At 53.5% G+C, this 63,500-nt stretch overlaps 2 protein-coding genes across 36 annotated transcripts in view; both read left to right on the plus strand.

The window, feature by feature from the left end:
* Positions 1 to 8,780, plus strand: part of U2AF1 (U2 small nuclear RNA auxiliary factor 1) — a 14,653-nt gene extending 5,873 nt beyond the window's left edge. The window contains exons 3-9 of one of the 8 annotated variants that reach the window (XM_015132802.3): positions 311 to 377; positions 1,224 to 1,290; positions 5,981 to 6,030; positions 6,187 to 6,285; positions 6,948 to 7,081; positions 7,172 to 7,264; positions 8,487 to 8,780. In XM_015132802.3, the coding sequence (XP_014988288.1) occupies positions 6,001 to 6,030; positions 6,187 to 6,285; positions 6,948 to 7,081; positions 7,172 to 7,264; positions 8,487 to 8,634 (504 nt within the window). In that variant the 5' untranslated portion in view covers positions 311 to 377; positions 1,224 to 1,290; positions 5,981 to 6,000 and the 3' untranslated portion in view covers positions 8,635 to 8,780. Of the gene's footprint in view, positions 1 to 310; positions 390 to 1,128; positions 1,291 to 5,980; positions 6,031 to 6,186; positions 6,286 to 6,947; positions 7,082 to 7,171; positions 7,265 to 8,486 lie in introns of all 8 variants that reach the window. The other 7 variants (XM_002803115.4, XM_077995690.1, XM_028845296.2 and 4 more) reach the window with 7 other exon arrangements.
* Positions 8,781 to 26,747: 17,967 nt separating this feature from the next.
* On the plus strand, positions 26,748 to 55,626 carry CBS (cystathionine beta-synthase). Of its 28 annotated transcripts, XM_077995556.1 has the most exons (19): positions 28,032 to 28,549; positions 29,966 to 30,215; positions 30,354 to 30,429; positions 31,517 to 31,733; positions 36,245 to 36,351; positions 38,817 to 38,951; positions 39,497 to 39,576; positions 39,671 to 39,805; positions 39,920 to 39,989; positions 41,160 to 41,251; positions 42,078 to 42,203; positions 42,759 to 42,843; positions 44,726 to 44,831; positions 46,034 to 46,111; positions 46,318 to 46,452; positions 47,026 to 47,134; positions 51,483 to 51,567; positions 52,272 to 52,313; positions 54,821 to 55,626. In XM_077995556.1, the coding sequence occupies exons 4-19, from the start codon at positions 31,525 to 31,527 to the stop codon at positions 54,922 to 54,924; spliced, it is 1,698 nt and encodes a 565-aa protein (XP_077851682.1). In that variant the 5' UTR covers positions 28,032 to 28,549; positions 29,966 to 30,215; positions 30,354 to 30,429; positions 31,517 to 31,524; the 3' UTR covers positions 54,925 to 55,626. The 28 variants fall into 28 exon arrangements, 20 of the variants coding, with proteins under 20 accessions (XP_077851687.1, XP_028701131.1, XP_077851680.1 ...); XR_013414796.1 differs by lacking the exons at positions 28,032 to 28,549; positions 29,966 to 30,215 and adding an exon at positions 27,310 to 27,369 and having other exon boundaries at positions 46,318 to 46,536; positions 46,997 to 47,134; XR_013414799.1 differs by lacking the exons at positions 28,032 to 28,549; positions 29,966 to 30,215 and adding an exon at positions 27,310 to 27,369 and having other exon boundaries at positions 46,318 to 46,515; positions 46,997 to 47,134.
* Positions 55,627 to 63,500: the final 7,874 nt, after the last annotated feature.

Here is a 63,500-nt window from a genome sequence, read left to right on the forward strand (position 1 = left end):
CTAGCTTGAAGGACAAGAAAATGTTACTATTCTATTATTTATCTTGCATTAAACACTTTAACATTGAAAACGTGGGACTACTGAAAACGATACAGTTCCTTCTTGGTTGCTGGCTGACTTGACCCAAGTCACTGCTCAAACTCTGTTTTCATAATATGATGGTTTTGGTGTACTCTTCAGAAGACAAGTGTCTGACTTGCGGGAAAAAAACAAACGTTTAGCCATTTGCAAACAAATTGTCTCTTTGCAATTGTCTAATATATGCACAGCAGCCAGTAGAATTCCCCTTTTTATTTTTTTTTCCCCGCAGACCATCTTGATTCAAAACATCTATCGTAATCCCCAAAACAGTGCACAGACGGCTGACGGCTCACACTGTAAGTCCCACAGTTGGAGAAATTTTTTTAAAACAATGGTGTTAAAGAGCCCACTCTTAATTGAGACAAATAATGTTGGCTTCTGAGCTGCTGACATAGAGCTGTTGCAAACAGGACAAGGTGCTGGAACTCCTTGGCGCACACAGCAAGAACTTGATACTTGGCCACGTTCAGGAGGCTTTTCCCTTCTAGGGAAGGTCACTGGCCCGGCCACCTCCATTGATTGACATTTGTCATGAGAGCAGGTCCGTCCATGTGAAATGGATTTGAACATTTTGAGCCGTTCATTGGTCTTTACAGTGACTGAACCCCTGGCCTTTATTAAGTTCTTTCTGTAAAATTAAAACTCTTAGGAATATTAAGGAATCAATAAGGTAAGTTGCCCAATAAGTGTGGGTTTTATTTCACCATTATAATTTTTCCTCCAGGAAGTGGAGATTTCATGATATGTAACAATTGTATTTCTCTAATACAGTAATTTTTTCCATCAGTTTATGTAAGCATTATTCTTTCCGAGTTCATTAAAAATTTTCTGTCACATCTGAGAACATTTTGGTGCTAGCCTGGCGAACTATTTGTGCTTTTACCTGGATTGGAATTTTGGAAAGGAGAGTTTTCACGCTCTGTGAGCAGAAGTACAAGATGGCATATCATGAGACCTCTGTGAGACCGCAGTGTCAGGGCTTTCAAGACAGCCGCCGACTAGGAAAACGCCCCTGCTTCTCAGGAAAATAACTTGCTCTTTTTTCAGCACCGAACCTCAACTGGAGCACTTGCCACAGGCAGCCGGTTAAGTGTTTACCTTTAATTTTCCATAATATAAAGTTGTTGCGTTTTGTATTTCAGACCATTGCCCTCTTGAACATTTACCGTAACCCTCAAAACTCTTCCCAGTCTGCTGACGGTTTGCGCTGTAAGTTCATACAAGTTCCTTCCCCGGTTCCCTGGGCTTGCGTGTCAGAGCTCAGCGTCCACTCCATCTGGTCTGCCGTGCTAGTGTCAAGGACCACGTTTCACTAGAGGTGGCGAGGAGCTTTTGTCCCACTGACCCCACGGAAACCTCTGTTGGAGATTTGAACTCCCACCGTGTGTTAAGGGAAAAAGTAACTGGAAAGGGTGCCCTTTAAAACAGTCTGGAGCTGGGCCAGGCGCGGTGGCTCACGCCTGTAATCCCAGCGCTTTGGGAGGCCGAGGCGGGTGGATCATGAGGTCAGGAGTTCAAGACCATTCTGGCCAACATGGTGAAACCCCATCGCTACTAAAAATACAAAAATTAGCTGGGCATGGTGGCGGATGCCTGTAATCCCAGCTTCTAGGGAGGCTGAGGCAGAGAATTGCTTGAACCCGGGAGGCAGAGGTTGCAGTGAACTGAGATCGTGCCACTGCACTCCAGCCTGGGCAACAGAGCGAGACTCCGTCTCTAAAAAATAGTCTGTAGCTGCTGCTCCCCACTCCTCCTTTACTTTGGCCATCATCCTAGAGGGAACGTACCGGAATTAAACGTCGAGTCATATTCTTCCCTCTTAAGAGCAACAATATTTGAATGTTTCTCTCTCTTTCTGGAATTTTAAAAAGCAAACTTTTGAAGTTACTTTTTGAGATTTTATTTCTCATTAGCCTTTTTTCCCTGAACTCCATTTTGGAGTGCACCCTTTAGTTGTGAGGGCGTTGTTCTGAGAGCGTTCCCCAAATGAGGGTCTGCAGCTTGCGTTGACCCCTGAGTTCCTCACCCACCAGCCCCGTGCTGACCCGTCTAACCCATGTGGGGGTGCTCCACTCACATAGGCCCTTGGCAGAAAAGATTGTCCGTTCTGCCCACACACTGCCTGGATACAGTCTCCAACTCTAGGAGATGGAATTGGTTTGCTCCATTTAGAAATAGATCGAAATTGGGCATTCAGTAGATTCTACCAGTTTCTTCCTGTGCTGGGAAATATTAAATTTAGGTTGTGAATGTTTACTTAATGATAATTTTTAGAGAAGGAGATACAGATGAGTATGATTGGAAAGTTCAGAAAACTAAAATTTGATTTTTACAGCCATCCAACTATAGAATCATTGGAATTCAGTCATTTATGGATAAATTAAAATGAACACCTGGACTCTTGTTAAAATCAAAAAGTCCAAACCAAAGACAGACACTTCCCATTCACCATTCTGTTTTAAAGCAGTAAAAATCCAAGTACCCTTGGATATCTACAAGCCTAAATTGTGCACACCCTGGAACCAGAGCCCCTCAGTTAATAGGGTAACCGACACAGGGTAGATGATCCCAGGGACATCCCCTCTCGAGCTGGCCCTGCACTGGGAGGCCTCGGGGTTGTGCTTCCTTGCGCACAGTGGTGCACATTTCTATGTGTGGATGAGATTTTCTCGTCAACTTTTCCTGCCAACACACTAAATGCTTTTCAGTGCTAATACTGACCTGATAGTAGAGATTTCTTTCCCTGAGTCGAATGGTAGCAGGATTTACTTGGTAACCCTTGGTTTAAAATACCTGGTTTTTTTTGTTTGTTTGTTTTCTTTTGTTTTTAAGGAAATAAGATCAGTAGGTGGAGGGAAATGTTTCTATATGCACTTATTAAATAATTTTTGTTAACAATCCTGCCCTGGGATAAAAATGAATGGAAGTAGATGACTAAGTTACAGTAATTAATTCTTTGCCCTGATCGTTTATTTGGGGACTGTGTATGCTTTATTGACAATAGAATGTTGTATTAGTTTTCTTTGTGTCTTTATTTGCAGTTCACAGCACTTTTGTTTTGCATATGCTACAAACTAAAAGTTTAGCAATTATATTCCAATTCTGGGGTCCAGATTGTACAAATTAGATGAAATTCTAATTCGTCATTTTAGGAAGAAATCAATTACCTAAAATTACTGGCTCTTTTTGACATACCCTTTAGTATGTAGAAAAATAAGCATCAAATGTATGGGTTAAAGTTAACTATCAATCCCAGTTTAAGAATGATATTTCTGTAAGAAAACTGCTTTATTTTCCAAGTTGTATTTAACATAAGCTGAGTCATAAATAAGTTTTTAATCATATCTTAATGCACTTGTCTCTGCCTTTCAAGTCACTTTTGATTGAAACATTTTAAGCAGAATAAATATAGCTAATAGTTTAAAATAATCACCACAAAACCGTTTCTCAAAGCTGCTAAAACTTTGAGCGTGTAGAGATTTTTTTCCTCTTCACTTTCTTTGTGATGTGGAAAAGGAAATGAATTTGAAATAGGAAAATCCACCCTTTGGAACAGGCTTCTTTGGCCGTTTATAACTTGATTTCTGCTCAGGGAGGAACGTACATTCCCAGTAGCTTTTCAATTGGGATATCCTGTGATGTGATTGGCAGGCTGTCCGAGTAGTTACACTTAATAAAATTTGGGTTTGAAAGCAAAGTAGTTTCCTGGAAGTTCAAAAATAACTAAAACAGCTCCAGATGGGTTAGAAAGTGGACTTAAATCATTCTCAGAATTAGAAAATAAGAAGTTATTTTTTATCTTTAACGACAAAAAGGGGGCCGGGCACGGTGGCTCACACCTGTAATCCCAGCACTTTGGGAAGCCGAGGCGAGTGGATCACAAGGTCGAGAGATCAAGACCATCCTGGCCAACATGGTGAAACCCCATCTCTACTAAAACTACAAAAATTAGCCAAGATCACACCACTGCACTCCAGCCTGGAGACAGAGCGAGACTGCGTCTCAAAAAAAAAAGATAAAAAGTTTTGAACAAGCTCAAAGACGCTGGTGCCAGCAGTCAGATGCCCACGTTGGGTGCACGGGCTAAGGGAGCCTACCCAATGTGGAAACCAGTCAGGGTTTTGCCAGCCCCTAGTCTAGCTGATTTGAACATGTTTGTTGATGAACCAGCTCTGTGATTTCTCAGGTTTAGAGAACTCTAGAATTTGAACATAGAATTTGATAGAATGGGCCAGGCACAGTGGCTCACCCCTGTAATCCCAGCACTGTGGGAGGCTGAAGTGGGCAGATCATGTGAGGTCAGGAGTTTGAGACCAGTCTGGCCAACATGGTGAAACCCTGTCTTTACTAAAAATACAAAAATTAGCCAGGCGTGGTGGTGCGTGCTTGTAGTCCCCACCTGCTTGGGAGGCTGAGGAAGAAGAATTGCTTGAACCCAGGAAGTGGAGGTTGCAGTGAGCCGAGAACACACCACTACACTCCAGCCTAGAGTGGACAGAGACTCCATCTCAAAAAAAAAAAAAAAATTAATTAAATTTGATAGAATGATGTTGGAGATAGAGTGTAAATTTGCAGAATCTACCCATGCAACAGACATGATTTTGCCTAATACATGTGAATTATGAGGAATAAACTGATGAAAATAGTTTGGGAATATAAAACATAAGAATGCTTGCGCCGGGCATGGTGGCTCACGCCTTAAATCTCAGCACTTTGGGAGGCTGAGGCAGGTGGATCACGAAGTCAGGAGAGTTCAAGACTAGCCTGGCCAAGATGGTGAAACCCCATCTCTACTAAAAATACAAAAATTAGCTGGGCATGGTGGCGGGTGCCTGTAATTCCACCTACTCGGGAGGCTGAGGCAGAGAATTGCTTGAACCTGGGAGGTGGAGGTTGCAGTGAGCCAAGATTGTGCTACTGCACTTAAGCCTGGGCGACAGTGAGACTGTCTCAAAAAGAAAAAAAAAGCTTTCATCAGCAAAACATTGTAACATTCCCTTTATTTGAGGGCATCCACAATACTGTAATGTTGAGTGGTAACTATCCTACCGAGTCTTCATGGTTGCTTGGGTTTTAATCACGTCAGGAAGAACTGGAGAGCATACCATGGCTGGCCATCCATAAAAGACTAGTTAGGAGCATCATAAGCTTTTAATCACTGACCCTGCTTTCAGGTTTCATTTTAAACTTATAGAAGAAGGGAAGACATCAGTGTGCTTACTTGGCCTTTACTTTAAATCTTAAAAGGAAGAAAGTTCTAATATTTCTTAGTTTGAGCCCAGGTGTGGTGTCTCATGCCTGTAATCACAGCACTTTGGAGGCCAAGACAGGCGGATCACTTGAGGTCAGGAGTTCCAAGACCAGCCTGCCAACATGGTGAAACCCTGTCTCCACTAAAAATAAAAATAAAAGTAAAATTAGCCGGGCCTGGTGGCAGGCACCTGTAGTCCCAGCAACTCTGGAGGCTGAGGCAGGAGAATCGCTTGAACCCGGGAGGTAGAGGTTGCAGTGAGCTGAGATGGTGCCACTGCACTCCAGCCTAGGCAACAGAGCAAGACTGCATCTTGTGGGGGTAAAAAAAAATTGGTAGTTTGAGAGTCACCTTTTTCCTCACACTTTCTGAGAATGTGGCCCTTTTGATGCTGATTAAAGCTGGTTGTGATTTTAACATTTTAGTAGCCAGGATCGAGACTGTCACGGGGGCATTTACAATCTCACCACACTTGACACCATTCACAAGTAGCCATGTGGCTCAGTCTCCTGAGTGCTCCTGCAGAGTGCAGCTCTGCCAGGCTTTTCTCTAGATAATCTCATGTGTGTTACTGTAGCGGTTTGAGTTTAAGCACAAGAGTTCACTCAGTTAACATGTTCTAACCAGCAAGATTTCTGTTGTTTCCAGGTGCCGTGAGCGACGTTGAGATGCAGGAACACTATGATGAATTTTTTGAGGTGAGAGAATTGACCTCTGTAACTGATACACCTGTTGATCTTCTGTATCTGTCTGGAAGGATTTAAAATTTTCTCCGCTAGTAAACATACATGAGTTATATCTAATGACACTTTTTAATGTATAACGAGTCTTAAACCACTGTGATCTCCCTTCAGGAGGTTTTTACAGAAATGGAGGAGAAGTATGGGGAAGTTGAGGAGATGAACGTCTGTGACAACCTGGGAGACCACCTGGTGGGGAACGTGTACGTCAAGGTAGGAGCCAGGGCAAGACGACGGCGTGGCTGCTTAGTGTGCCAGGGCCGAGGCCGACAGGCGAGAGCAAGATGGCGGTGTGGCCGCTTAGTGTGCAGGGCCAAGGCTGACAGGCGAGGATGAGGTGCCTGCCGCTGTGCACCTTGAGATCCTGGATGCTGGGGTGCACAGCAGGGCTTGGGTGCACTGGCTCGGCGCCTGCCCGCTATGTCGTGTATGGCAGTGGCCGGCCTGCACATGCGCCCAGCCAGCAGAACTGAAGGACGGATGGTACACCACGGCCATCATTATTCCAGTGTAGAATATTTAGTACCTGTTGGTTAGAAGCTGTTTGGACTAAGGAAAAGTTAGGTTTACTCACATGTTTGGTTTCTTTTTCTTTTTCAGTGAATAAAACTTTGCTTACATAGCCATATTTGCTCCCTTAACCAGTTGAATTTGAAAATGAAAGCAACATTTGGCTAAATCTTAGACTATCTTGACGTTAATCTCATTGAAAATTTTACATTTTCCTATAATGCTATAATATTTTTAAATTATCCTATAATACTATTCCACCTTATCCCTGAGTGTGTACATCTCTCTGATACATACTTGGATCAGTAACTGAGAAAGTGTCATTAAAGCGTGGATGGCAAGCACTTTTGTTTTTGTCTTTTCAGTTTCGCCGTGAGGAAGATGCGGAAAAGGCTGTGATTGACTTGAATAACCGTTGGTTTAATGGACAGCCGATCCATGCCGAGCTGTCACCCGTGACGGACTTCAGAGAAGCCTGCTGCCGTCAGTATGAGATGGGGTGAGTGAGGAGTGACCAGTGACGTGGTGACTGAGGGCAGTCTGGGGCTGTGTGCACACAAGGTAGTAAGTGTCTCCTTCCAACCCACAGAGAATGCACACGAGGCGGCTTCTGCAACTTCATGCATTTGAAGCCCATTTCCAGAGAGCTGCGGCGGGAGCTGTATGGGCGCCGTCGCAAGAAGTGAGTATCCTGTGCCCATCGTTAAGCTCGGTGGCTTCTTTCTCCCCTCACACCCCCTCTTCCAAAAAAAAAAAAATGTGACATAGGTGTCATTTCTGTTTTTCAAAAGGCATTTGCTTAGAACATAATACATATTTTAAAATATCCTCTTTGGAGAAGAATATTCACCTGCACACAGGTAACTTCATTATCCAGCTTCTCAAGTAGAGGACAGACCTTAGTAACCAAGCGAGAGGGCGGTTAGCTGGGAGGCCACAGACATGAGGCTCGTGGAGAAAGTGACATGCAGTTTATTCTCCCAGATATTACGAAGAAGACGACGACTAGATGTTGTAACCTCCTTTAGACCAGGGATGGCTTCCCTGGGACACATTGGAAGAAGAGTTGGCTTGGGCCACACATAAAATACAGTAATGATCCCTGATAACTTTTTTTTAAATCGCAAAAAAATCTCATAATGTTTTCAGCAAGTTGATGAATTTGTGTTGGGCCGCAGGTCGGAAAAGCTTTTGCTTTAAATATTTCATGTCCATTGGGGTTTCTTTTGGTTTTGTTGGTTGTTTTAGGGCGTTTCATTATGTCTTGGGATCGGCGGCATTCTCCCTTCGGGACACTGGTATAACCAGGCCTAGTGGTCACATTGGTCTGATCCTACATTTAAATGCCCGACAGCCAGGTCACAGAGCAGAGAAAATCAAGATGTCAGAGTCGAACCGACTGAGTCCTGAGTCTAGAGAGGTTCTCATCCCTCTTCTGTTAAACCTGGATTAGGAAATAGATGGGTGGTGATTGTTTTATGGTCAGCATTAAAGAAGCATACAAGAAAAACAGCCCTGCTCTCCCCAACCCAAAAACCGGCCTGATGGACACAGTAGCTCTGAGCGCCTGCAGCGTGGGGTCAGTGAGGGTTGAAGATGGGATGTGTCCAGCTCATTTTCATTATGATTTCCTGTGATCCTTTGAGTCGGTTCTAGAAGAAGACAGAAGGTGGAGGGTATATACACCTGTTCGTTTCTAAGCTGCATGTTGTTTTCTCCTGAAACTTTTAACACCTGAAGTCAGGGCGCCTCTCGGTCACGACGTGCAGTCTCCTCAGCAGCGCTTTTCTTTATCAGTGCTGTTGACATGAGGAGATGCGTGGCATTTCGAAGTGTGAGTTGTGGTTGTGTGTTGCATGCTCTGGTTTGGATGGCATGGTTTTGTTTCTTTTCCTTGGTTGCAGGCATAGATCAAGATCCCGATCCCGGGAGCGTCGTTCTCGGTCTAGAGACCGTGGTCGTGGCGGTGGCGGTGGCGGTGGTGGAGGCGGCGGCGGACGGGAGCGTGACAGGAGGCGGTCGAGAGATCGCGAAAGATCTGGGCGATTCTGAGCCATGCCATTTTTACCTTATGTCTGCTAGAAAGTGTTGTAGTTGATTGACCAAACCAGTTCATAAGGGGAATTTTTTTTAAAAAACAACAAAAAAAAAAACATACAAAGATGGGTTTCTGAATAAAATTTGTAGTGATAACAGTATTCGTGGTGTAACTTATTTCTTGTGGAAGTTCTTTAAATTTCTCTTTATAAATCTGCTAGTCATCTTGGAGGTAAAGATTAATATTCATCTGCCATTTTGAGTCTGAATGAAATCGTATTTTTTATCTTAGGGCATGAACTAAAACACACACCAGGTGAGGGGAACATTCTTGTTATCCACATGTTAACAAATAATCCAGAATTTCTCGAAGCTGTCATAGAAAGCCTTGTGAGGTCTCTTTTGTAACTAGTTAATGAAGAAGTGCTTAGCTGCAGTCAGTAGGCACACTGTAGACTGCACTGATGTTGGGAAGAAGGCTGATCCTGTGATGAGACAGTGGGTGGGCCCAACCCATGTTACCTCCTCGTTCTTGCGAGTTTGTGTCAAGAACCCAGTGCGTTCCTGGGAGGCACGTGGGAGGGAGCGTGGATGCCCGTGCGGCACACCGAGGGTCGGTGGTCTGTGTCCATGTTTCCTTATGCGGATGGCTGTGGGGCACAGAAGCCTGCAGTGCAGATCTGCCGTTAGCCTTTAAACACTCTGGTGTTACTTTCCCCAAGCTACTCGGGTGGCGCGTGCTGGTGGTGTGACTGTGGTGACAGCCAGCTGACCGGTGTGGGGCTCCTGCCGCAAGACAGTGCTGGGGGCTGAGCATTTCATTCCTAAGACCAAAATGTTCCAAGTGAGGCCATCGCAAACCGTGCCCAGGTGTCCACGTACCTCATCCTCAAAAACCTCCCAGCTCTGAGTGGGAATCGCCCAGGCTCTCCTGCCCTGCTCTGCTCCTCGTGGGGGCTCAGTGACAGAGATCCCGCTGGTGGAGTGGGGGAGTGGCTGGACCCTAACTGTACACCCAGTGAAGGCTGGCAGGACATAACTACGTGACCAGTGTATCTCATGAAAGCCCATTTGTATGTGATGAAGTTCTAAACAGTGATGCTGTCGACGGACCTGGGAGGCTGAAGGGAGCTATGATCATGCCCCTGCACTGTAGCCTGGGCAACACAGTGAGACCTTGCCTCTTCGAAAAAAATAGTTTTGTATATTACAGTAGTGGGCAGATAATTTTAGATGGATTAGTGGCAGTGTTTGGCGACGTGGGCAGATAATTTTAGATGGGTTAGTGGCAGTGTTTGGCAATGTGGGTAGTGGGCAGATAATTTAAGATGGGTTAGTAGCAATGTTTGGTGATGTGGGTGGTGAGCAGATGATAATTTTAGATGGGTTAGCGGCAGTGTCTGGCGATGTGGGTCGTTTCGTTTGTTTCCTTATACTCCATGTTTCCAAGAAAAGTTGGTACAAACATTTTGTTTTTTGTTTTTTTACCTTAACTTTGGTCAGTTATGGCCATTTATTAATTTCCACTCAGTCTGAAGGCGGGAAGATGGCAAAAGTTGTACTTTATGTTTCTTAACTGATAAGAATCAGAAAGCCTATTTAAAATGTACACGATGTTGAGAGGCTGAGGCAGGAGGGATCACTCGAGTCTAGGAGTTCAAGACCTGCCTGAGCAACAAACCTAATGAGACCCCATTTCAGCCAAAAAGTAAAAAAATTAGCTGGGTGTGGGGACTCATGCCTGTGGTCTCAGCTACTTGGGAGGCTGAGATGGGAGGATCCACCTAAGCCGGTAAGCCGAGGCTGCAGTGAGGTGTGATTGCCACTGTACTCCAGCCTGGACAACAGAGTGAGACCCTGTCTCAAAAAAAAAAAAAAAAAAAAAAAAACAAGTAAAAGATAAAATGTGAATCAAAATGCTGTAAAAAGTGTCTTCAGACATTGTGGTAAGAGGAGCTCACAGCCACACAGCCTGTCAGCCCGGTCCCCCTTCGCCCGTGTGGGTCTGTGAGGCGGTTGAGGTGGGAATGTGAGCACGAGCCCGAGTGCCCAGGAGGCGCTGCTGCCCGTCTCGTGTGTGCAGATCTCGGCCAGTAAGATGAGTCCGTGGGGCCCGCCGGGGCAGATTGAGTAACAGCTTTTCCACGGGTGCGAGGGCCAGGCAGGTGGTTTTAAAGAAGGAAGAATATAAAAGCCACTTGAAATAATTTTGATTTGTAATGAATTCAGGTCCAAATACCACTGTAAATTGTTTCTTACCTGAATATCATATGACATTTGCTGAGACATAAAACCAAATGGCAAACAGCTTCCAGAATAAACGTTAAATACAGTATCAGCACGTCTGATTCAACGGTGGTGTTGAATTATCAGTCCCTGGGTGCTTCCTGCAGCTGTTTTTTTTTTTTTTCTGGAGACGGAGTCTCGCTCTGTCGCCCAGGCTGGAGTGCAGCGGCACGATCTCGGCTCACTGCAACTTCCGCCTCCCAGGTTCAAGCGATTCTATGCCTCAGCCTCCTGAGTAGCTGGGATTACAGGCCCACGCTGCCATGCCTGGCTAATTTTTTGTATTTTAGTAGAGACGGGGTTTCACCATGTTGCCCAGGCTGGTCTCGAACTCCTAATCCGCCTGCCTCGGCCTCCCAAAGTTTGGGGATTACACGTGTGAGCCACCGTGCCCGGCCTCCCTGCACCATTCTTATGCTTGCTGTTGAGTCAGGAGGCCTAACAGGCTTACCAGATGCGTGTGTTTATAAGTAGATAAGAATCATTTTAAATATTTCTAAAAGCATGATGAATGGGGTCATTGCCCTGCTAATTGGAGACAATTTGTTGCCTTCAAATGAACTGAGTATGGGGAAGGGATTGGCGTCACACCCACGCCAGTGTCTACAGGGGTGAAGGTGGCCACTGCCTCTTTTCTAGTTCAGGATTGAACTAGAATTTACCAAAAGGGAACAGACCGGAGAATGATTTCTGGAAAAAGTCTCAATTCAAAGCACAGGGGAAGAAAAGCATTAAAATCCGATTCTCGATCCTGTGCGATGGAAGGTAAGACTTCTGAGTCTTGGAACACTAACAAGCCACGCGGGACGTGGCTATGGATGGCCCTAAAAAGCACTTTATTCCCAGACTGAATTTCATGTTCCCCGTAAATTTTACCAAAGACGTGATCAACATAAGATTTCTAACTTTTAATTTGCCAGGTGTGACTTTTTAGCTCACTCTCAAGTTTCACCATCATTTCATGAAAGAAAAGTTTTATTTTGGAAATATCTAAACATACGTGACAGTAGAGAATGCGGTAATGAAGCCCACAGACTTTACCCTGCGCACCCCAGTTTGCGTCCCTAACGCAGAGGACCCAGGAGAGGACAGCCCTTGAACGCGTTCCACGTTGTGACACTCCCCGCGTGGCTTGTTTTTCATGTTTCCCAGGCTCCAGGGGTTCGCAGGTGAGCAAGACACAGAGCCTGCCTGGCACGTGCTGTGCTGCTGCCCTGGAGAAGCGGGGCTCAGATCAAAGCAGCACTTCTAGGAACCGCCGCTCCGCTCCCAGAGCTCCCTTTGGTCCAGATGAGCAGCCTGGGAAGTGAGAGGCCCAGGGCGACGGCGGCGTAAGAATCTCAAGGGCTTTGAAAGTAGCAAAGCTGGACCAGGGCCTCGGGGCATGGAAGCTGAATTTTACCTGCCCTGAAAACCCAGACACCAGCAAGGGCAGTTGTGGTTGACAGGGGACAATCCAGGAAGAAAAGAACTCTTCAGAGTAGCTCTTTATCCCAGTCGATCCAACAAGCTCTTGAGAAATAAGAGCCTCGCTCTGCAGAAGAGGGAACCGCTTCAGAGACCCTGAGTGGACCAGGCTGTCCCGGCGTGCTGTTCGCTGCAGGTCACAGACCATCTCACAAAACTAGCTCCAACAGCAAGATGTGTTGGGCCGGGCATGGTGGCTCACGCCTGTAATCCCAGCACTTTGGGAGGCCAAGGCAGGCGGATCACGAGGTCAGGAGATCGAGACCATCCTGGCCAACATGATCAAACACTGTCTCTGCTAAAACTACAAAAAAAAAAAAAAATTAGCTGGGAGTGGTGGCACACGCCTGTAGTCTCAGCTACTCTGGAGGCTGAGGCAGGAGAATCACTTGAACTCAGGAGGCAGAGGTTGCAGTGAGCCAAGATCACGCCACTGTCCTCCAGCCTGGCTGATAAAGTGAGACTCCGTCTCAAAAGAAAAAGAAAGAAGATGTGTTGGCTTCTAGAATTAGAAAGGCCCAGTGGCCTTGTCCTGCTGAGCTCTGGTCTGTGCCATGTGGGTTCCACATAACATTAGGTGAATAGCATGATGGCCGGCGTAGGCCACGACAGACGCCCAGCATCTCAGTCTCATAGGCCCAAGTTGGCGTCACTTATTTTTCCAACCTGAAAAAAAGGTCCGCTTCCAAATTCTATGAACTGGGTGAGTGTGATACTGATCAAAATGGCCCACAAAACTACAGGGGCCTCCCAGTTCTGAATATGGATGCAAAAACCCCACATCCAATATTAGCAAACAGTCCAGCAGCATGTTAAGGGAAATCTGCCACTAGTGGGTGCGATTCAGCCCAGGAACTCAAGGATGGATGCTATCAAATATTTCATCTGTTCTAAGTTTGCTTACTTTTTTATTTTATTTTTTTTATGAGGCAGAGTCTCACTTTGTCACCCAGGCTGGAGTGCAGTGGCACGATCTCAGCTCACTGCAACCTCTGCCTCTCTGGTTTAAGTGATTCTCGTGCCTTAGCCTCCTGAGTAGCTAGGACCACAGTCACACGCCACCACGCCTGACTCATTTTTGTATTTTTCGCCATGTTGGCCAGGCTGGTCTCGAACTCCTGACCTCAAGTGACCCACCCGCCTCAGCCTCCCAAAGTGCTAGGATTGCAGGCGTGAGCCACTGCGCCCAGCCAGCTTGTTTCTTATGGTTCTCCCAATTATGCTTACGTTGTATCTCTTAGCTGGCTTCCATGTCTGTTACATTTTTAATTAGATGCATGATACATACAGCAAAGTACCTAAAAGCTAAACCTGGTTTAAAGGACAGTTGCAAGGTGATCATCGTGGTCAAGAAGCTGCACGATGCCAGCATCCAGGCCAGCCCTCCCTGGCCATAAAATTATTCTTCCTCCTAAAAGAAACTATCTTGACATTTGCAATAATCGTTTTGCTTTTATTATTTTACAAACTACATATGGTTCACTAAACATTACAGTTTTGCCTGCTTTTAGAACTGGAGTCATGTATGATTTTGTCTGGCTCAGCTTGTCCGCAATATTCAACTGTGTTGGGTGTAACCGGCCTGAGATTTGCAGCTGGTGGGTGCATCAGTCTGGAAAAAAGCAAAGAATACAGCAGTAAGACATGGCGTGGGTACAAGTGAGCAGCCGGGAGACAGGTGCGGAAAGAGGAGGAGGAGGGCATGTCCTGGCGCATGGAGCAGTGAGGGCTAATTCCCTGTGGCAGGAACCAGGAACACACTGAGGTTGTCAGGAAGGACTAGCACCAGGTCGCAACAGCTCTGAAATCCCAGGACTCATGTCCCGCTCACCTGTGTGTCTGCCACCCGTCCTGCAGCCCAGCGCTGTCTTCACGGGGGCCAGGTTGACAGGGCAGCCCCCACCCAAAATGCTGCCAGCTTACAGGGAGGGAGAGGGAGAGAGAGAGAGAGAGACAGAGACAGAGAGAGAGAGAGGAGTGATCAGAGAGAGGGACTCCTTGCTGGCGCTCTGGCCCCTGACCAGAATGACGTGCAAACTGCACACACCACTGGGTGAAACCAGGCCCACAGCCACTCAGGACTGAGTTCTGGGGGGCCCCAGAGGAGGGAACCCTGGGCATCCTCCCCTGGGTGTTGAAGACACGTGTGCTGGGAAGAGATCAGGAAAAGGTTGGGGAGGACGTCAGGGGGAGCTCTCACGGGGCCTCCTGGGCCATGGGAAGGCCCTGGAATCTTTTTTTTTTTCCCCCTAGAAACAGGGTCTCATCATGTTGCCCAAGCTTCAAACTCCTGGGCTGAAGCCGTCCTCCCGTCTCGGCCTCCCAAGTGCTGGGAGTACAGGTCTGAGTGACCACACGTGGCTTGTCCCTGGAATCCCTAAGCTGAGTCGTGGGAAGGGGTTTGAACAGGAGCATGAAGAGCTCTGATTCATACGCTTAAAGCAGCTTCTGGCTGCAGTGTGCGGGACAGACTGCAGCTGGGCAGGAGTGCAGGGGAGAACCATGCAGGCAGAAGGACCGTCCAGCCAAGAGCAGGGGGCAGCTTGGACTGTTACGGGCTTGGGGCGGTCCTCTCAGCTTGGTTTGTAAGCTGTTCTGGTGGGGACCAGTGATGGGTGACTGTGGTTTTAATTTTCATATTCCTGATGGCTAATGAGGCTGGCACCTTTTCCTGCTGTTACCATTTGCATGTCTCTCTGTGAAGCCCAGTTTAAGTCTTTTGCCTATTTTAAAATATTGAGGCTGGGCACAGTGGCTCACACCTGTAATCCCAGCACTTTGGGAGGCCGAGGTGGGTGGATCACCTGAGGTCAGGAGTTCGAGACCAGCCTGGCCAACATGGTGAAACCCCATCTCTACTAAAAATACAAAAGTTAGCCGGGCCTGGAATCCCAGCTACTCGGGATGCTGAAACAGGAGAATCACTGGAACCTGGGAGGCGGAGGTTGCAGTGAGCTGAGGTCGTGCCCATTGCACTCCAGCCTGGGCGACAAGAGTGAAACTCTGTCTCAAAAAAAAAAAATTTTGAGTAGTTTGTCATTTTCTTATTTATTTCTAGTTTTTTTTAATATATGGTGGAGATGAATCTTTTGTTGATGCGCATTGCAAATATTTTCTCCCAGTCTGTCGTTTGCCTTTTCTCTCTCTAAATAGTGTCTTGATGAAAGCCTGTTCTTAGAATTCATCTAAGTCAACTTACCCATCTTTCATCTGTGCACAGTGCTGTGTGTTCTGTGTAAGATATTTCTTGTCTCCCTGAGGTCTTGCTGATATTCTCTGTCTTTGTCGTAAGCCTTATATATATATTGTGTGTGTGTTTGCTTTTTTTTTTTTTTTTGAGATGAAGACTCGCTCTGTCGCCCAGGCTGGAGTGCAGTGGCATGATCTCAGCTCACTACAACCTCCACCTCCCGGGTTCAGGCAATTACCCTGCCTCAGCCTCCCAAGTACCACAGGCGCCTGCCACCATGCCTGGGTGATTTTTGTTTTTGTTTGTTTGTTTGTTTGTTTGTTTTTTGAGACAGAGTCTTGCTCTGTCTCCAAGCTAGAGTGCAGTGGCGCGATCTCGGCTCACTGCAAGCTCTGCCACCCGGGTTCACGCCATTCGCCTACCTCAGTCTCCCGAGTAGCTGGGACCACAGGTGCCTGCCACCACGCCCGGCTAGTTTTTTGTGTTTTTAGTAGAGACGTGGTTTCACTGTGTTAGCCAGGATGGTCTCGATCTCCTGACCTCGTGATCTGCCCGCCTTAGCCTCACAAAGTGCTGGGATTACATGCGTGAGCCACCGCGCCAGGCGATTTTTGTATTTTTAGTCACGATGGGGTTTCACCATGTTGACCAGGCTGGTCTCAAACTTCTGACCTCAAGCCATCCACCTGCCTCAGCCTCCCAAAGTGCTGGGATTACAGGCGTGAGCCACCACACCCAGCCTGTTTGCTTGTTTTTTGTTTTGTTTTGTTTTCTTTTGTTTGAGACAGAGTCTCGCTCAGTCGCCCAGGCTGGAGTGCAGTGGCGCGATCTCAGCTCACTGCAATCTCCGCCTCCCGGGTTCAAGCGATTCTCCTGCCTCAGCCTCCCGAGTATCTGGGATTACAGACACACCACCACGCCTGGCTAATTTTTGTATTTTTAGTAGAGACTGAGTTTCACCATGTTGGCCAGGCTAGTCTTGAACTCCTGACCTCAGGTGATCCACCCACCTTGGCCTCCCAAAGTGCCGGGATTACAGGCGTGAGCTATGGCGCCTGGCCACTTGTTTGTGAGTATGTGTGTGTGTGTATGTTTTGTTTTGTTTTTTGAGAAGGAGTCTCGCTCTGTAGCCCAGGCTGGAGTGCAGTGGTGCGATCTCAGCTCACTGCAACCTCTGCCTCCTGAGTTCAAGCGATTCTCCTGCCTCAGCCTCCTGAGTAGCTTGAACTCCTGACCTCAAGTGATCTGTCCTCCTCGGCCCACTAAAGTGCTTGGATTACAGGCATGAGCCACCGCGCCCGGCCTTTTAGCTTGTTTCTGAGACAAGGTCTGGCTCTGTCTCCAGGCTGGAATGCAGTGGGTGTGATCTCAGCTCACTGTAACCTCCATCTCCCGGACCCAAGCGATCTTCACACCTCAGCCTTCCAAGTAATTGGAACTACAGGTGTGCACCACCATGACTGGCTAATTCTTTGGTGTTTTTTTTTTTTTTTTTTTTTTGTAGAAACGGGGTTTCGCCATATTGCCCAGGCTTGTCTCAAACTCCTGGGCTTAAGCCATCCTTCCACCTTGGCCTCCCGAAGTGCTGGGATTACAGGTGTGAGCTACCATGCCCAGCCCCTGTCATAAGCTTTAATATGTTCAGTTTCACACTTAACTCTAGGACTTATCTTCCTTTTCTTGTTGTTGAGACAGGATCTCACTTCGTCACCCAGGCTGGAGTGCAGTGGCGTAATTACAGCTCACTCTAGCCTCAAACTCCTGGGCTCGAGTGATTCTCCCACCTCAGCCTCCCGTGTAGCTGAGAATATAGGTGCAAGCCACCATGCACATCTAATTTTTATTATTATTTTTTTTTTTTAGAAACAGGGTTTTACCATGTTGCCAGGCTGGTCTCAAACTCCTGGCCTCAAGTGATCCACCAGCCTTGGCCTCCCAGAGTGCTGGGATTACAGGCGTGAGCCACGCACGCAGCCATGTTCCGTGTTGGTGTGAAATCAGCGCTTTCCTACATGGATATCCAGTTGCTCCAGCAGCAGTTACTGTAAAAACCACCACCTTTCCGCGCTGAGCGCAGCTCCCTCTGTGGCAGACCCGTTGTATGTGCAGACGGGTCTGTTCTTGGATCCCTTCTGTTCGTGGGTCTTTTGCACGTCCTTGTGCCTGGGGTACATTTTGAATGAACAGGAGTCTACAGGGGCCGGGCACGGTGGCTCATGCCTGCAATCCCAGCACTTTGGGAGGCCAAGGCAAGTGGATCAGCCCAGGAGTTCAAGAGCAGCCTGGGCAACGTGGTGAAACCCTGTCTCTACAAAAAGTGTTTAAAAACCAGCCAGGTACAGTGGCACGTGCCTGTGGTCCCAGCTACTCGGGAGCCTGAGGTGGGAGGGTCACTTGGGCCCAGGAGGTTGAGGCTGCAGGGAGCCAGGATCGCACCACTGCACTCCAGCCTGGGCAACGGAGCAAGACCTGACTCAAAAAGAAAAAAAAGAGCCTATGGTATTCGCTGCTGGGTCCAGTGTGGGCTGTGAGAGAGAATTCAAGGATGCCTCTGAGGGTTTTCACCTGAGTAGATTTTGCCTTATCAACTTTATTTCTTATAAAGCGGATTGGAGAACATGGATCTAGGTTTCAAGGCCCAAAGAACTTGTAAGGCCATCCCTGTCCATGGTCTGACCCGGGACTGCCCACCTGCGGGTCAGCTTGGGCCCACACAGCATGCAGGGACGCTGGCCCTGTGCCCGCCTGGGGGCAGGAGGGGAGTGAGTCCCCAGGGCTCGTACCATTTAAACAGAGCAGCACCCTGCAGTCCAGGCATCTGCACAAGTCAGTGCCAGAGCCTCGGTCGGATGTGGTCAGACAGGTCACACCTCCTCTCCAGGGAAGGATAGAGGATGGGCGAGGAGAGAAGCCACGAGTGGCCCCTCATGGAAACATGACACTGTTCCCGTGTTCCCTCACCCCGAGTGGAGTGGGCTGGGCAAGGCATCGACCATGCCAAGGTCGTCCTTCCACACCCCAAGGGCCACTTCCTTAGTGCCCACTGCCACCCCTCAGGCTCCTCCTGGTTCCACGGACGGTTGGCTTCTTCCCCAGGAAGGTTTTGAACAAGTGAGATCCACGCAATAATCAGGTTAACTCAAGCGCCACCCAGCAGCCAAGGCTGACACGCCGCACCGCCTCCCCGGTCACGTGAGCTCCCAAGCGCTTTGCAAGAGATCAGCTGAGACCCATGGCGGCCTGAAGCTGCAGAGTCTGGAAAATATGGCTCCCCTCCCACTGCCAGGCTCCTAAGAAAACGTGGTCTAAAGCTGAACCCTCCTTCTCCTGTCTAACGCCCAAAGAAATTAAAGTCCAAGGTCTTTTCTTTCTAGCACGTCCTGTGTGACAGAACCTTCAACCAAACAGCCCCAAGACCGCGCAGGTGGCTGTCTCCCATGCCTGTGCTCCAGGGGCAGCAGGACAGGCCCGGAAACCGAGTCTGCAGATCGTGGAGCTTTCAGGAGAGAGCCGGGCCTGGGCCCACCAACCCGGCAAGTGAGGTCACCACCCAGCCTCGGCCATCTTGCCAGGGGTTTCAGCTGCATGCTGGCTCGTTAGATGGCATGGTGTGGCTCCCAGGGAGGAAGCCAGCCCTTCACCCCTCTGGGACTCCGCCTCCACAGGGCACCTCCATCTCAGCAGCATTCCCAGGAGCAGCTAGTCCGTTCACACAGCGGGGATCCTTGGAGCCTACGTTCCACCTCACACAACCAAACTCGATTTGGAAAACGCCCGCCTGCAAATATTCAGGCACCTCCTCAAATCCCAGGTCTTTTTTTTAACTAAGTTGAATCAGCCAGGGCAGGGTGGCTCACGCCTGTAATCCCAACACTGGGAGGCTGAGGTGGGCAGATCACCTGAGGTCAGGAGTTTGTCACCAGCCTGGCCAACATGGCAAAACCCCGTCTCTACTAAAAACATAACCGTTAGCCGGGTGTGGTGGGCGCCTGTAATCCCAGGGAGGCTGAGGCAGGAGAATCGCTTGAACCTAGGAGGCAAAGGTTGCAGTGAGCCGAGATTGTACCACTGCACTCCAGCCTGGGTGACAAAGTGAGATTGTATCTCAAAAAAAAAAAAAACAAACGAACGAACAAAAGTAAGTTGAATCAGCCGGACACAATGGCTCACACCTATAATCCTAACACTTGGGGAGGCTGAGGCAGGTGGATCACCTGAGGTCAGGAGTTCAAGACCAGCCTCGCCAACATGGCAAAACCCCGTCTCTATTAAAAATACAAAGATTAGCCAGGCATGGTGGAACGCACCTGTAATCCCAGCTACTCGGGAGGCTGAGGCAGGAGAATCGCTTGAACCCGGGAGGCGGAGGTTGCAGTGAGCCAAGATTGCACCACTGCACTCCAGCCTGGGCGACAGAGTGCGACTCAGTCTCAAAAAAAAAAGAATCATATGAAATTGCCATTTTTTTGTGGGTCTGAAGGTCGCATTTCAGCAATTTCGCATGGTTCAAACTAAGACTCCCCAAGCTGGGGCTGACTGTCGTGGGAGGACCACAAAGTCCTGTGGGTAAGAGCAGGCCCAGGAGTCCCGCCGCCTGGGCTCACCCAGCTCTACTTCCTGTTCCTGCACACTCATCTTTCCCTTCTGGAAAGGAATGGCCAGGTGGTGCCCCTCCTTCAGTGTTAGGAAGATCCCGTCAGGTAACACAGGTGAAGTTCCCAAAGCAGGACCTGGCACATCCGCAGGCAGTGCATGGCAGTCAGTTGTTGCCGTTGTTGGCAGCAATAGCATTAGTAACTGTTGCCGGGTGTGGTGGCTCACATCTGTGCTCCTAGCTACTTGGGAGGCTGAGGCAGGAGAATCACTTGAGCCCAGGAGGTTGAGGCTGCAGGGCACCATGAACGCACCACTGCACTCCAGCCTGGGAGACAGAGTGAGACCCTGTCTCTAGAAAAATAAAAGATACAGGCCGGGCGCGGTGGCTCAAGCCTGTAATCCCAGCACTTTGGGAGGCCGAGACGGGCGGATCACGAGGTCAGGAGATCGAGACCATCCTGGCTAACACGGTGAAACCCCGTCTCTACTAAAAAAAAAAAATACAAAAAACTAGCCGGGCGAGGTGGCGGGCGCCTGTAGTCCCAGCTACTCGGGAGGCTGAGGCAGGAGAATGGCATAAACCCGGGAGGCGGAGCTTGCAGTGAGCTGAGATCCGGCCACTATGCTCCAGACTGGGGGACAGAGCGAGACTCCGTCTCAAAAAAAAAAAAAAAAAGAAAAGAAAAAAAGAAAAAAGATACAGACTGGGCGCGGTGGCTCACGCCTATAATCTCAGCACTTTGGGAGGCTGAGGTGGGTGGGTCACCTGAGGTTGGGAATTCAAGATCAGCCTGACCAACATGGAGAAACTCTGTCTCTACTAAAAAATACAAAATTAGCTGGGTGTGGTGGTGCATGCCTGTAATCCCAACTACTCAGGAGGCTGAGGCAGGAGAATCGCTTGAACCCAGGAGGTGGAGGTTGCAGTGAACCAAGATCATGTCACAGCACTCCGGCCTGGGTGATAGGGTGAGACTCCGTCTCAAAAAAAAAAAAGAAAAGATACAGTATTAGTAACTGAAGGTGGGATGTGGGAGTGGGGCAGACACGCAGAACGGGGAGCAGGAACTCTGCTTGCCCCATGAGGAGTGGAGAGGTGGCGTGAAAGTGAGCGAGTGCGCACATTACTCTCGGAAAATGACACGGCGTTGCTGGAAGACGTGCAGCCGACCCTGAGACATGGACGGCCCGCATTCATGGGCAATCGGACTCCCTCCTCAAGTCAAAAGGAATGAATGTGACCAAAAAAGTGTGAGACTTACATATCCCCAAATCCCAAAACACCGCTGAAAGAAAGACCTATCCTCCTCCTGGACGCCTGGGCTCAGGACCCCTCGCCTCGGGACGATATTGGCCACAGTCCTACCCAAATCCTCCCCTCCTCTCATGCCCAAAGGGTATTGTTGCTATAGCAGCAGCCCCTTCAGCCCCTCGGAGGCTCCAGCTCCTTATTCTAGAACTCTCCATCGGCAGTTATTTCTCTCCGGTGACGCTGCCCATGCATGGACCCACCAGCTTTTCACTGTCCCTGCCACCTGCTGCCCATCCTTCCCACCCCACCCGGTGCAGATCCTTGCAAACAAATGCAGCTCAGCCTCCCTTCTGTGCCGTCTCCCACCAACACACTCAGACAAAACTTCGCTCTCACACGTAACCCAACCAGCAAACAGCCCCAGTCCCAGTGGCTCCCTGCAAAGGGCATTTTGTTCTTGTCCTGCCAGGCTCCGCAGGGCTGGGCCCCAGGCTGCAGGTGGAGGTCAGGGCCTCTGTCCCCCAGGTCTCAGCTGCAAACAGGTCACTCCCTTCTGCCGTGTGTCCCAAGGAGTGAAGCAAACCACAGCTCAGCCCAAATCCACGCCACTGCCGTGACTTGGGCAGGGAGAGAGAATCTCGTAAACACACACAACCATCTCCAGCGCTCTTCCCCTGCTCTGCCACGCAGGCCACTCACCACAGCCAGAGGAAAGCACAGCCGTGCTGCCAAGGGCCTGTGAAATTACTGAATGGAAATTCGCAGGGGCCCTCATAGCTGCCCACCTCTCCTTCGCTTCCTCTTCCTCCTCCTTCTCCAACCTCCTCCAGTTCTGAGGCCCCAGCCTTCCGGCCACCAGGGGATGGTGCAGGCCCAGGCCTCTCCCCTCTGCTCGCACCCCAGTGGGGTAGCAGTTTATCCACTGTCCACGTCCACTCGTGACGTGTGCACTTTCTGCATACGTGTTATACTCTGAACAAAAGTAACAACAAAACCGTCCATCAGCTCGGCCTCTCTGTCCACCTGCTGCTGACCAGCTGTCGGGCCTATTCCTTTGAGGAAACAGAGGTGATTAGAGGGAAGCTCTTCCACAGGACACCAGCATTCCTGCGTCTCTGGCTCTGAGCTCCTTCCCGTTACAATGTGGCCGGCCAGGGCCTCCCGGAGACTCTGCTCCTGTGGTGCCTCCTCTCATGTAGGGAGGCACAGAAATGAGGCAGAGGCTACACAATGATGAGGGCCGGAGAGACACGGGTTTTGTTGTTGTTGTTGTTGTTGTTGTTGTTGTTTGTTTTTGTTTTTGAGACGGAGTTTCGCTCTTGTTACCCAGGCTGGAGTGCAATGGCACGATCTCAGCTCACCACAACCTCTGCCTCCTGAGTTCAGGCAATTCCCCTGCTTCAGCCTCCCAAGTAGCTGAGATTACAAGTGCCGGCCACCACACCCAGCTAATTTGTGTGTGTGTGTGTGTGTGTGTGTGTGTGTGTGTGTGTGTGTGTTTTCAATAGAGATGGGGTTTCACCATGTCGGCCAGGCTGGTCTCCAACTCCTGACCTCAGGCGATCCATCCGCCTTGGCCTTCCAAAGTGCTGGGATTACAGGCGTGAGCCACTGCACTGGGCCAATTTTTGTATTTTTAGTAGAGAGTAGAGACGGAGTTTTGCCATGTTGACTAGGCTGGTCTCAAACTCCTGACCTCAGGTGATCTGCCCACCTTGGCCTCCCAAAGTACTGGGATTACAGGCGTGAGCCACCCCATTTGGCCATTCGTGCACTTTCAGTGGTCAGGTGTAGCTTTTTCTTTTTAAAATAGGACCTATGGCTCACATTGATATAACTAAGTGAATAAACGAGGGAGAAGGAAAACTCTGATAATGGAATGCCAAATGGTATATACATATAGAAGGAGTGATGGGCTTAGAAAAACCATTATTCAGCAACCATTTTATTTTATTTTATTTTATTTTATTTTTTTAGACGGAGCCTCGCTCTGTCGCCAGGCTGGAGTGCAGTGGCACGATCCCAGCTCACTGCAACCTCCGAGTCCCCGGTTCAAGTGATTCTCCTGCCTCAGCCTCCCGAGTAGCTGGGAGTACAGGCACGCATCATCATGCCCAGCTAATTTTTGTATTTTTAGTAGAGACGAGGTTTCACCATGTTGACCAGGACGGTCTCAATCTCTTGACCTTGTGATATGCCCACCTCGGCCTCCCAAAGTGCTGGGATTACAGGCGTGAGCCACAGCTCAGCAACCATCTTAATAAAAATCAATTCAGACAAAATCATCAGTAAGTGTTCAAACTAGAGAATGGGCTGGGTGTGGTGGCTTACCCCTATAATCCCAGCATTTTGGAGGCCGAGGCAGGTGGATCACCTGAGGTCAGGAGTTCGAGACCAGCCTGGCCAACATGGTGAAACCCTGTCTCTACTAAAAATACAAAAATGGCCGGGCACTGTGGCTCACACCTGTAATCCCAGCACTTTGGGAAGCTAAGATGGGCAGATCACCTGAGGTAGGGAGTTTGAGACCAGCATGGAGAAACCCCCCCCTACTAAAAATACAAAATTAGCCAGGCGTGGTGGCGGGATCCTGTAATCCCAGCTACTGAGGGGCGAGCAGAGGCAGGAGAATCGCTTGAACCTGGGAGGCGGAGGTTGCAGTGAACTGAGATCGCACCATCGCACTCCAGCCTAGGCAATAAGAGCAAAACTCTATCTCAAATAAAAACAAAAACAAAAACAAAAAAATTAGCTGGGCGTGGTGGCGTCCCAGCTACTCTGGAGGCTGACGTGGAGGCTGCACACCTCTGCACTCCAGCCGAGGAAACAGAGTGAGACTCCGTCTCAAAAAAAAAAAAAAAAAAGCTGGGCATGGTGGCTCATGCCTGTAATCCAAGCACTTTGGGAGGCTCAGGCAGGCGGATCACAAGGTTAAGAGTTCAAGACCAGCCTGGCCAACATGGTGAAACCCCGTCTCTACTAAAAAAAAAAAAAAAAAATACAAAAAATAGCCAGGCGTGGTGGTGTGCACCTGTAATCCCAGCTACTCAGGAGGCTGAGGCAGAAGAATAGCTTGAACCCGGGAGGAGGAGGTTGCAGTGAGCTGAGATCACACCACTGCACTCCAGCCTGGGTGACAGAGCAAGACTCTGTCTCAAAAAGAAACAAAACAAAACAAAATAACATAAAAACTAGAGAGTGAAAGATTGAGAAGCAACAGGATACATAGAGATACAAAGTAGCTCCCTACAAGACACTTAGTAATTACATAGAGTAGGTTGGCCACCTTAGATGCCTGTAATCCCAGTACTTTGGGAGGCTGAGGCAGGCGGATTACTTGAGACCAGGAGTTCAAGACCAGCCTGGCCAACATGGCAAAACCCTGTCTCTGCTAAAAATAAAAATAAAAAAATAGCCAGGCATGGTGAGGGTAACTGTAATCCCAGCTACTCGGGAAGCTGAGGTAGGAGAATGGCGTGAACCAGGGATGCGGAGCTTGCAGTGAGCCGAGATCGCACCACTGCACTCCAGCCTAGGCGACAGAGCGAGACTCCGTCTCAAAACAAAACAAAACAAACAAATCTCCAAAATTATTTATTGAAAAAAAATCTGTGTATAAATGGACCCATGCAGTTGAAACCCGTGATTCAGGGGCAGACTGCATTGGCAGACTCTGAGCAAGGACCAGGCATGAGATCACAGTTTTGTATCAATGTTAAGTTCTCAGCTTTGACAGTTCATTGTATTGTAGTCATGAAAAATATTTTTTTGTTTTTACCAAGTACACACTAAGGAATTCAAGGGTAAAGGGGCATCATGTCTGCAACTTGGTCTCCAAGTTACAGAAACCAGACAGATGGACTGAGTGACAGATGGATTCATACACCGCACCTGCGGGCACAGTGTGTGTAGAGACAGAGACAAAGGGAGCAAATGTAGTAAAAACTGAACATTTGAATTAAAAATGAGTTTCTGATAATAGAAGCAAAAAATTTTAACATTTGGAAAATCTGTATGAGGGAATATGACATTCTGTATGGTTCTTGCCACTTTTCTAATCTAAAATTACGTTAAAAATTTTAAAAAATTAAAAAGTGTTTGGGTTGTGTAACAAATTACTGCAAACTTGAGTGGTTTAAAACAACACACACTGGGCCGGGCGGGGTGGCTCACTGCTGTAACCCCAGCACTTTTGGGAGGCAGAGGCGGATGGATCACCTGATGTTAGGAGTTCGAGACTAGCCTGGTCAACACGGTGAAACCCCGTCTCTACTAAAAATACAAAAGTTAGCCTAGCATGGTGGCGCGCGCCTGTAATCCCAGCTACTCGGGTGGCTGAGGCAGGAGAATCACTTGAGCCCGAGAGGCGGAGACCGCAGTGAGCCAAGATCGCGCCATTGCACTCCAGCCTGTAGGACGGGGACTCTGTCTCAAACAACAACAACAAAAACAACACCGTTTATCATCTTTCTCTCCTGCAGGCTGTCTGAAGGCTCTGGGGGAGGCCCTCCCCACCTTTCCCAGCCCTTTGGAGGCCGCCAGCGATCCCTGCCATTTCTAGTCTGGTGGCAGCACACCTCGTCTCTGCCCCATCTCCACATGGCCTTTTTCTCTCCGCGTGTCTGTGTCCACGTCTCTCTTCTTACAAAGGCTGGACAGGGGTTTTTTTGTTGTTGTTTTCTTTTCGTTTTTTTTTTTTTTTTTTTGAGACAGTCTCGCTCAATCGCACAGGCTGGAGGACAGCGGCGCGGTCTCGGCCTCCAGTGCCGCCTTCCAGAGCCTTCCTAATGTAACCCCATCCCCGTCCCTTCCCCACGTCGCCCGCTTTATTGTTCTTCGTGTCAGTTCCTGTCAGTGGACATTTAATTCTAATTCACGTCTCACTCCCTCCCGCACTGTGAACCCCACACGGCAGAGCCCCCGGCGGAGCCGCGCGGGCCGGAGGAGGCTGCGGAGCATCGCTCTGGACTGAGCCCGGGACGCCGCGGAGGCGCAGCGCTTTCCTCCGCCCAGAGCTGCTGGGCACCGTCCGTGTCTTTCGCTGCAGGACTCCAGGGAGACTCGGGGGCCTGGGGTCCCCCATTTAGCCATAGGGCGGGGGGATCAGGTTCAGCCTCTGAAAGTCCAGAACACGATGTTTGGGAAACGGCCCCGCCCGCGGCCTCCGGGACCTGGCGAAGGAGAAGGGAAGGGCGCGGGGCGCCCCTGCTACCACCCTGCGCGGCGTCGGCCCAGTCCCCGCGAGCGCCCGGCTGCCCCTGCCCGTGGGCCGCACCGGAGCCGCGCAAGGCGACTGTTCAGCGCCTCGGCTCGGGGATCGGACCCGCTGCGCACGGCGTCCGGTGGCCACAGAGAGCGGCCATCGAGTCTCTCCCCGGCGCGGCGCCCCGGTCTCCCGGGTCCGCAACACACGCCCTTGGGGTCGGTCCTCGAGGACGCGCAATCCCCCGACCCATCAGGACGCATGTTTCGAGCTCATTAGTAAATGTTCCTTAAATTCCCGAAAGGCAAGAAGTTAACCAAGTAAAACAGCATCGGAACACCACGTAGGGGCGTTCGCACGGCCCCCGGGGTCCGCGGGTGGGAGCAGGGGCAGGGGAAGGCGGGGGAGGGGCGGCGACCCGGGTCTGCGGTTGAATCAACAGGGCGTGGAAATGGGGCGGGCGAACTGCGGTGGGGGCAAGCCGGAGTCCCGGGGAGGGCGGGAGTCTCAGGCCGGCGGGTCCCAGTCTGCGGTGGGGTTGGGGGAGGGGCCCGGGCTGAGTGGGGTGGAGGAGGGGCGGGTGCTCTGCCACGAGGCATTGGCGGGCGCCGGCCTCCGCCCCCGCCTCTCCGCCAATCGCAGCCCGCCCGCTCCCCTTGCGGTGGGTCCCAGTGAGGCTGCCACCCCGGGGTCGCCGTCTCCACCTCTCCGCAGTCGGGGCAGCAGCTCGCCCCTCTTTCCCACATATCCGTCCAGGTGAGATCCGGCCCCACCGAGACCAGCTCCCCGCTCTGGACGGAGGATCCCAACTGGGTCCGGGTCTCCCCCTCCGCGCCTCGGCCCTCTGTTGCATCATCTGGTTCCCAGGACCCCCGACGCACCCGCGCCCACGCCTGAGGTCTTGGCCGCCCAGAAGCTGGGAGTTCGGGCGTCCACGTGGCCCCGGGCTCCCACCCCAGCCCCCGCGCCGGCGGAGCGGACCCCACTGGCGGCGAGTCCCGGAGCGTGGAGCGGGGACGCGGGCTGGGAATCTGGGGGAGACGCACGCTTCATGCCCAGCATTGAGTTTTCGCTGCATTGTGGATGGGAAATGACTGTTTGCAAATCGCCCTTTTCGGCGGACTGTGTGGGGTGGCGGTAAACGGTGTCGTTGCGCGGGCGGCACGCGAGGTGGGTGCCCGCTAGGGGAGGGACGCGGGGATCTGCCCAGGTTGCGTTGTGGGGATGGAGGATTTCCTGGGACCTCACTTCCCTGAGCCCCAGGCGAGACGACAGCCGAGCTGGAGGATGCAAGGGGGAGGCGGAGGGGGGGGGGTGAGAGCGGAGCGCGAAACTCGGCTTCCCGAGGATCTTCTGGGCTCGCTTGTCCCCAGCTTTGTCCCAAAGTGTCGCTTCCGGGGGCGGAGTGGCCGGCGGTTTCCGGGTGTCAGTAGGGTCTGGATCTACCCCCGGGAAGCTTAGAGGAGTTTCCCGCTCTCCGTGCGCGTGGCTCTCCCCAGGCCCCTCCGGGAGTGCTGGCGCGCGCGTGCAGGGGTGTCCCAGGAGCGTCGTGACCCCAAGGGGGTCTTGCGGTTTAAGGAGCGGCCGGGGCGACACCAAGTGAACCCCCTCCCCGGGACGCACGTGCGACCGGCCGCCCGACACTGTCGCCTTGGGGAGCCCGCGGGTTTGGGTTCGGGTGCGGGTCTCCTGGAGAGCTTTCCGCCGAGCGCCTCTGGGTTCTTCAGAGCCCCGGCGGCTGGCGATCTGCGTTCCCGGCAGCCCCTTACCTTGCGGGAGGGTGCTCCAGGGCGAGGCGAGGCGCCAAAAGCAAGGCGCTGGGCCGCCTGCGTCTGCCAGGGCCGCGGGTCCAAGGCTTTCTGGAGGATTCCGCGGCGGAGCGTGCGCGCCCCAGGCCAGACAGGGCCTGTGCCAGACGGAGAGTCCCTTCCCGCAGGTGACTCCCGCGACCCGCGGAGGAAGGTGCTGCTCCGCTCTCGGCGGCGGCTTCTTACAAGGTCGGGGTAGAAAGAAAAGCAGGGGCACGGATCACGAGGTCAGGAGATCGAGACCGTCCTGGATAACACGGTGAAACCCCGTCTCTACTAAAAATACAAAAAACTAGCCGGGCGAGGTGGCGGGCGCCTGTAGTCCCAGCTACTCGGGAGGCTGAGGCAGGAGAATGGCGTGAACCCGGGAGGCGGAGCTTGCAGTGAGCTGAGATCCGGCCACTGCACTCCAGCCTGGGTGACAGAGCGAGACTCCGTCTCAAAAAAAAAAATAAAGAAAGAAAGAAAAGCAGGGGCACGCTTGGGTGACTTCAGGAGGGACACGAACCTCTGAAAGCGGGGTGCACTTTTCTGGGGAAGAGAAGATCCAATGCCTTCGGATTTTCAGACAAGTCCGTGGTCCCATGACCTTGACAGCACCACCCTCCAGGGTTGTTTGAAGCCGCTTTGGCCACCGGCCTGGTGAATTGCAAAGGTGGAGGGGAGGCCAGGAAGTCCAGGAGGCCAAGCTGAGGCCTGGGTAAGGCCTGTGCGCAGAGACCACCTGAGCCGCATAATCCAAGGGCTTCCAAATGCAGCCGGCTTCAGCAACTTTTTTTTTTTTTTTCTTTTGAGACGGAGTCTCACTCTGTCGCCCAGGCTGGAGTGCAGTGGCCGGATCTCAGCTCACTGCAATCTCCACCTCCCGGGTTTATGCCATTCTCCTGCCTCAGCCTCCCGAGTAGCTGGGACTACAGGCGCCCGCCATCTCGCCTGGCTAGTTTTTCGTATTTTTTTAGTAGAGACGGGGTTTCACCGTGTTAGCCAGGATGGTCTCGATCTCCTGACCTCGTGATCCGCCCATCTCGGCCTCCCAAAGTGCTGGGATTACAGGCTTGAGCCACCGCGCCCGGCCAACTTTTTCTTTTTTAATAGGCTTTTTTAAAAAGAACAGTTTTAGGCTGGTCGGGGTGGCTCACTCCTATAATCCCAGCAATTGAGAGGCCGAGGCCAGCAAATCACCTGAGGTCAGGTGTTCAAGACCAGCCTGGCCAACATGGTGAAATCTCCTCTCTACTAAAAATACAAAAATCTGCTGGGTGTGGTGGCACGCGCCTGTAATCCCAGCTACTCTGGAGGCTGAGGCAGGAGAATTGCTTGAACCCAGGAGGTGGAGCTTGCAGTGAGCTGAGATCACACCACTGCACTCCAGCCTGGGCAACAAGAGTGAGACTCCATCTCGAAAATTTTAAAAAGAGCAGTTTTAGATTTACAGAAAAATTGAGAAGATAGATAGTAAAGTTCCCACAGTTTCTCCTGTTAAGATCTTAAACTGATGTCGTATATTTGTTACTTTTTTTTTTTTTTTTTTTTTTTTTTGACAGAGTCTGGCTCTGTTGCCAGGCTGGAGTGCAGTGGCATGATCTCGGCTCACTGCAACCTCCACCTCCCGGGTTCAACCAATTCTCCTGCCTCAGCTTCCCGAGTAGCTGGGACTACAGGCACGCACCACCACACTTGGCTAATTTTTGTATTTTTAGTAGAAACGGTGTTTCACCATGTTAGCCAGGATGGTCTCAAACTCTTGACCTCGTGATCCACCCACCTTGGCCTCCCAAAGTGCTGGGATTACAGGTGTGAGCCACCGCGCACGGCCTATTTGTTACAATTAATGAGCCAATTCCACGATCACATAACCTTTGTTAACATCAACCAAAGTCCATGCTTGAGTCAGATTTACAGTTTTCCCCTCACACCCCTTTTCTATTCCAGGATCCCACAACACAGTTTGCTGTCACCTCTCCTTACAGAGTCTGAACGGTGCCGAACTGTCAGTACCATCTGTCCGGTGAGTGACGGCTGTGGACTTAGTGTCCTGTTGAATGTGGAGAATCAAAGCAGGGTGAAAGGGACTGAGTCCAGTCCTGGGCCCTGTGTAGAGGGTGAGGTGGGGGGTGGTCATGCGTTCTTTGTCCCCCCAGAGGAAGGGCAGCAGATGGGGCCTCGCCTGGGTGCCCTGGTCTTTCTTTTTTCTCTCTCCTTTTTTTTTTTTTTTTTTTTGTCTTATCTATTTCAAGGTGCTTGTGTGTTTTTTTAATCCTGGGTAAAATACACGTGACACTGATCACTGTAACCATTTGTAAATGTGATGCAACCACTGTCACTATCTCCACCTAGAACATTTTCATCATCCCCAACACAACCTCTGCACCCATCAAACAATCACCCTCCCTTCGCCACTCACCCCAGCCCCTGGCAGCCTCTGTTCTACTTTCTCTCTCTATGAATTTGCCAGACAGAGAGGGGCGTTCGAGAGTCCCAGGTGCCTCATTGTGGAAGTGGAATCACACAGCATTTGTCCTTTTGTCTCTGGCTTGTTTCACTTGGCATCATGTCCTGAGGGTTCATCCGTGTTGTAACGTGCCAGAATTCGTTTCTCTTATGGCTGAGTAAATATTCTAGTGTGTGTATGAGCCTATCGTGTGCGTCCATCCATCCGCAGACACATGGGCTGCCTGCCTCCACTTTTTGACTTGTGAATGGTGCAGCAGTGAGCATGGGTGTGCAAGCATCTGTTTTGTTGTTGTTGTTTTATTTTTTAAATAGAAACAGGGCTGGAGCCCAGGCTGGTCTTAACCTCCTGGACTCAATTGTCTTCCTACCTCAGCCTCCCAAAGTGCTGGGATGAGAGGCGTGAGCCACTGCACCCGGCCCAAGCAACTGTCTGTTTCCTTTTTTTTTTTTTTTGTATATGCCTATGGAGGAGACATGGCCAAACGGCTGCCCACAGGGCTGGTGCCTGTGTTTTTGTGTAATTCTTCCTGGGCTTCTCTGAGGGAGCAGAGCACCCCGCCCGAAGGGGACAGGGTCAGCAGGGTTCACTGGACCCCACAGCATCTGAGCCTGAACTGACGCCTCTCTCCTTGCTTTGCCAGGTCCCAGCATGCCTTCTGAGACCCCCCAGGCAGAAGTGGGGCCCACAGGCTGCCCCCACCTCTCAGGGCCACATTCGGCACAGGGGAGCCTGGAGAAGGGGCTCCCAGGGGATAAGGAAGCCAAGGAGCCCCTGTGGATCAGGCCCGATGCCCCGAGCAGGTGCACCTGGCAGCTGGGCCGGCCTGCCTCTGAGTCCCCGCATCACCACACTGTCCCGTAAGTCCTGCTTTTGATCACAAGAGGGTTGATCCATAACCTGCAGGGCAGGAGTTTGTTACCTGGATACCACACAGCCAGGAGGACATGAGGTGTGGCCCCCCTGTAGTCACTCTGGGTTGAGGAGCTGGGGGTGGGGGCATGCCGTGTAGATGAGGCTCTGAGGCCAAGGCCTCCTTATGCTGCAGCCGCAGCACCTAGGCCAGCGCCTGGCAAGACAGTGGATGCTCACAAGGTATTTCCGGAAAAAATAAATAAATAAATGTCCCCAGGTCACATGCTTTCCCCTGTCTGTGGCTGTGCACCTGCGTTCGCTGGAGGTGAGTGACCAGGATCCTGCCTGCACTCTCTTTTATTTTATTTTATTTTTTTGAGACACAAGCTGGAATGCAGTGGTGCAATCATGGCTTGCTGCAGCCTCAATCTCCCCCGATTAAGGGATCCTCCCACCTCAGCCCCCCAAGTAGCTGGGACTACGGGCGCCCACTGTCACGCCCAGCTAATTTTTGTATTTTTAGGAGAGACAGGGTTTCACCATGTTGACCGGGCTGGTCTTGAACTCCTGGGTTCAAGTGACCACCTGCCTTGGCCTCCCACAAGTGCTGGGATTACAGGCGTGAGCCGCCGCGCCCGGCCCAGCCTGCACTTTTCTGTTAACTCTACATCATGGAGACTTCCCCTAGGCATTAAACATTTTTCCATAGTGGGCTGTTTTTCTGGTGGCACAGACTGTTTGGTGAAGAAGCCGTCATTTTGTAAGCCCTCTACTGGGTAGATAAACGTTTGCAGTTATCTCATTTTAAATAACTGCAGTAGAAAATACTACACATTCATTTAGCCAACGAGTCTTTCCTGAGCGCCTTGTGCATTTGTGCCCTGCTCAAGGTGCAGAAGCTCTATCAGCAGAAAAGACAAATAAACAAAAATCCCTACCCCAGCACGAAACTGAAATCAAGCTCACTAAGCCTTAGGATTATATTTATTTCCTTAGTGTAATCTCCTTGGAGGAGAACAGATAGATCAAAGAATGTGCTTCTTAGATGTTTGATTCCTTTTTTTGTTTTGTTTTGTTTTGTTTTGTTTTTTTGGAGACAGAGTCTCGCTGTCGCCAGGCTGGAGTGCTAGTCACACAATCTCAGCTCACTGCAACTTCTGCCTCCCGGATTCAAGAATTCTCCTACCTCAGCCTCCCTAGTAGCTGGGATTACAGGCACGTGCCAGCACGCCCAGCGGGTTTTTGTATTTTTAGTAGAGATGGGATTTCACCATGTTGTCCAGGCTGGTCTTGAACTCCTGACCTCCGGTGATCTGCCTGCCTCAGCCTCCCGAAGTGCAGGGATTATGATTCCTATTTTGTGTACACCACTACCTGCATTTATGGTTGTTGAGCTACAGTTCAGAACGGGTGGGGTGGCTGGGTGGAGCCACTCTCAGTGCAGCAATAGAAGAAGTGACAACTGACAAACCCAGAAGGTCTGAGAGTTGAACACACTCAGTGCTGGGAGCTCAGGAGGCCAAGCAGATGGGTGGGCAGCCAGGAGGATGGGCTCTTGCCCCCAAAACAAACCTGAGAGAGCAGTGGGTGAGAGGCCCGGTGAGGTCGGGAGTGGCTGCTGGGGGTAGGGTGGGCAGGGAAGACAGGCCGGATCCCTGAGGGCTCCGTGAGCTCTTAACTCTAGGGCGTGAGATGGAGACGATGCCCTCCAGGTTGTAAAATGGTGTTGCACCTGCACCTCACACAGGCCTCATTCATCCTCCGAAGACACCCCCATCCTGAGATGCAGAGCCTGCGCTGCTTGTCTCCAGTCAGAGGCCCCCGAGAATAGCAGGGTTGCAGGGAGGTGCTGCAGAGGTGGGTGAGGCGCTGGGGCTTCATTCTAGGACAGTGTGGGGTGTCCTCCCAGGAGCCTCTTGGGCTGTGGAAGTGGGAGTCCTTGAGATAAGGGGCTCCAGAGCTATCCCTGCAAGTCGGATCTTTTATCTTCCTAAGTGCTCTGGGCCTGGCCCTGACCACCTCTAGAAACTTCTCAGGTAACTTCACAGCCACGGAGGCCCAGTGCTAAGTCAACACACCTGCTGCAGGGAGGCGGGCCTCTTCCTGCCTGGCTGGCCGGATGCCTGAACTGAGCTACTGAACTAACCCCCAGCGCTGTCACCCGGGGACTTGACTTTCCACCTGGCCCTGGCTCTCTGCACCCTGCCAAGCCTGGTTCCCTTCCGCCAAGAACTGCTTCCGGGGGAGGCTCCCTGGTCCCTGTACAGTTTGGGCACCTGGCAGGACTGCCCTCTGCTCCCTGGGAAGGGCGCGATTGGACTCCTCTTGGCGCCTGTTTGGGCCTTCAGGGCGGCTCTCCCTGCAAATGTGGCACTCCCTCCATGCCACAGGACCTCCGGGAGCTGGGTGCACCCCAGGTCTGAGGATCGCTTCCGGGGGGGCAGGGCCCAAGGAGCCTGGCTGTTTCGCAGGTGCCTGTGCTGAGGAGGAGGCTCAGGGTCAGAGCCACGGGGTGTCACTGGAACTGCACGGGCAGGGAGGGGTTGCAGGTCTGGACACCGCTGTGAACCATGCGTGTTCCCAGATGAGTTCGTGGTTAGCTTGTGCTTGGCACAGATAGAAAGGGGGTGTCATCGGCCTCTCCCTGGGGGAGGATGGCAGGGGCATGAGGGCCGTTTAGGAAACCACCTGGACCAGGGTTTGAGGGTTTGCACAGCCAGATGCTGCAGGGCAGAGCATCACAAGCCCAGCTGACAGCGCCTCGGCCCGGGCTCTGTGTCCGCCACGTGCCTGACATTTTCTGTGCAGGGCTAGGCATCCTGCCTGCGCTTTGCAGCCGTTGTCCCTGGTCTAAGGAGTCTCTGCCCTGAGGTCAGCACTTCACTTTTTTGTCTCCTGTGGTCAGAAGCTGAGAGATGAAAGGAAATGAAATTCCCCAGTAAAGCCTTTCTGAAAAGATAGACCTAAATCTTTGTTTTGGAGTCAGTACTTGCTTATTTTAACTTTTTTATTTGGAAATAACTTACGACTCGCAAGAAGTTGCCAAAATAATAGGTCCTTTGTACCCTTCTCCCAGCTTCCCACTAACAACGTCTGCCACGACTGTAGGTTCATTTTCAAACCTGGGAAACTGACATTGGTACAAATAAACTACAGGCATTATTTGCTTTTTATAGGTTTTTAGGTCTAAGCATGTGTGTGTGTTTTTCAGGCATGTGTGTGTGGTGTGTGTGTTTCAGGCATGTGTGTGTGGTGTGTGTGTGTTTCAGGCGCGTGTGTGTGGTGTGTGTGTTTCAGGCGCGTGTGTGTGGTGTGTGTGTTTCAGGCGCGTGTGTGTGGTGTGTGTGTTTCAGGCATGTGTGTGTGGTGTGTGTGTGTTTCAGGCATATGTGTAGTGTGTGTTTCAGGCATGTGTATGGTGTGTGTGTTTCAGGCGTGTGTGTGTGGTGTGTGTGTTTCAGGCATATGTGTGTGGTGTGTGTGTGTTTCAGGCGCGTGTGTGTGATGTGTGTGTTTCAGGCGCGTGTGTGTGGTGTGTGTGTTTCAGGCATGTGTGTGTGGTGTGTGTGTGTTTCAGGCATATGTGTAGTGTGTGTTTCAGGCGTGTGTATGGTGTGTGTGTTTCAGGCATGTGTGTGTGGTGTGTGTGTGTTTCAGGCATATGTGTAGTGTGTGTTTCAGGCGTGTGTATGGTGTGTGTGTTTCAGGCACGTGTGTGTAGTGTGTGTGTGTTTCAGGCACGTGTGTGTGGTGTGTGTGTTTCAGGCGTGTGTGTGTGGTGTGTTTCAGGCATGTGTGTGGGGTGTGTTTCAGGCGTGTGTGTGTGTTTCAGGCGTATGTGTGGTGTGTGTGTGTGTTTCAGGCATGTGTGGTGTGTGTGTGTGTTTCAGGTTTATGTGTTTCAGGCGTGTGTGTGTGGTGTATGTGTGTTTCAGGCATGTGTGTGTAGTGTGTGTGTGTTTCAGGTGTGTGTGTATTTCAGGCGTGTGTGTGGTGTGTGTGTGTTTCAGGCATGTGTGTGTGGTATGTGTGTTTCAGGCACGTGTGTGTGGTGTGTGTGTTTCAGGCATGTGTGTGTGGTGTGTGTGTTTCAGGCATGTGTGTGGGGTGTGTTTCAGGCATGTGTGTGTGTTTCAGGCATGTGTGGTGTGTGTGTGTTTCAGGTTTATGTGTTTCAGGCGTGTGTGTGGTGTGTGTGTTTCAGGCGTGTGTGTGTGGTGTATGTGTGTGTGTGTGGTATATGTGTGTGGTGTGTGTGTGTGTTTCAGGCGTGTGTGTGGTGTGTGTGTGTTTCAGGCGTGTGTGTGTGGTATATGTGTGTTTCAGGCATGTGTGTGTGGTGTGTGTGTGGTGTGTGTGTGTGGTGTGTTAGGGGTATCTGTGTAGATTTGTGTAACAACCATCCAGATAAAGCCAGTTCTTTGATTGTTGATTTGTGTCAGACAATGGCCTTGGGCTGCCAGGGCTGGGACTGTTTTGTTCTTTTCCTGAATAAATGTGGACTCCTCTGTTTCAGGGAAAAATCTCCAAAAATCTTGCCAGATATTCTGAAGAAAATTGGGGACACCCCTATGATCAGAATCAACAAGATTGGGAAGAAGTTCGGCCTGAAGTGTGAGCTCCGTGAGTGCCCTGGCTTTTGAGAGGGGCTTCCTCCATCCACGCTGGGTTCCGTGGGCCTGGGGGGTCCTGGGATGGGTCCCTTAGGCAAGGCCCCGGGATCAGAAAACACGCTGGTTAATGAGTGGCCGAGGTCATATCAGTTTAAGTTTGGGAAAAATACACAACAGGGCGTTGTGTCAGACGGTGACCAAAGTGGCTTCCCCGCTGATGGACCAGGGAACGAATAGGTGACCTTTGAACTGAGGCTGGAGTGGAAGGAGCGAGGGTGTGAAGAGCGGGGTGAGGGTCAAAGGCAGAAGCAAGCAGGTGGGGAGGTTCTGCGTCCTGCCTCCTAGAGAGACGCGGATGGGTCCTAGCACGAGCTGTGAGCCACCCACTGCCCAGGGAGCGGTTGCCTCTGTCTTGCCAGCTTCGTGGGGACAGACAGTTCAGCTCATCATTTATGAGACAGAGAATGGAAATTTGGAGGGTCTGTGGCTGGCCCCGTCCTGGGTACACGGGGGTCACCTGAGGTCCGGTGTGAGCCCTCCAGGGAGGGGCAGTTCTTTGTAGGACGCAGTTTCCAGGCTCAAGAGAGTGGAAGAAATTCGTAAGGGTCGCTCTTCACCAGGACCTCAGGGCCCTGGTAGACCTCAGCATCGTCACGGAGAAAGCTGTGGGTGCAGAGGCCTTGGGGACAAGGCGGGGACGGAATTTCATATTTCAGGTGACCGAGGCCAAGGGAGTTCGCAGGGCGGCAGCACAGGTGCTGTGGAGAACCCTGAGACAGGGCCAGATGGAGGGGGTGCGGTTTGAGTGGGAAGGAGAGGGAACCAGTAACATGGCTTGGGACTTTTTCATCCTGAAATGCTGTCATGTCACAGCCGGGGGACCTGTGAGAGCTGGGGCAGGCGCTGGGGGAAGGAAGTCAGGGGTCGGTGCATTGGGAACTGATGGCAGATTCACAGGAGGGGCCTGCTGGGAGCCTGGCCCTCCTCTGCCCCTCTAGGGAAGGAATTCTCAGAGCTGCATCAGAGCAGCCCCTTTTACAGAGACCCCCAAGGCAGCAGGGCCGGCCCTGTGCTCATTTGTCAGACAGTAAGGACCCTTGGATGCAGCAAGCATGGCTGCCCGCAGTGCTACGTACAGGACGGCATCTAAACTTGGCAGTTGCCCTCGAAGTAGGTTTGGGAACGCCTGTTTTACAGACAGACACACCGAGGGTCAGGTCGGTCACGTGGCTTGCCTGAGGCCACCCAGCTCTGATTTCTGCTTCGGAGCTGGCCCCCAGGCACTGGTGAGAAAGATCTCACTGAGGGCTTCACAGTATGGGACCCAGAGGGGTCCGGAAATGCAGACCTGCGGCGGGCCAGACCCCGGGAGTCCTCCCCACCACACAGCACCTCGGCCTGGCTCTAGGGGCAACACTTGTCTGGTGGTGGCTTTCAGAAGTTTTGAGGTGTTGCGGACTGGTCCCAGGTCCCTCAAATCACATTTCATGTAGCCCAGTCTCTCTCTCTCTCTCTCTCTCTCTCTCTCTCTCTCTCTCTCTCTTAAAAACTAAATATTTTTAAGAGCTGGAGAGGAAGGGAGGACCTGCAATAAGAAAAGAAGTGCAGACTGGGCACGGTGGCTCATGCCTGTAATCCCAGCACTTTGAGGGGCTGAGGCGGGCGGATCACGAGGTCAGCAGATCAAGACCATCCTGGCTAATACGGTGAAACCCCGTCTCTACTAAAAATACAAAACAAATTAGCCGGGCGTGGTGGTGGCGCCTGTAGTCCCAGCTACTGGGGAGGCTGAGGCAGGAGAATGGCGTGAACCCGGGAGGCGGAGCTTGCAGTGAGCCAAGATCGCACCACTGCACTCCAGCCTGGGCAATAGAGCAAGACTCCGTCTCAAAAAAAAAAAAAAAGAAGGAACGACGTGCAAGTGAAGGCCTTGGTCTTGTGCGGGGACCGCGCAGGGAACCCTTTCCAGGGCAGGTGACGCCCCACAGGGGAAGGAGGACAATGGGAGGCTGTAGGGAGAGTTTGCAAGTCCCCATCCGATGGGGCTGGGATGTGGCCAGTGCCGTGGCTTCAGGACATCAAGCTGCTTTGGCAGGGGCTGCTGGGTATGGCTGGGCATGGGCGTAGGGGACCCAAATCCAGGCGCCCGCCTGCCACACGCCCAGCTTGTGGGTGGGGGGATGGGGTTTTCTGTGGTGCCCCTCTGTGAGGGCTGCTTATGCCTCTCTGGTTCCCACAGAGTTGCTCTGTGCCCCGCAGGGCTGGTAGGATGGGCTGCAGGGGGAGAAGCTCTGATGGGCGAGCGCCCAGGTGCAGGTGTAGGGGAGGTGAGTGGAGAGGTGGCAATTTTTCAGAACCCACAGGCCCCCAAGCCCATCCCCCATCCTGGGGTGTATCAGGTAATGGGGGGTGAGCAGGAATCACTGGGGGGCGGTCAGGGAATCTTCTCCTCTGTGATTCATCTCTGCCTCCCAGTGGCCAAGTGTGAATTCTTCAACGCGGGCGGGAGCGTGAAGGACCGCATCAGCCTGCGGATGATTGAGGATGCTGAGCGCGCCGGGACGCTGAAGCCCGGGGACACGATTATCGAGCCGACATCTGGGAACACCGGTGGGTGCCCGGCCCAGTAGGGGTGGCCAGGCTGGCTGTCCCCTACCCATGCTGAGCCTGCCGGAACCTGGGGGGGATGGCTGAGCTACAGCTGCATGTGCTGGCCCACCCGGTCGCCTGCTCCCTGGCATCTCGCGCCCGCTGCTGGCGTGTGTCCCAGCCCAGCTACCTCTGACCAGCGGTTGGGGCCAGTGCCGATGCTGTTGGGGCGATGGCACCTGGCAGTGCCTGGCACATGGACGAGCACCCAGAGTCTGCTGTTCCTGTGCCCATGTACCCAGCTGGGCCTGGAAGAACCAGATCTCCCGTCCTGCACTGCTCCCTCCTCCTCCTTGGCGTGTACCTTTTATTCCCGCCTCTGGCAGCCTCTCTTCCCCTGCACTTGAAGGCAGAAGCAGCTATGTTGGGCAATTTTGGAATCCCACAGAACCCTCTTCCCTGGGCCCTAGGGGAGCCGGCATCAGGGTGTGCCCCTATGTCCCAGGCAGGGGTGGGGCGGGACTTGGAGGGGCACCGGGCCCCTCTCATCCTCTCTGTGCCTTCAGGGATTGGGCTGGCCCTGACTGCAGCTGTAAGGGGCTATCGCTGCATCATCGTGATGCCGGAGAAGATGAGCTCGGAGAAGGTGTGTGGGCACAGCCAGGGGCGGGGTCATAGGGCAGGGGATGAGGGTGCCTGGGCCAGGCAAAAGGTGCAGGCCACCGCCTTCCCTCCTGCAGGTGGATGTGCTGCGGGCCCTGGGGGCCGAGATTGTGAGGACGCCCACCAATGCCAGGTTTGACTCCCCAGAGTCACACGTGGGCGTGGCCTGGCGGCTGAAGAATGAAATCCCCAATTCTCACATCCTAGACCAGGTGAGGCGCCTGGGGCCTGGAGACGGGCATTCCCTAGGAGGGTCTCGATCAGGGATGTGGGGGTGACTGAGGTGTCAGGGGTCAGCTCACGGGCTCTGCTCTCTTTCTATGCAGTACCGCAACGCCAGCAACCCCCTGGCTCACTACGACACCACCGCTGATGAGATCCTGCGGCAGTGTGACGGTGCGTCCCTCTGTCCATCTTGATTGCATTTATCCCTGGCTGCCTGGGAGTGTACAAATCTCTTGCCCTCTCCTTGGTGAACTCCTATTCACCCTTCAAAACCCAGCTCAAATGTTCCCTCTGTGAAATGCTATCTAGAGCATTTCTCTAGAACAGTTTCCTCCCTCCCTTGTGCCCTCTTGGCCTCTGCCTGTGCCTTACCTGTAACAATCTCTGCAGGTCTGCAGGGGCTCCTCCCACAGAGAATGTAGGGAGTGAGTCTGTTCAGGGCCCAGGCTGGTGCTGGGCTCACAGCTGGGACTTCAGCTGGGATCATGCCCTGACTCGGCATCAGATTCCTCTGCAGAACAGGGCTGGTGACATCTGCGATGAGTTCACTCTGTTACAGGCATGAGGCCGGCTCCTTGGGCCCTTTTCCAGGGACTCGGTGCCAAGGCCTGTGGGGGTTGGTACTGATGTTTTCCCAAGAGATTCCTTTAGAGAGAAGTTGCCAGGAGGTTGGCGCCCTGGCTTCCTGTTGGGAATCCGGTGTTGGCATGGGCTGGAGCACACCCTCAGTCCATGCCCAGGAGCCAGGCTGTACGGTCCAGGCATTTGCTTGTTTGGGCTTTATGTGTGAGAACTCTCTGGTTTGGCAAAAGCAGTCCTGTCTCAGCATGGGTGCCCGAGCGGCTCCCCCTCACTGAGTCTTTCCCTGCCGTGGCTTGTCTGCCAGATGCCTGTGCTGGCCGCCAGCAGTGTGAGTGCCCAGCGAGTTTCTGAGCTGAAGCCTGAACGACTGATTCCATTTCCTGTGCCAATTCAGTTAACTCACTCACACCATGCAAACATCCAACAGCCCATGGAGGTGATTAATTCGCAGCCTCCCTCTGCCCGCCCTCAGCGCCTACACCCCCGGACAGGGCCCTGTCTTTCTGCATCTAGCCAAATGGGGGTTTTAGGGGCCGAGTGTCATTGAGCAAAGACTGGGCTGGGGTGCCCCAGGCTACCTGTTTCTGAGGCTTTCACAGACCAAGGGCAGCAATGAGGGCTGCTCCAACTGGAGAAGAAGTCTTTCTTTTGAGCTTTTTGGTCACCCGCCGTGGTTTGGGCTGTGTGTGTTTTCAATGATTATTACTATGAGTGATGGGCTGGCCAGGTGAGGACCTGAGAATGTTATCCATCCGCCAGGGAAGCTGGACATGCTGGTGGCTTCAGTGGGCACGGGTGGCACCATCACGGGCATTGCCAGGAAGCTGAAGGAGAAGTGTCCTGGATGCAGGGTGAGTGGTGTGACCGGGCCCGGGAGGGGCAGCGTGGAGTGGCCCCGACTTCTGAACTGAAAGCTCTCATTCCTCACCATCTGCTCAGCCCACTGTCTTCCGCGGTATTTCTACACTGCTTGGGAGGTGTTTGGAAAGACGGTGCTTGACAGATAAGGGACCAGCAGCTCGTGACCCGAAGGAGCTGGGGCTGGGTGCTCGCTCACTGGCCAGTGTCTTGGAGGGACTTCCTGCGCTGAGTGGGGGGTTGGAGTTCCATCTAAGGGCTCTGAGAATCAGCCAGGAGCTCTAAGTCCTCTGGTCCTGAGTCTGCCCCTCGCCTGGGGTTTGAGGGAGCTGGGGGAGGGTTCCTGGACTCAGGGTTAAGAGCAGGTCTGAGGAGGGGTGCCTAGAAAGGTCCCACTGATGAGACAAGAGTGTTATCTCCCTGTTGCTTGCCCTTGAAAAAGATATCACTGCCCAGCAATGCCCTTTGTCCCCGAAGGCTCTGGTGCTTTGCCGCAGGGTGGTCTGTCTGGGCTGTCCTGGGGGCCCTGCTCCGAGAAGCCCCCGGGGAGGTCAGTTCCTCCCAGACACCCGCTTTCACTTCTGAGCGCCCTGCACTGAACGTTTAGTCCAGACGAGGTCATTATCGCTTTAATACGTGGGGCCTGGGTTCCTGGGTTTCTCGTCCTGCCTGGGAGGCCGGGAACCGGCCACCACCCATGGGCAGAGTGTTAACAGGCGCTTGTTCACGGCGGTATTGGCCACTCCGATGATAGAATAGTCAGGCATGTCCAGCGGGGGCTTTTGCTGGCCCTGAGCCCTGAAGCCACGCGCTCTGCAGATCATCGGGGTGGATCCCGAAGGGTCCATCCTCGCGGAGCCAGAGGAGCTGAACCAGACAGAGCAGACAACCTACGAGGTGGAAGGGATCGGCTATGACTTCATCCCCACGGTGCTGGACAGGACGGTAGGTCGAGTCCTGAGCCTGGCCGCAGTGCAGCCTGTGACTCACCCTCACACTGGAGAGCCTGGCTGACCCTGGGCCCCAACCGGCTCCTCCGCTGAGGGGAACAGAAGGGCAAGCCCCGGCACGCATGGTGAGAAGCTGATCTCGCAGGTCGAGACAAAGTAGACTGGGGGACGATGTCTGCACATGTGGCCTGACCTCACCAAGGGATGCAGCCCGGGTGGCACAGGCAGGGAGCAGGGAAAACGTGGGAAAATTAAGGCCCCAGAAAACTCTGTTAAGAGGCAAAAAGGTGGATTTGGCCTGAGTGAGAGCGGAGACCAAAGGGCCCCTGCAGGTCACACGGATGCTCAGTGGGGCTGGCGGGCAGTTTTACTGTCTGCAAAACGTGTTAGAACTGGAAGGTCTGTAGACGTGCCGATCCCAGGGGGAGAGGCTGGGGCATGACCTCTGGGGTCCTGCTGCCTAGACACGGGCTCCACCACAAGGCTGTTCACCCCCTTGGCCACGTGGAAGCGGCTCCCACACTGACGGGCTGTGGGGGGTCCTGCTCAGGTGGTGGACAAATGGTTCAAGAGTAACGACGAGGAGGCGTTCACCTTTGCCCGCATGCTCATCGCGCAAGAGGGGCTGCTGTGTGGTGAGTGGGTGGCAGGCACGGGGGTACAGGGATGGCAGAGATGGATGGGGGCACCGGGGATGGCTGGGGGCGCACCCTCTGTCAGCCACCAGCCTGCATGTGTAAGACAGCAGTTCTGAGGAGTGTCACTGCTGCAGCCACGAGCCTCAGGTGTTATCTGTCTGCCTGGGTCCTCACCTGCCCAGTGTGGTCGCCTGCTCAGGTGAGGGCAGGAGGCCACGGGGCAGAGCTTTGAGCTGCCTTCCAGAATGTGTTTCTAGAACAAGGCTGAAGCTCTCATGGGACTTCCTGTTTCTAATCAAGCCCATCAGGGCCCCTGGGGCAGCGGCTCTGCACTGACAGGGCCCATGGCCAGGACTGGGTGCTGCGAGCACCCTGGAACAGCTGGGGAGGGGCTCTGGAGCCTGAGGCTGTCCAGGATCGACCCCACTCACCTTCCTCCCACCCCGTGCCCCTCTGCCCACCTGCTTGGGGGCTGGCAATGCCACTGACCAGCCACACAGGCAGCAGAGGCTGTAGGGACCACAGTTGATCTGGACATCTGGGGACTCGGAGAGCACACACCGCTTCTAAAACCCAGGCAGGGACATATGAGGTTTTTACTTGTGCATTCCCTGTGTCATGTCACTTTGCAGGTGGTGACAGGGAAAGTGGAAGGAAACCAGCCCTCAGTGTGTGGGATAGCTGAGCCCCAAACTAGAGACTGGAAGCAAGTCTTGATTGAAAAGCCATTTCCTAGCCAGGCGCGGTGGCTCATGCCTATAATCCCAGCACTTTGGGAGGTTGAGGCGGGCAGATCACCTGAGGTCAGGAGTTCGAGACCAGCCTGGCCAACATGGTGAAACCCCATCTCTACTAAAATACACACACACAAAATTAGCCGGGCGTGGTGGTGCATGCCTGTAATCCCAGCTACTCACGAGGCTGAGGCAGGAGAATTGCTTGAACCTGGGAGGTGGAGGTTGCAGTGAGCCGAGATCGTGCCACTGCACTCCAGCCTGGGCAACAGAGCAAAAACTCCATCTCAAAAAAAAAAAAAAAGAAAAGAAAAGAAAACCATTTCCCAGATGTGTCTGTCATCTGTCATGAAAGGTGTCTTGGTGCCCATAAACGCTGCGCTCTCCCCATCTCAGTCTCCCTGTTCCCCGTGTTGGTGGAGAAACAAGCCCCTGCCTTTGGGGCTGGAAAGCAGGTCTGTGGGCCCCGTTACAGTGGAGCGCGCCTCTCTTCCTGCGGGTGCTCCTGGTGCAGACTTAGACCTTCCCGACTGCTGTGTGCACCCTCAAACTAAGCCCGGAGAAGACGCCTCAGACTCTGACTTCAGGGATCCTAGGCACAGCTGGTGTCACCGTGAGCCTTGGTCTCTTGTTTATAAAGCAGACCCCAGTGTGCAGTCAGGCAGCCTGCAGGCGTGGTGCTGCAGGCGAGGTGCTGGGGACTCCGTCCTCAGAGCATCGCTGGCTCTCGGCTCAGGGCCAGGAGGTTTGCCAGGGGCCGCAGCCCCACCGCAGGCATTTTCCTGGCACCAGTGCCCACCCCAGCCTAGCAGGAGCCCCTTTTGCTCCCGGATCTTTTGTTTCCTGGGTGACGGTTTCGTTATGAAGCCCCGAGTGGACATGAAGACTTCATGGTGCACAAGGAGGAAGCCGATGCTCACGGAGAAGTGGGGTCCTCCCAGCCTCTCTCCCCGAGGCAGCCCCTCTTGACGGATCCTTCGGAGCGTGTCTGACATGCTCCCATGCATGCAGGTGCATGATTCATGCACCCGCGTGCACCCACGTGCACTCACCCCGGCGCGTCTGACTCGTGTGCACAATTCATGCACATGCGTGCACCCACACGCACGCACCTTGGTGCGTCCGACTCATGGCCCTCTCTGCAGGTGGCAGTGCTGGCAGCACAATGGCGGTGGCCGTGAAGGCTGCGCAGGAGCTGCAGGAGGGCCAGCGCTGCGTGGTCATTCTGCCCGACTCGGTGCGAAACTACATGTAAGACATGGCTTCCCTCCCAGGTCCCTGCTCCTCTCTGTCCTGCCACCCTTCCCTGGATGCCTCACCTGAGAGCCGGCAGCCAGAGCTGGGAGGGGAGGAAGCCAGCAGGGCCCTGTGAGCACTGCCTCCTCTCTCCTGCCCGGGTGACCTCATGCTGTTGGGCTTCCCAGCCCCTTAATGCTGTGAAAATCAATGCACGTTCACAGGGACAGCCCTGATGGGAGGGGCATGGAAGGCCGTGGTTCCCTCTCTGTCCCTCCTGTCCGTCCCTCTCTGGTGTCTGACCCCTCACTGCTCTGGGGTGCGTGAGCTCCAAGGGGTAGCCCTGGCCACATGGACTGACGTCCTCTTGGGCCGGGCCCTGTGCCACCTCCTATCCACCCTGACTCCCTCTGCTGCTTCCCCCAAACTCCAGGCTGGGACCGAGTGCTGCCCGGGTGGCAAGAGCCCTGCTGCCCAGGTGGCAAGAGCCCTGCTGCCCTTGTGGCAAGAGCCCTGCTGCCCAGGTGGCCCCCTAGGACGTGCTGTGACTGTTTTGCCCAGAGGCCCCTCGGGCAGTAATGCCACAGACCTCACTGGTCACCGGGCAGCCGGGCTGAGACTGGGGCTGCTCTGCACCTGCTCTCTGGGGGTGGCACCAGGGCGGGTGTCTAGAGACCCCCATGCCCTGCCCCCTGCACCTGAAGGGTTTCCTCCATGGCCTGCAAGCTGCAGGGGCTACACAGCTCCCGAGAGCTCAGCTGCCCTTGGGGGGCCCAGGCCTGGCTGGTGGGTGCCCCCGGTTGGGTTCCCCGGTGTGGGGTGATTCACATCTGGTGCCCAGGGCCAAGTTGCCCTGTTCAGGGCTCCTGCCCACCCCCATCAGTGCAAGAACACCATCTCCCCACACGCTTGGCCAGCTTGCCATGCGTGCCCGTGCGTGTGTGAGTGTGCGAGGGGCAAGCATGAGAGGACGTGTTTGTTTGAATGCCTGAGCGATGGCTGTGTGCATGCTCACACATGCTCACACACGCTTGTTGGCCATGGGGGGCAGAAAGTCCAGCCCACAGGCTTCCCCCTGGGACCTCCAGCCAGCACCTGGGGGTCTCTGCTGCACCAGTGAGGTCCAGGAGAGGGGCTGGGCAGGCAGTGCTGCCCCTCAGCATGGGTGGAGGCCCAGTGGGGCCCTGTGGGGCCCTGGTGACTCCCCCATTCCGCAGGACCAAGTTCCTGAGCGACAGGTGGATGCTGCAGAAGGGCTTTCTGAAGGAGGAGGACCTCATGGAGAAGAAGCCCTGGTAAGACTGCTTGGCCAGAGACCCACTGCCTGTGCTAGCCTGCCCAGTGTGACAGGCCAGAGAGCGGTCTCCATGGCCTGCACTGGCCCTGCCCAGTGTGACAGGCAGGAGAGCGGTCCCCGTGGCCTCCTGCTGAGGTGCTGCCCGGTGGGGGTACAGGAGCGTGTGTCCGTATCCTGACCCCCCCGCCTGCCCTCTTCCCTCAGGTGGTGGCATCTCCGTGTTCAGGAGCTGAGCCTGTCAGCCCCACTGACCGTGCTGCCGACCGTCTCCTGTGAGCACACCATTGAGATCCTCCGGGAGAAGGGCTTCGACCAGGCGCCCGTGGTGGACGAGGCGGGGTCAGTCTCAGTCCCTGCCCAGAGCTCAGTCCCGGGTTCTGTCTGTCCAGCTCCACCATGTCAGTGTCCCCGGACAGGGCAGCCGTGCAGACCCCGCAGCTCAGCCAACAGGCCTGCCTGGGCCGCCTCATGCGGATGTTCAGGGTGTTGGAGGCCCCCTGTCAGTCCCTGAGCAGCCTGGGGCAGGGCTGCCGTGCTCACTCCTCAGACCTCGGCCCACCCACCCTTTGTGTGTGTGCAGCCCATCCTGGGCCCACCTCGGGGGCAAGGGAGAGATATCCTTGACATGTCTGACAGCAGAAGGCCTGGGCACACATGCCCAGTGACCACTGAGAGCCCCATGTCGTGGAAACCTGACGGCTGGTCACCCTCGACCCTGGCTGAAAGGGTCCAAGGACTCTTGGTTTCTTTCTCCCCGTCAGGGCCCGGCCTGGTTCCTGCCGTGTGTGGGCTCATGGCAGAGACTTCCATGTGTGGCCAGAGAGTGCTCCTCCCGGGGCAGCTGAGGGTGTGCCCCGCCGTCCTGGGAGGCGTGAGGTGCCAGCGCTGACCCCTGCCTGCCCCCCCCAACAGGGTGATCCTGGGAATGGTGACGCTTGGGAACATGCTGTCGTCCCTGCTTGCCGGGAAGGTGCAGCCATCAGACCAAGTTGGCAAAGTCATCTACACGCAGTTCAAACAGGTACTCAGTCACCTACGGGCAGTTCAAACAGGTACTCAGTCACCTACGGGCAGTTCAAACAGGTACGCAGGTGCTTCGGGACGGCAGAGGGTGCCCGAGTCCCCCCGGCCTCGAAGGCAGGATGCGGCACTTCCCGTGTGGGGGTGCTGGGTCCTCGACCCTCCACATCACTTAGGCCGAAGCTGGCTGCACCCCTCAAACCATGAAGCTGAGAAGCACCCACTTTACAGGTGCAGCAGCCGGAGAGGAGGCTCTCATCAGTGCAGGCGCATCCGTACCAGCCGTGTCTTAGGGACTTGAGGAGGTCGTTTGCTCTGAGACGTTGTCCCCGGCACCATGTGGCATCTGCCGGGATCTTTCTCATGCCCAGCCTCATTTGCCTGTGCATGCATTTGGTTATCCAACAAGAGCTAGAACATTCTGAGAGAAGCCCATGGTGGCTCCTTGCCGGGCTGGTTAGACCCCATGCTTGTCCTGAGACACCCACCCTCTGCTGTTCTGAGGGTGGCCCAGGCAAGTTCGTGTGACTTTCCACATGCATCCCCTGGGACACGGAGGTGTGGCTCTTGACGCTGGAAAGGGTAAGGGTTCTGCCCAAACGTAGGAGCGAAGTTGACTTTTTTTTTTTGAGACGGAGTCTCGCTCTGTCGCCCAGGCTGGAGTGCAGTGGCACCATTTCGGCTCGCTGCAAGCTCCGCATCCCGGGTTCACACCATTCTCCTGCCTCAGCCTCCCCAGTAGCTGGCACTACAGGCGCCTGCCACCACGCCCGGCTAATTTTTTGTATTTTTTTGTTTGTTTGTTTTTTCTTGAGATGGAGTCTCTGTCACCCAGGCTGGAGTGCAGTGGCGAAATCTCGGCTCACTGCAAGCTCTGCCTCCTGGGTTCACGCCATTCTCCCGCCTCAGCCTCCTGAGTAGCTGAGACTACGGGTGCCCACCACGACGCCTGGCTAATTTTTTTTTTTTTTTTTTTTGTATTTTTAGTAGAGATGGGGTTTCACTGTGTTAGCCAGGATGGTCTCAATCTCCTGACCTTGTGATCCGCCCGCCTCTGCCTCCCAAAGTGCTGGGATTACAGGCGTGAGCCACCGCGTCCGGCGCACATTTGACTTCTTTCCCATCTCATACACACACCTGAAACGTCACCCGAATCCACGCATTTCTCACATTCAGCTGCCACCGCCTCCCGAGTGGGCCTTGCAGGACCCCCATCACGTCTCCTCTCCACAGAAAACTTGCGGGGCCGTGACCCCCCCTGCCAAGCCCACTGGGGGCAAAGCCCCCATGCCCACCTAGAGGGTGTTCCTTCCCGGCTTCGTGCTGGCTGTCCCGGCCCCAGAGCACCTGTGCTGCGAGGGTGCTTCCTGTGCTTTCTGGAGCCGCCATCGCCTCCCGCTCTGTGGGGAGCTCCTGGAGACTGTCCAGCCCCTGGTGATCACCGAGTGGGGTCATGGTGCCCAGCACCACGTGAGAGCACTACCCACCAGTGCTAGAAGTTTCTCTCCTTCCTCCCCACTCTCCCTTCCATTCTTGACTGCGGTATTATAGGATACAATGAACATATTTAATACACACAGCTTAGTGATTTGTTTTTTGTTTTTGTTTTTTTTTTTGAGACGGAGTCTGGCTCTGTCACCCAGGCTGGAGTGCAGTGGCGCAATCTCTGCTCACTGCAACCTCCGCCTCCCGGGTTCAAGCGATTCTCCTGCCTCAGCCTCCCGTGTAGCTGAGATTACAGGCATGTGCCACCATGCCCAGCCAATTTTTGTATTTTTAGTAGAGACAGAGTTTTACCATGTTGGCCAGGCGGGTCTTGAACTCCTGACCTCGTGATCCACCCACCTCAGGCTACCGAAGTGCTGCGATTACAGGCATGAGCCACCGTGCCTGGCCTAGCTTAGTGATTTTGACATAAATATATACCCACAATGCTGTCACCCGTGACACATCTGTTGTCCCCAAAGGCTTCTTGTGCCCCCTTGAGTCCCCACCCCACCCCCAGGTAGCCACCCCAGGCTGGGGGTCCACCTCAGCCACACCCTCCAGGGCTGTGTGGGTGAAGACGCCTAGGGGGTGCTCACCGTTTCTACCTCCTTCCCACAGACCTGGTGGTCATCCTGCGACCCGCTGCACAATGTCGCATGCCTGTCTGCCCCTCTCCGTGCTGAGTCCTGAGTTCTATTCCATGGTGTCTGTGGCCTTTGGTATTGATTCTCGGGCTGCGCTCCGGCCCCTGCACAAATGGGACAGATTAGGTGCCCTTGCCTGGCGAGGTGCTGAGCCGGCTCTCTGGTGGTTGCATTGAGACTCTCTGGTTGGTGCTTTGGTTTTCTGACTTTGATCTTCAAGCTGGCAGGATCTGAGACAGCTAAAGGGCAGGGCTGGTGGCCGCTGGCCTCATGCCCAAGGGCGTGGGGGTTCGGAGGCTTGGTCATCATCCAGTGATGCCCGGGCACAGCTGAGCTCCCAGCCGCACTTGCCCTGCTTGCCCCACTGGGCTCTAGCAGACCTGCCGCCAAGGCCTGAGGCTCTCACCATGGCCCACACGAGGGGCCTGGCCAGCCGGGACAGAGCACCTCTGGGGCCTCCCTGTGTCCCACTCTGCTCCGGACCCCAAGGGGAAGGGATGCGGGGATAGGATGGCCTTCAGCAGGAGTAGAAGCTACCTCGTTTCAGACCCTGTCCCAACGCAAAGGCCGGGCACCACCACAGAAAACAGTGGCTCCCATCCCCTGGGCACATGTTCTACCCGGCGCTGGCCCTTCCTGTGGTCCCCAGGCCGAGGGTCTGTCCCACAGTGAGGGGGGCGGGGCAGGTCCCGGCCTTCACGGCTCCCCAGGGTGTTACTCCTGGTTCTTTTGTCGGACGGGAAAACGCTGCCTCCTTGGTCTTCCGACACATGCAGGGTCTGCCTTCGTAAGAACGCGCGCCGGGGGGTTGGGCTTTCCATAAATCACACTCTTGCTTCTGGATGCACGGGGCACCAGCGTGGGGCACATCGCGGTGCTTTGCCTCCTGAGCATTCGGTACAGGGTCAGGCAGTGCCCCCTCCGAGCCCCGGGAGCTCACGGCTTACCTGGGGAGCCGCCTCTACTGCCAGGTCGAAACGGGAAGGACACCTGCCGCGCAGACCTGAGGGTGGTTCAGTGTGAGGTGCGCCCCACCTCTGGGTTTGCCTGCCCGTTGCTGATAAGCAAGTGTCCTCACTGTGTCCCAGGAGAGGCTTGTGCAGCCCTGGTGGCATTTCCCCAGGAAATCGATGGCAGCGAAGGCCACAGTGAGTGGAGGTTTGAGCTCCCCTCAGATGGGAGTCACAGGACCCTCCAGAGGAACGCTCGTACCCTAAAACGCCCCTGCACTCCGGCTGTTCAGCCCACCCCCGACCCCGGAGTCCACGGCTCTTTTTTACTAGTTTTGCCTTAAATAGGACATCATAGGGTTGGAATCATACAGCACAGAGCCCTCTCACACTGGCTTTTTGACGTAACAGTGCATTCGAGGCCTCTCCACGTCCCTTCCTGTTTTATATTTCCCCTCAAGACTGAGTCTCGCTCTGCCGCCCAGGCTGGAGTTGAGTGGCGTGATCATGGCTCACTGCAGCCTTGAACTCCCAGGCTCAATCAATGCACCTGCCTCAGCCTCCAAGTGGCCGGGACTACAGGCACACGCCACCGTGCTTGGCTAGGTTTTTGTATTTTTGATGAGGTCTTGCTATGTTGTCCAGGCTGGTTTCAAACTCCTGGGCTCAAGCTATCCTCCTGCCTTGGGCTCCCAAGGTGCTGGGATTATAGGCAACAGCCACCACTCCCAGCCCCTTTCTTAATTTGATAGTTCCTCAAAGGGTATTTTTTATTTTATTATTTTATTTTATTTTATTTCATTTCATTTTATTTTATTTTATTTTATTTTATTTTAATTTTATTTTTTTGAGACTGAGTCACCCTCTGTTGCCCAGGCTGGAGTGCAGTGGCCGGATCTCAGCTCACTGTAACCTCTGCCTCCCAGGTTCAAGCGATTCTCCTGCCTCAGCCTCCTGAGTAGCTGGGATTGCAGGCACTCACCACCACGCCCTGTTAATTTTTGTATTTTTAATAGAGACAGGGTTTCACCATGTTGGCCGGGCTGGTCTCGAACTCGTGACCTCAAGTGATCTGCCCTCCTCGGCCTCCCAAAGTGCTGGGATTACAGGTGTGAGCCGTCGTGCCTGGCCTCCTCAAAGGGTCTTTCTCAGTGTGTCCTGTCACCCTCTGATTCCTAGGTTAGGATCCTTTTGCACGATGCTTTCCTGTCACCCGTGTTCCTTTTCCTGGGACCGGTGGGGCCCACTGACTGCGCTTCCCTTGCAGATCCGCCTGACGGACACGCTGGGCAGGCTCTCGCACATCCTGGAGATGGACCACTTCGCCCTGGTGGTGCACGAGCAGATCCAGTGTGAGTGGAGACCTGCTCTGTGCATGGGATTCTCACTGGGGTCAGGCCACCAAGCCTGGCCTCTGCCATGGGCAGCAGCTGGGCCCCCATCCCCCGCGGGGTGTTAGGGGAGTGGGTGGTGCCGACCTTCAGTGACACCCAGTCTTTATGCCCAGGCCTCCCACATGCCCCCGGCTGGTGGGCTGCACCTGTGATTCCTGCAGGGACCCCTCAGGCCACACAGGGTAGGGCCCTTTGCCTCCTGGGAGGCCAGCAGTCTTGGGGACTCTCAGGGACAAGCCCAGAAACATCTGGAAGGGTTTCAAGTCCTGACCCTGGCCATGTCCTGCAGCCCTGGAGAGGCAGGTGTTTGCCCCAACAGCCTCGTGGCCTTCGGGGGGCTGCTCTGAACGGAAACCCCCACGTGGGTCTCAGAGGAGCCACTCGTGGGCTGTCCTCGGAGCCCTGCTCCCAGCGAGCTCGTGAGGTTTGGCGACTCCTGAGCACATCCCCGGGCGTCCCCACAGGCCAGGAGAGTCGCTTGCAGGTTTTGGGTTATAGATGGCAGCCCTCGGCCCAGGGCCCACAGGAAGAGTTGGGAGGGGGCCTGGAGCCTGGACCCTGCCCACCCACCAGGCCTGTGTGCAGTGGGTGAGCACTGGGCGGCTGAGGCTGGTCCGTGAGGGCCCCGAGTCTAACCCCATCTCCCATCCTTGGCTCTGTAGCGCGGGACCAGGCCTGGGCAGGTGTGGTGGGGGGGCCTGCAGGTAGGTAACACCCACCCCTCAGAATGGCTCTCAGGCTCAGAATCACAGCCTCCCCATGGCAAATGAAGGCTTTCCAGGGCCCTGGACCCACCCCCGAGCTTGGGTAGGAGGGTTCCCCTCTTCATCTCACATTTACTTGTGTTTGAACATCTCAGAAAAAAAAAAAAAAAAAAGATGCAAATGCCAATGTCAGGGTCCCCAACTCAAGTCTTCCTGGAGCATGTCCACGCTTGTCACCACTGCCTGTGGCTGCTTTCGAGCAGGTCAGGGCTGTGTGGTCACAACAGATATGGCACAGCCCCCAAGACCTAACATACCACCACCTGGCCGTCGTCGGAAAGCCCACCCGCCAGCCCTGGTTCACTGCCTCAGGGCCACAGAAGCCTGCGGCACTCAGGGCTCCCTTCTCTAACACTGTCACTGTGCCTCAGTGTCCCCGAAACGCAAGGAGCTGATCTCATCTGGGTTCCCTGGTTTTCCTGGGGCGCTAAGTAGGGACCTCTGCCTACAGATAGGAGTGACAGCCGTGGCAGAGTGGGGATGGGCTCCGAGGGCTCTGCCTTGATGTTCCTTACCCCCACCCTGCTCACCCCTCTGTGCCTCATGACAGCTGGCATAGGGTCCTGCGGAGACGGAGACGCAGGACCGAGAGGATGTGTGGGGAGGGGAGAGAGGGAGGGAATGAGATCTGTGTTAAGGAACTGGCTCATGAGATCACAGAAGCTGACAGACCCTGAGATCTGCAGGGTGAGGCGGCAAGCTGGAGACTGGAGAGCCAGCGGTTCAAGCCCCGAGGCAGGAAATTCCACCTTTGGTTCTATTCAGGCCTCAGCTGCTTGGGTGAGGCCCTCCACAGTAGCACGCGTGTTGACTCTTGTGCTAATCGAGAAATCCCCTCACACACACCCAGAATGATGTGTGACCAATGCCTGGGCTCCCCACGGCCCCGTTAATCTGTATTCAAATTAACCATCATGGGAACCTGGGCCAGCATTAACACCGAGCCCACGCTTGCCAGGAGAAGGCAGTAGGGGTGAAGACAGAATCAGGCCAGAGATGGGAGCTGTGTGCTGCCCGTGGTGGCAAGGGGTTTTTGTCTGTTTTTAGAGACAGGGTCTTGCTCTGTTGCCCAGACTGGAGTGCAGTGGTGCCATCACAGCTCGCTGCAGGCTCGACTTCCTGTGCTTAACTGATCCTTCTGCCTCAGTCTCCCAAGTAGCCGAGACCACAAGCATATGCCACCATGCTCAACTAATTTATTTTAAAAAATATTCTGGCCGGGCGCAGTGGCTCAAGCCTGTAATCCCAGCACTTTGGGAGGCCGAGGTGGGCGGATCATGAGGTCAGGAAATCGAGACCATCCTGGCTAACACAGTGAAACCCCGTCTCTACTAAAAATACAAAAAACTAGCCGGGCGAGGTGGCGGGCGCCTGTAGTCCCAGCTACTCGGGAGGCTGAGGCAGGAGAATGGCGTGAACCCGGGAGGCGGAGCTTGCAGTGAGCGGAGATCACGCCACTGCACTCCAGCCTGGGCGACACAGTGAGACTCCGTTTCAAAAAAAAAAAAAAAAAAATATTCTGTAGAGATGGGGGTCTCGATATGTTGCCTAGGCTGGTCCCAGACTTCTGGGCTTAAATGATCCTCCCACCTTGGCCTTTCACAGCGCTGGGATCACAGGTGTGAGCCACTGTGCCGGCCTTGTGAGCAGGCTTGAATTTCAGGCTCACACCAGCTCTGAAGTCCTGAGCACCTCAGGAGCCTTATGGTGGGCCGGGGAAGGGTGCGTCCTGACATGCACTGGGTGGAGCCTGGCCTGGGGCTCAGGGAACTCATGGGGTGGAGGGGCTGGGTAGAGCCTGGCCTGGGGCCTAGGGGACTCATACAGTGGGTGGAGCCTGGCCTGGAGCCCAGGGGGCTCATGCGGTGGGTGGAGCCTGGCCTGGGGCCCAGGGGACTCATGCGGTGGGTGGAGCCTGGCCTGGGGCCCATGAGACTCATGGGGTGGGGGTAGAGCCTGGCCTGGGACCCCATGGGGCTCATATCAGAAGAGGCTTGGCCAGGCCCAGTGGCTCAAGCCTGTGATCCCAGCACTTTGGGAGGCTGAGGCAGGTGGATCACTTGAGGTCAGGAGTCCGAGGCCAGCCTGGCCAGTATGGCAAAACCCCATCTCTACTAAAAATACAAAAATTAGCTGGGTGTGGTGATGTGCACCTGAAGTCCCAGCTCCTTGGGAGTCTGAGGCACGAGAATCACTTGAACCCAGGAGGTGGAGGTTGCAGTGAGCCAAGACTGCACCACTGCACTCCAGCCTGGGTGACAGTGAGGCTCTGTCTCGGGGAAAAAAAAAAAAAAACCACAGCCTTGGCTGCTGGGCTCCAGCAGGCCGCCCTGGGGCCCCCACGGTGCACAGGTAGGTCCCCTAGGCCCCCAGGAGCCTCCTGCCCCGCAGCAGCCCGCCCAGCCTCCCGCGGCACCTGCAGACGTGCTGCCTCGTTCTCCCCTCAGACCACAGCACTGGGAAGTCCAGTCAGCGGCAGATGGTGTTCGGGGTGGTCACCGCCATTGACTTGCTGAACTTCGTGGCCGCCCAGGAGCGGGACCAGAAGTGAAGTCTGGAGCGCTGGGCACTGTGGAGCGGCCCCACCACCCTGGCCCGCTTCTCCTTTGCTTTCCTGAGCCCTAAACACACATGGGATTGGTAACTGCCTCGCCTGGTACCCGTTATCCCTGCAGACGGCAAGGAGCATCCGTCTCCTCTCATTAACACATGGCTTCCTAAATGGCCCTATTTACGGCCTGTGAGATGAAATGCGCTTTTCTCTAATGTAACTTCCTCTTAGGATGTTTCACTAAGGAAATACTGAGAGAGAAGTCGGCCAGGTAGGAAGAACACAAGCAATGACTGGGCAGAGTGGATTAAAGGCAAAAGAGAGAAGAGTCCAGGACGGGGACAGGGAAGCGGGCAGGGAGAAGCCCGGGTGGCTGGGCATCCTCCACGGGTAGCACCGTCTGCTCGGGACTGAGCTGGTGGGAGCAGTTTGTGTGTTTGGGGTTTTTTAATCGAGGTGAAATTCAACTTACCTAAAAATCAGTCACCTTAAAGTAAATGATCAGCGGCATTTAGTACATCCAGAAAGTTGTGTAGACACCACCTCTGTCACGTTCCGGAACATTCTCTCATCACCGCAGGAAGCAATCATTTCCCCTCCCGTCTTCCTCCTCCCCTGGCAACTGCTAATCGCCTTTCTGTCTCTATTGTCTAAAATAGGTTCTCCCTGTTCTGGACGTTTCATATAAATGGAATCACACAATCGTGGCCTCGTGTCTTATTTCACTTTGCATAGTATTTTCACCCATGTCAGAACACGTGTACTTGGTTTCTTTTTGTGACCGAATAAGCAGCTATCTCGTGGATAGAGCACATTTTGGTTCCTCATTTGTCGGACTTGGGTTGTTTCTGCTTTTCAGCCCTTGTGAGTAATCTGTTGTGCACATTCAGGGCTATTTTGGACACCTCTTTTCATTTTTCTTGGGTGTGTACCCAGGAGTGGCATTACTGGGTAATGTGGTAACTCCACGTTTAATTTTTATTTTTTTATTTTTTTATTTTTGGAGACAGAGTCTGGCTCTGTCACCCAGGCTGGAGTGCAATCTCGGCTCACTGCAACTTCCGCCTCCCAGGTTCATGCCATTCTCCTGCCTCAGCCTCCGGAGTAGCTGGGACTACAGGTGCCCGCCACCACACCTGGCTAATTTTTGTATTTTGTAGATATGGGGTTTCACCATGTTGGCCAGGATGCTCTCGATCTCCTGACCTCGTGATCCACCCGCCTCGGCCTCCCAAAGTACTGGGATGACAGGCGTGAGCCACTGCACCTGGACTTTATTTTTTGAGATGGAGTCTCACTGTGTCGCCAGGCTGGAGTGCAATGGCACAATCTCAGCTCACTGCAACCTCCGCTTCCTGGGTTCAAGCAATTCTCCTGCCTTAGCCTCCCAAGTAGCTGGTATTACAGGCATGCACCACTCTGCCTGGCTAATTTTTATATTTTGTAGAGATGGGGTTTCACCATGTTGGCCAAGCTGGTCTCGAACTCCTGACCTCAGGTGATCTGCCTGCCTGGGCCTCCCAAAGTGCTGGGATGACAGGCGTGCACCCCCATGCCCGGCCTCCATGTTTTTTTTTGAGGAACCATCAAGCTGTGTTCCACAGCGGTCTCACCCATTTCCATTCTCACCAACAGTGCACGAGGGTTCCAGTTTCTCCAGGTCCTTATCAACACTTGTTATTTTCTTGTTTTAAATTATTATAGCCATGCTAGTGTGTATCAAGAGGTGTCTCATTGAGGAGAGAAGCCATTTCTCTTACTGTCTCCTGTCTCTGAGGAGGAGGAGGAAGTAAAAGTTGAAAAACAACAGGAATGAAGTCCGTGGCAAGACCAGCTGGTGCCACTGATGACCAGGCCTGAGGTTAAAAGGTTAACCCCCACTCTAACCACATGTGCTCTCAATCTAGCATCACCCTTTCACGTGGAACCTCTTAGCGCTGTAAGCCCTTAAAGGGGCCAGGAACTCTCTTCAGGGAGCTCAGTTCTTAAGTTGCGAGTCTGCTGACGCTCCCGGCCAAACGAAAAACCTCTTCCTTCTTTAATCCGGTGTCTGAGGAGTTTTGTCTGCGGCTCGTCCTGCTACATTTCTTGGTTCCCTGACCGGGAAGCGAGGTGATTAACAGACAGTCGAGGCAGCCCCTTAGGTCGCTTAGGCCTGCCCTGTGGAACATCCCTGTGGGGCCTCAGGCCAGCTGGAGCCACGCGGATCCTGAGAGCGCTCCCGGGTAGGCATTTGCCCCGGTGGAACGTCTCGTCAGAGCAGTGCACAGCAGACACCCGCGGAGAATCCACGCAGAGGCTGAACACCGGGAAGGAACCGGCACTTTAAGTCCGGACATCTGAAACTCGGTAAGACTGGTCTTGGGAACTTGCCCACTGCATTTGAGTAGAAGCGTGGCCTGATCACCCACGGCGTGCCTGTACTGGCACTTTGGTTTTTGACTTAACCTGAATTGCCTGATACTTTGGATTTGGTTTTGATCTGGCTTGGATTTCTGGATACTCTGATTTTGGTTTTTATTCTGGTTTGGTGTAAACTGAAAAAGTGCATGTGTGCCCTTCTTACCCGTTCTTCGTTCTACGGTGTGTGTGTGGTGTGAACGTGGTGTTTTATTTCGAAGAAACGTGGGTCAGACACAAAGTGAGCCCACTTCGCTAGGAACTAGGTTGAAAAATTTTACGAAGGGATTTAGTGGAGACTGTGGGGTTACTGTGACACCAGGAAAACTTAGAACTTTGTGTGAAATAGATGGGCCAACATTAGAAGTGGCCTGGCCATCAGAAGGAAGCCTGGACAGGTCCCTTGTTTCTAAGGTGTGGCACAAGGTAACTGGTAAGGGATACCTAGACTAGTTCCCATACATAGACACTTGGTTACAGCTGGTGCTAGACCCTCCACAGTGGCTAAACAGGCAGGCAGCAGCAGTGCTAGTAGCAAAGGGCCAGCCAGCCAAGAATCCTGCTCCACCCGCTGAGGGAAATCAACTCCTGAAGTTCTGTTCAACCCAACACCAGAAGACCCATTGCAGGAGATGGCACCAGTGATCCCAGTGGTGCCCTCCCCTTACCAGGGAGAGAGGCTCCCCCTTCTTTTTTTTTTTTTTTTTTTTTTTTTTTTTTTTTTTTTTTTTTTTTTTTTGAGACAGAGTCTCACGCTGTTTCCCAGGCTGGAGTGCAGTGGCGCGATCTCGGCTCACTGCAAGCTCCGCCTCCCGGGTTCCCGCCATTCTCCTGCCTCAGCCTCCTGAGTAGCTGGGACTACAGGCGCCCGCCACCGCGCCCGGCTAATTTTTTGTATTTTTAGTAGAGACGGGGTTTCACTGTGGTCTCGATCTCCTGACCTTGTGATCCGCCCGCCTCGGCCTCCCAAAGTGCTGGGATTACAGGCTTGAGCCACCGCGCCCGGCCTGCCTGAGGCTCCCCCTTCTTGAGCCCACAATGCTTGCGCCTCCGCAAACATATCCTACCCAGAGTAGACAAGAGAGGAGGTGAAGCCTCGGGAGAAACCCCTCCCTTGGCAGCTCATTTACGACCCAAAACTGGGTACAAATGCCCCTGAGAGAGCAGCGGTATCCTGGGACAGATGAGGACGGGCACATGGTGGAGAGGTGTGTTTTTGTGTACCAGCCCTTCACCTCTGCCGACCAACAATACCCCGTCCTATACGAAAAGCCACAAGCTCTAACTGATTTGCTCCAAACTTATCCGGACCCACAGCCCCACCTGGGCTGATTGCCACCAGCTGCTCATGTTCCTCTCTAACACAGACGAAAGGCGGAGAGTGCTCCATGCAGCGCCTGAGTGGCTAGAGGAACATGTACCGGCTGGTTACCAAAACCCCCAAGAGTATGTGAGGACCCAGTTCCCAGGAACCGACCCCCAGTGGGACCCAGATGAAAGAGAGGGTGTGCAAAGGCTGAACCGACACAGGGAAGCTCTCATGGAAGGATTAAAGAGGGAGCCCAGAAGGCCCCAAACGTTAACAAGGTCTCTGAGGTCATTCAGGGAAAAGAGCGTCCAGCACAATTCTACAAGAGACTGTGCGAGGCCTATCATCTGTATACTCCCTTTGATCCCCATAGCCCTGAAAATCAGCGCATGATCAACGTGGCTTTAGTTAGTCAAAGCGCAGAAGACATTAGAAGAAAACCGCAGAAACACGCTGGGTCTGCAGGGATGAATACATCAGTTATTAGAAATAGCTCACCGAGTGTTTGTAAACAGGGACGCAGTAAGCCATAAGGAAAACTGCAAAGAGAGTGAACGTCAGGCCCGGCGAAACGCCGACCTGCTAGCTGCAGCCATCAGAGGAGTCCCCCCAAAGAGGCAAGGGAAGTGAAGTTGGGGGGCCCTGGGAAAGAAACTCAGCCTGGTTGTCAGAGTCTGCAGCGTAACCAGTGTGCTTATTGTAAAGAAATAGGACATTAGAAGAACAAATGCCCTCAGCTAAAAAGAAAACAAGGTGTTTTTAGCAGAGACGGGGTTTCACAATTCCAGCTACTCGGGAGGCTGAGGCAGGAGAATGGCGTGAACCCGGGAGGCGGAGCTTGCAGTGAGCCGAGATCGCGCCACTGCAGTCCAGCCTGGGTGACAGAGCAAGACCCTGTCTCAAAAAATAAAAAATAAAAAAAAATAAGGTGACTCAGAGCAGGAGGCCCCAGACAAGGAGGAAGGGGCCCTGCTCAACCTGGCAGAAGGGTTATTGGACTGAGGGGGACCGGGCTCAAGTGCCCCCAAAGAGCCTATGGTCAGGATGACAGTCGGGGGTATTTTCTTGTCGATCCTGGTGCTGAACTTTTGGTAGTAACTGCCCCAGTTGCCGGCTTATCCAAAAAGACTATTGACACATTGTTGGGGTTGCTGCCAGCTGAGGACACCCGGTTCTCCTGTTTGGACCTAAAAGACGCAGATTAGCCCCTGTTGGAAAACAGAGTATGTAACTCTAGGAGTCAGTGGAACTGAACTGGCAGGAAGACCTGGGTAGTGAAGATGAGAGTGAGAACTCCCACTGGTGAGTGAGGTTCTCAAAGTGGGGAATGAGGAGAGAAGCCATGTCTCTTACTGTCTCCTGTCTCTAAGGAGGAGGAAGTAAAAGTTGAAAAACAACAGGAATGCAGTGGCAAGACCAGCCGGTGCCACTGATGACCAGGCCTGAGGTTAAAAGATTAACCCCCCCACTCTAACCACATGTGCAGGACCCTTTCACGTGGAACCCCGTAGAGTTGTAAGCCCTTAAAAGGGCCAGGAACTCTGTCTTCGGGGAGCTCGGCTCTTAAGATGCGAGTCTGCTGACGCTCCCGGCCAAATGAAAAACCTCTTCTTTAATCCGGTGTCTGAGGAGTTTTGTCTGTGGCTTGTCCTGCTACATCATTATGGTTTTGATTTGCCTTTCTCTAATGATTGGTGATGTTAAGTGAACATCTTTTCATGTTCCTGTTGGTTATTTTCTGGGAGAAGATGTTCAAGATACTAAACCCTTATCATAAGACTTGCAAATATTTTCTCCCATTCTGTAGGTTATCTTTTATTTTATTTTTCTTTGTTTTTGAGATGGAGTCTCACTCTGTCACCCAGGCTGGAGTGCAATGGTGCGATCTTGGCTCACTGCAACCTTCACCTCCTGGGTTCAAGTGATTCTCCTGCCTCAGCTTCCCAAGTAGCTGGGATTACAGGTTCCCAACACCACGCCCAGCTAATTTTTTTTTTTAAAGACAGAGTATTGCTCTGTCTCCCAGGCTGGAATGCAGTGGCACGATCTCAGCTCACTGCAACCTCCGCCTCCCAGGTTCAAGCAGTTCTCCTGCCTCAGCCTCCCCAGGAACTGGGATTACAGGCGCACACCACCACACCCGGCTAATTTTTGTATTTTTGGCAGAGATGGGGTTTCACAGTGTTGGCCAGGCTGGTCTCAAACTGCTGACCTTGTGATCCACCTGCCTCGGCCTCCCAAAAGTGCTGGGATTACAGGTGTGAGCCACTGTGCCTGGCCTAATTTTTTATATTTTTAGGAGAGACAGGGTTTCACTATGTTGGCCAGGCTGGTCTTAAATTCCTGACCTCAAGTGATCTGCCCACCTCGGCCTCCCAAATTGCTGGGATTACAGGCATGAGCCACTGGTCCCGGTCTCTTTACTTTCTTAATGTTCTTTGATGCACAGCTGTTTCTAGTTTTGGTGGAGTCTAAATTTATTTATTTTTTTGCAGTTGCTCATGCTTTGGGTGTCATATCCATTGGCAAATCCAAGGTTCATGGAAATATACCCCTATGTTTTCTTCTAAGATCTGCATAGATTTAACTCATTGATTGATTTTTGGTCAATTTTTGTAGACGGTTTAACATGGGAGTTTGTGGATGTCTGTCTGTCTCAGCATCTTTTGTCAAACAGACAATTCTTCCCCCATGGAATGGCTTGGCACCCTTGCTCAGCCACGTGGGCTCATTTCTAGACTCAGTGTTATTCCATTGATCTGCGTGGCCTTATGGTGGTACCACACTGTTTTGATTACTGTAGTTCTGTAGTAAGTTTTGAAATTGAAAGTATGGGTCCTACAGCTTTGTTCTTTTACAACATTGTTTTGGAAATTATGATGTGCCCAGCTTCATGTTCTTGGTCTGTGGGCATCTCAGCAATGGCTTGAATTATGCCCTGGCATCGAGCCACCTAAAGGATGGAGAGAGAGTCACTGTGGACACTAATAAGGGCTTTTCTCCGCAGGTTGGTGGCATCCGTGTTGGGCTGTGGTGTTGGCCTGGGAGGTCCCCGACACTCAGGCCCCCATGGCGGCATTGTTCCTGCAGGTCTGCTGCACGAGGACACTGGCAGGGAGGCAGGTGGGAGGAGGAAGGGGCAGGGCTTCCCAGAGCGACCGGAAGGCACTCCTTCTACGGGGCCTCAGGGGAGCCTCCGGCTTTCCCTCCACCCAGCTCTCCCCAGGCACTTGATTTTCTGCCAGTCTCTGGAGAGCAGGCTCTGCTTAGGGCCGGTGGAAAAGTTCCCTTTTCCCACTATGCAGCCAAGTAAACAGGGCAGGCCAGCGGGTAGAGGAAGGGGATGGGCATGACCTCTCCTGAACGGACTTCAAAAGCGAGTCAGTCAATCACAGGCCAGAGATGTGGAAACTTCTCTTGACAGAAAATGGCACTCACACTTCCAGGAAACGGCACTTGGTGTTCTTGGGATGCTAGGGGGCCAGCATGCTGCCTGGGGCTGGGGGAGGGAGGGCTTGGAGTTGAGGTAATCACAGAGCCTTCCTGAACCAGAAGCCCCTGTGGGCCTCGGAGGCTGGCAGGGCCCTGTACATAGCACCTACAGAGGGCAGAGGTGTGCATCAGGAACTGGAGAAGGGGGAGCTCGTGCGGGATGCACAGGAGAGCGCCAAGCAGGGAGCTGTGGGAGTCTCTGTGGCTCCAGGGAGTGACAATATTCGGGGAGCCTCTAGGAGCTTGTTGAGCAGGGAGGCAGGAGAGAAGCCAGGAGAGGGGCACAGTGAGTGAGCTTCGGGGAGGGAAGGGCACAGGCCTATCCACCCGTGTGGGGTGGCACACACAACTTCTCAGCTCTGGAGCTGTAGCACTGACAATCTATTTGAGGCCATACTAAAAACCCCAAACACCCAAATTCTCACAAACGATCTTCAAGAGTGACGTTAAATGCCAACTGTCCCCACTGCAGCAATCTCAAGCTGCCCCCTCCCCTGGCTCTCTGCGAGGGTCTCACACAGTCACAACGGGAGTGAGCCGGGCCCTGGGCTCTACGCAAAATGCAGGGGAAGTGGCCGAGGCTAGTCATTCTCGATGCAGTCAAAATAGTCATTGTTATGGAAGTGTCCTAAGAGTCACAATTCCGCACAGTCAGCAGGTGCACACCTGTGCCTGGCGCCGCGCACCCATCAAGGGCACTATAACGTCTGTCTGCTGAGCCTGGCAGGCTCTGGAGCCGCTGGTGAGCACCCAGACACAGCCCCTCTCCGGGGCAGACGCTCACAGCAGCCACAAGCGCCACCACCTCGTGGCCTGTGAGTGCTCCCCGGAGGCCAAGCTGTGGTTCAGCTGGTGCTGTCTCCTGCAGGAGAACCTGGCTGGCTCAGGACTTCCTAGCTGGGCACACATGCCCATGACATAGGGTCTCGGTCAGCCCCTGGGTCGGGGCGCTAATGCTCTTGACCCAGTGAGCCCACAGTTGTGGAGGTCTTCGCTGTCTCCTGACAGGTGTTCTTACAGCAGAGGCCACAACATCGTGAGGACAGAGGGGCTTTCCAGGCCAGGAGGAGTTGCTCAGAGCTGCGTCACCAAACCCTTGACCATAAGAAAGTCTGGGGGGTTTGCCGTGGATGGGACAGGGACTGCAGAGAGGCTGGCTCAGGTGTGCAGATTGGTCCCCGTTAGGGTCAAAATCGCAGGCTCCCTGGGTCCCCGCCCAGGAGTGCACACCTGGCCCTCATAAGGCCAGCATCAGTGGTCAAGATGGACCAGGAGTGGTGTGTGGGCTATCTCCTCAGGATTTTTAAAGGTTCCCTACATTTTTAAAATTTATTTAACATTATTATTATTTTCAGACAGTCTTGCTGTCACCCAG

The sequence above is a fragment of the Macaca mulatta genome, chromosome 3 (assembly GCF_049350105.2).
Source record: "Macaca mulatta isolate MMU2019108-1 chromosome 3, T2T-MMU8v2.0, whole genome shotgun sequence".
In the NCBI taxonomy this organism is placed as follows: domain Eukaryota; kingdom Metazoa; phylum Chordata; class Mammalia; order Primates; family Cercopithecidae; genus Macaca; species Macaca mulatta.

Bases quoted from the DNA above. Each gene is read 5' to 3' on its own strand.
- CBS (XM_015132804.3), top strand. From the start codon at position 31,525: ATGCCTTCTGAGACCCCCCAGGCAGAAGTGGGGCCCACAGGCTGCCCC. The intron at 42,204-42,758 runs GTAGGTCGAGTC...GGTCCTGCTCAG, and splicing joins CCACGGTGCTGGACAGGACG to GTGGTGGACAAATGGTTCAA. The intron at 44,832-46,033 runs GTAAGACATGGC...CCCATTCCGCAG, and splicing joins GACTCGGTGCGAAACTACAT to GACCAAGTTCCTGAGCGACA.